We start from the raw sequence: 60,948 nt of genomic DNA on the forward strand, positions 1-60,948 counted from the left end.
TATTGTGATAATTATCGATATCAACTGATATAAAGGTTTTTATCTTTATCTTTTATCCTATCATTTTTGGTCATACCGTCCTGGTCTAATTTCAAATATTTCCAAAACAAAAGTTGACACTTGAGCCAGTATTAGTAATATATTGTAATGACTGTGAGATATATAGTAAGGAGAAAAAGTTTAAAGATTTTAAACTACACATTCTTTTTCAACAGTTAACAATTACAAAAAAAACACCCAGTATATGCCAACAATATTAATGGCACAGTGCATATTATATATAGGCTATTATAACTTCAACCATAAGATAGAGACCAACAAGTGTTTTTAATGCTTTTATCTGTAGTACATGTATTTTCATAAATACAGCACCATCAACTATCCATGATTTCTTTGTTTAGCTGCAGGCCAGATATATTTCAGGTAAGCAAAGGCATATTACCCTGTTGCCCTAAAAAGAAGTGGAGCTGCACAGAAGAGCAACATTACAAATTGTGTAGAATGGGAAGTTGCATTAACATAAACGGAAGTGGGATATTGCTTTTCATATAAATACAACATAAAAATTAAGAAATTACATGAAAGGTTTTATTTCTGGGAGAAACACTGCATGACTGCAAAATAGTTTTAAGTAAACTAAGCATTGTACTCATGTGAACTACTGACCTCAGACTTATAGGCTACTTTTAGTTATACACAAACTGAGCAATAAGCATTTTAACATGTTACTAACAGGGTGACACAGGTATCCACTACATGTAAGCAAACTATTTACAAACAAAACCGAAAATGTATAGGCCGTTTTGATAAATGATGTATTCATGACAGCATATAATACATCCAATTAATAATTAGTACGTGTAGGAGTACCTTAGAGTACAAAACAAAACTGTCAATAGTTACCATTATTACTTGGGAAGCAGATGCTGATCCCTGATACTCCACTCACTAGTGAATGTATGCCTAAAAACCTCCCTGCTAAAAATGAATGGAACACAGACCACTTCCTTATGCAAGTTCTTTCCATCACATTTGCTCTGTGGTCAGGACAATGGACAATGTGGCCGTAACAATCAGCTCCCACTTCATACTGTGTTTATTGTCCTTTACTCAACACTTCCCCAAACACTTTTATTGTCTATTGCAGTAAAACAAAGAAGAAAAAGAGCAGAACTTCTTCTCCTTCAATCTTTACTGTAAATAATAAATCGGTTTTGTTACCAATATTTTCCATATGTTCATATTCTGCCTTTACTTATTACTATTTATATGTGAGCCAATGAAGGCACCTCTATTCTCACTACAACAACATATTATGCCATCTACACAAGGTGGAGCTCCAAGAAGAATTCCCGGAAGCTCACACTTAGAGCTTTCATTTCAGGAGCACTGTAACCTGAGGGCGAAGTGTGATCAGATTACATCACTGAGCTATTCAACATGACAAAACGAGAGCAAACCAGGAAAACTTGGCACTTTTGCACTTTTTAGTCAGATAGAGATAAAAAAAATGATCTTATTTCTGATTTGCTCTGATTTTGTGACCTAGAATTGTATTTTCAAATTAAGTATTTGTTAAATATTTAACTGTGTAACAAGGTTAATGTCAATCTACTTGTGTTGTGTATGTAAGAATAATTTATTCTGTGCTGTACAGGTACGTTATGGTGGCAATGTTAGCCTCTATTTTACAGTGGGAGTTGATTCAGTTATTTTAAGCCGACTGCTGCTGTCTTAGAAAACTTTAAATATGCCACAAAGAAAAAATTTGCACACACAAGCCTTGTAAACAAAGGCGTGTCAATTTCGGACACTCTATGGATTACTATGAGACTTGCGCAACAAGGATAATTTTTAGATTGATACCGACAGTCACTCTCTGAGTCATAATAGGTAGTACACTGGAATTACGCTGGAAATATATTTTTTACTTGTCACATGTTTCTTGGCCAATCAGATGACTCATCTGAGGACGAAACAGACGACACTGTCAGTGTTTGTACCGCTTCCCAAGGCGTGTCCGCACAGGTATTTGTTTATACTTCTGTTAAAGGCAAATCTTAAGTGTCAATGAAACATTTACAGGAAACTTATTTTCACGGTCTGGACTGTAACACTTGAACTGACAGGGCCCACAATCAGAGGAGTAGTAGAGGATGGTAAAAGTACAAATAAATAGATACAAATTTACTCAAATACAGGGTAAAAGTACTTAAAAAAAAGTATTAAAGTAAAAAATACTAGCATACTGTAGCTTATTCCCTGATGCAACATCCAACTACATCATTACCTCTACCCACACCCCCTGTTTAATACAAGAATAGTACAGACTCTGTCATGTTAATAAAGAATTCTGCAGATGATGCTTCTGAAAACACTCTGCATTCTCATTGTTGTAAATGGCTGAGTCTCGGTGGTGGCCTGTTCTGAATCTTTTTCAGGGGTTTCTTCTTCAGTTGTGATGCTGCTGCTGCAGGAGGCGGGGTCTAATGTTATTATATTTTTACCTGCCCACTCTGATTGGATCATTCAACCAACTCCCCTCTCATTATTTATTACTTTGAAAAATATAAAAAAACTAAAAACAATGTGAACATGTAGATGCAGTGTGTTGTAAAAAAATGTAGTGTTGTAAAAAGTACAGATATGTGCATATATATTTAATGGATTAAATATGATCAGTACCTAAAAAAAATTACTAGGTACAGTAACAATGTAAATAAACGTAAAGAACATTTGTTTTCAGGGAGGATCATGTATGTGTATTGGCAATGTTACATTGTAAAATGATCAAGGTATTAATCAATCTTTTCCCCCTGAAAACGAAAGTTATTACCTACCTGAAAGTCCCCCCCCCCCTAATTTCTTTGATATTTGAGTCATGACTTTTAGCTTCATCGATTTTTTGCTCTGATCATGTTATTCAAACCTCAGCACTTCACTCTGGTAAAGTAATGAGTATCCTTTCCCCCTTTGTGCATGTGGTACCCATACCGTCTATGGTGGTACCGTCATTGTCAGAAGCAGGATATAAGAGGAAAGTTTACATTAGAGATGAAAGCAACTCTGAAATCCATTGCTGCCACCTACTGGTTAATGTGAACATGGGCCCAAGCAGCAAACAGCCATTTTAGCTCCTGCTCAGTGGCTGTAACAGAAGCCCCACCACTTTATGCTATTTACTCCTGTTATTTTATGCATTTATGTCAACAGTGTGAACAATGTGATACTGTATTGGAGGCAATATTGAAAAGGACTGAAGGTACATTTTTTACGTATTATCAGGTAGCATAAAATAAAAAAATTAAAAGTTAACTTCACCAACCGATCCCAGATGATGGTTCCCAGGTTTGTTTTATGAGAAACATAGTCAACTACCTATTGTAGAAGACGATTAGAATCATGTACATGCTGGAACCCAGTGCAATTCAGAGCCTGCCACCGTGCTTCATTAAGTGATTGATATTTAAAGTCTGTAACAATTCTTCATTAAAATGTCTAAAAATGACCAGACTTATGTTATAATGGTTATTATGTTGACTAGTGTACTTACATAATCCGAAATGTTACCAGCAATGTTCAAACCCAAAGAAATTCTGAATTTTATTAAAAGGTAATATGTTTATGTGTATGTTTCATTTCGGTGGCCTTTTAGTGTTCTGTTGTATCTGCTTCACCTTTGGCTTCGCTCGTCTCTGCAGTAACTCCAGAACGATGTATGACGGAGGAAAGTCACACTGTTAGCCAATTGGTCAGTTGGTTGTTTTTTCCTTCAGCTGTTTCTATTGGTCACTCGTAATGGATCTGGAATATTCATTGTGGTTTGCTGCATAGATGTTCATTCACAATGGTGGTGAAGACAACAATTCCCAATGATCCCACGTTGCCTCACAACAAACTGTCTTTTATTATTGTTTTGATTAAGAGACTCCTTGTGGCCAAAGTTATATATTGAATGTTTAATAAGAAAATAATTATTGTAAATGGTCCTTTTCATGGCAAACATGTTTCTGTAGTTAGCCTAAGCCATGACAACGTGTAATGAATAACAAATTAACAAATTGTTATCTTTTAGTAGCAATTATTGATACTGAGGCAACATTTTTCATATTTCTTAACTTCCCTCACTTGCACTTCTGGTGACTTTGTTAATCGCATCACGGTTATTTCCCCTCCATCTGATGCTGGTGTCAGTCAAAGAAAGATCTGTAGAATTGCGTGAAAGCGAGGAGAACACTGGCAGTCAGTCATTGCTCAGAAAACCAAAATTAACATGCACATGCACATCAAACCTCCAAGGTTGAGATTTTCCCACATTTGTTCATATTTAGCATGTATAGACGCCTGTAACGGAAACATGCGCATGCTGAGGGTAATTGGCTCCTCAAGCTATCGTGAGAACAACATTTGGCTTAATGCTTTAATCCTTATTTGCTGCATTAAGAAATATAAAGCTCCATTCAGTCTGAGTGCCGACTGCTCCGCTCTGTGTGGGTTTACTGAGAATAATCTTATATAAATGCATGCGTCATGCTTCCATGAGATTTGAGATGCCCCAGTAAAGCTCAGGGAGGATCAGAGTGTGGGAGAGAGGGCTGTCTGACCCTGACCGGGGTCACGTCACACAGGGGAACGGGTTGTGAAAGTCAGTGACAGCCCACAGCGCACCATAATCTGCCAGATCAGATGCTGCTCGACTTAGCTTGTTCCAGAGTTCAACTCGTCGCTTAATTATCCCTTTTCTGTGGGATATGAGCCCTTATCCATTTACCATGGTTATCACTGAGATATTGTGATGCCTAATTGACTGCTGGGTTGTGTATGAGAAATAATTGCGACTATTTATCCATCTGATAGGTTTTGGTTAAAAATAATCTTGGATCTTTGAAAAGAGAAGCTGATTCTTTAGGAGATCAGACAGTTTGTCAGTTGGTTCTTCTCAGACCAGATAAATATATTCTGACTGTCTGTGCTGGATGTGTCTGAAGTTTGTTTTCATGTGTTTCAGCTCTGCATTTACGTCACCAACATAGTGTCGGCCTTATAAGATGTATGTATGTTTCGCAAAATGTCAAGTATGCATTTGCAGCTTTCACTTTCACTGTGACATGCTCAGGTATTTGAGGATTTTTTACCTCCACCAAGGAGGTTATGCTTTCACCCCTGTCCATTTGTTTGTTTGTTGGTTGGTTTGTATTGATTGTAAGAAAGATTACATTAAGACTACTGGAAAGATTACTACTAAACAGAAGGATGCAGAATGAGTCGAGGAAGAACCCATTCAATTTTGGTGTGGAACCGGATCATGGGGGCAGATCCAGAATGATTTATGTCAATTTGTTTAACATTACGTTTTCCAATAATTTCAATGAGAATAATTGATAGATCCCAGAAAAACAAAATCTGGCATATTAAGTAAACTGGTATTTAGTTGTGTAATTTGGTGCAGCAGATTTTATCAACAGTGCTGTTAAAGGAACTTTGATTTCGGACTTTGTTTTATTTACCCAGTCAAAATTGGACAAACCAATACATGTGTTTTTTCTTTTTCTCTTCTGGACAAATGCTTCTACAACACATGATACATAAATCCCAAAATAATTAAGTTCTTTAATTCCATCACACTGCAGTGGCTTATAGAGAGGGTCCTCCACTAATCGGGTTTGATGGCTCCTTGGGCAAATGCTGAACCCCACATGGGCCCTGATTGCTGTGCTGACAGTGTAGAAATGGTATGTGAATGGGTGAATGCAACTTGTGGGCTGTAAAATTCTTTGAGTGGTTAATAAGAATTGAAAAGTGTTACATAAATAGAGTCCATTTTACCATTTCCATTCACACTCTCTCTTTCGCTCTCAACCAGATGTGCTCGCAGGAACCAACATTTAATTTCAAATGGAATCGGTACTCTGTAATGTCAAAGCTATTTAGTTCTGAGTTCGGTCCCAAACCTAATTTAACTTGTGAGCAGTAGTGTCAAAGGCCTATTACAATTTAAAGAGACCTTATATTCATATGGCAGACGATTTTGACTCTGCTGCCTTTATTACTTCCAACATCTCTCGCTATTTGCTCCAAAGGCCCATTGGTCATTGTCCAGGAAGTTATAACCTCCTGCTCAATAAACATTTAAAACTCCCATTAGTTATATTTTTTACATGTTTTCAAACTTGTCTGGAGATATTTAAATGAGGGTGTTATCTTTTTCATTTCATCTCAATGTATTTGAATTTATCTACATTTATCTCTCTTTTTAACAATCTTTTATCGAATCTTCACTGCATTTGAAAAATACAGTTTTTATATCAGTCCACCAAAGATGACAGTCCTCATGAGGTGACAGGCAAAATCTATTAAAGTGCATATTTTGTAATTGTTTGCAGGATTGTTATAAAAAACATGTTCAGTGTCAGAGGCTGCAGGCAGAGTTCCTTGTCTTAATGGTCTGGGGGGCAAAACTTTTTCTCTCCGTGTGGAACTTGTGACTAATGAGACGTTCGTGTGAGCGAGTGTAGACGGTGGAATAGTTCACTGCAGAGGTGGTGAGGATCCTTCATAATCCCACTGGCTCTGGTTCTGCTCGTTCTGATACCGAGGTCGGGCAGAGTGGTAGCATTCAGTTGGGGGTATAAGCCCATTACTGAGACGCTTGCACAGGACAGTGAATGCACACTCCTGCTTTGGCCTCCAGGCTTCTCCTGATTCCCAGGCAATTCGTACCAGACCAGGGTCTCTCACAACCTTCAGGGGCCTGTTTAGGGGGGCGTCACAAACAACTACTCACCTATTTTTCCTCCACATTTACATAGAAAGGAGAGGATACTGCTGTTCTGTTGGAGGATGAAAAGCGCTGAGCTGCAGAGACGCCCCACTTCTCAGATGGTTACAGCCGTTATATACAGTCTATGGTTCCAGCACATAACCTCCTCGGATTGAGGAAGCTTACATCTGCATGCAAGCTTCTTTCTGTGCTGGCAGCCTGCATAGGACCCACACTGTCATATATATGTTAGCAATATTTCTTACATGAAGCTCAATGGAATCCCTGCATATGTGTTAAGTGCCTAAAGTTTGCAGACTGACTCATCGAAGATTACATTCCTGTGGGACAGGTACTGTGGGCGTTTTTATTACCGCACTGATGAAGTTAATTCCTTAATTATACCAGCTACAAGCTTAGCTGAGCCAGGGTTTTCAATAGACTGTCTTCAACCTTCAAAATGAAATATGTTGTGCTTTTTTTTAAAGATTCTTTGCACCACACATTTGGAAAGAGCTGCAACATATTCTGAAATTTGATGGCCTGACTCCAAAGGGTAATGTTAAGAATCTAGTAACAACCGTGACTAGTTTTAACTGTCATGCTTTTTAACTTGCATCACTAGTCTTTTTATTCTTATTGTGTTGTAAGGATGTACATCTACATTTAAATGATTTGTTCCATGATGGACTAATGTAATCAAGACTTCCTTGAAAATGATCTCTTGATCTCAATGGGACTTATCTGTTTAAATAAAGGTTTAAATGGAAACAGCGCGGAAGTAGTTTGTTACTTGCGTCATCTGAGTAATTGTACATTGAACAGAAGCGTAGCGTGCCCTTACTGTCTTCGCCTCAGGGTGGCGCTCTCTCACACACCTGTATCCTGTCAGTCAGATTTCGGGGCTGCGGGGCTACCTGCCCTGAAGACGGTGGGAAAACGACATTAACAGAGGAAGAACAAGGCAACTACAACCGAGGAGGATGGAGGAAGCACCTGGGGAACTTGAAGGCATGGAGCTTCTTTGACCCTGCTAACACATGGGGACACTGGAGAAGAAAACAGCTAGCTTAACTTAACTCGAGTTCACCAAGTAAACTGCTCACTGCACAGAGGGAATGCAAAGAAGCAACAGCTGGAGGGAGGTAAGACAGTTTCCTCTGCTGTCTGCTAACCTTTATGTCTTCACAGACTGTCTTTGGCACATGTTGTATTAGCATTGCAACAGGTTGTTTGGCCAGTGTCAGATCGTGTCAGGCCTGTTGTGTCAGTGTATGAGTTGTTGATATAATTCAGGTCTGACAGAGGTGGATGGTATGGATGCTAAACACCATTTTTATCTCAGCTGACATGATTCTCCCCAAAGAGCCCCTGTCCTGTCTTATTTTGAAATAAACCAGTCCCTTAGTAACAATACTAACAATAAATTTGACAATTTGTTTTATAACCTTTTTTTGATGCTTGCACAAGGAACAATTTTTTAATATATATTCAGTGATACAGTAAACAAGGAATGACTGAAATGTGCACCTTACTGAATCAGGAAATGTGCATGGATGTTGGACATACAATTGGCAACTTAAAGTGGCCCTTTGTGGCCCCTGATTTAGAAGAACTCATGACCACTAGCTCCTGTTAATTATTATTTTAAGAAATCCTTAAGAGGTGACAAATAATTTTCACCCCACGTCCATGTAAACTCCCACTGTCTGCATGTAAAGTTTCAAGAGATTTTACTGTAGAAAATTCAAGGGAAAGTCAGGTCATTTTTCATTATAGCTCTCATATCTGGCTCATAAATATTAATTATTATTATTTATTTAAAATCTGTGGGGGTCCAGATACTGGGGTCACCGTGGAAATTCGGATTAACCTTTCAAGGATTATTTAAAAAATATGAGCAGGTGTTATAATGCAAACGTAGCTGACCTTCACTTTAATTCTCTTTAAAAAAGTTTTTGTTGGAAATCTTCCACAGGCTGCTGGCGTCAAGTGTTCTAGGCACCTCTTTAATCTGTCGTTGATCACCACCTCACCTCTCACATCCACCTCTAAGATGAAGTGCACATTAGAGGAGCTGAGGTTTGTGTGTTTCTGCTGTAGCTGTGTGTGGAAGCAGACCCTCCTCAGGTTTAAGTATCAGTGTTATAAGCCCAGAGGGTCTGTTTGGATTAGACTGATTAGCAAATACACTTTGTTGAGAGGAGCTATATGAGCATCAGTGTGTGTCACTGAGAGACTGGATTCGTTTGTAACAAGCATTGAGTATGACAACGTCAACCTGTCCAATTTCAATACATCGAAATACATGAGTGTGACATCTTGAGTTATATGTTAATGGGGATATCCGGGTGACAGAGTGGTACAAAAATGGAGGACGCTAGCAAGCAAAGCAAACCTAAGCGGACAGTCATGGCGGCGTGTCGAAGTATTTTGGGGTCGACAGCGTACATGGCACAGTAACAATCAAAAGTGACGTATTAGTCGTCTTTGTACCATGCAACTGCCTCATCACAAATCTGTGGGTTCACCTGTTAGCAGCAGTTGGAGGCACCTCAGGCAAGCGGAGCAACGGCAAGTGGTCAACCTTGTGTGACTGCATTGTGTGTGTGTGTGGGAGGGGTTATTTGAATATATTCAAACTAGAAATTGTGTGTCGGTGAAAAACTCACAGCCCTATTATTCACACAATTCCACACGACAAAACTATTCCATCAAAGATAGAGAAAAGAGAGACTGGGCTGTAGGTTCAGTCTGCCACCACTGAGACCTGCCAAGCCACCGGTTAAATGGCTCCTCCAGTCATTTGGTTTAAAACTCTGACATAGCAGTCATAGCTTCAACTTGGATAAAGTAACTTCTTAACAATACCTTCCCTTATATTCTTGAATATGTATTTTTGTGACATATATTTCCACCAGCATACAGATCATTAGGTGAGTGTTAAAGAAAGAGGATGGACAAATAGATGATTTATAGCATCCTGACATTAGAGGGAACTAATACAACATCTTTAAATAAAAAAGAAGACAAAAAATGGCCGCGGCTTACAATCATACAAATATATGTTATTTTATTGAATAATATTCCAGAATAAGACCTCTCCTTTCAATTCATGTAGGAGGTATCGTAGAAATGTACACAGGTCTGATGGCAAACACAGAGCGAGGGTGAATCGAGGGCTTGATACTGAGAGGGAGTCGTCCTTAAAGAGCCAAATGACGGTGACGTATGCATGCTTTGCAAAAAAATAAATCCCCATGTCAGTCCAGACGATTAGTAATTATTGCGGCCACTGATTGCCTTTGTAGCCTGCAAATCCTGATTGTAGTTCGTTAACCTTGCGGAATTTGTCTCCACTCCTTGAGCGCTGCAGGCCGTTAGCTCTCATTGCATATTGCAGGTCTTCTTTTCCTGCTGTGCTGCTGTGGTCAAAAAAAGTCATTATGTTCCTGCTGCTTCATTTGGCTCTTTCTGTAAGGAGTCCAACATACGTCCAAATCCCTGGTAACACTCGGGAGCTGCCTGAGGATTCAGGCCTTCTCTCTGTGGCTCGTCAGTGCCAGGGCCCATTTTTATTTATGGCTTTTTTTTTTTTTTTCAAAGTTTCTTTCTTTTCTTTTTTTCGGAAGACAAGAAGATTGGCTTGAAAGAAATCCAAGTCCTTAACAGTAAGAGAGAGAGAGGTTGGGGGAACTTTCTGGAAGACTTGCGTGACCGTAACTCGAGAGACCACCAAGGTCAGTGAGTGGGTACGAGAGGACACATGTTGGCTTTAGATGCTGCTGTTGTCCTGCCGTTTCCACTCCAACGCATCGCATCGTTCACAAACAAAAAAACTCAGGTGCACAGTGGGATTCCGTTTCGGGTGAAGTTCACTCGGGAGACCAGTGTGGATACAAATGTCCACCAAAGGAAAAAAAAACACACACACATCAAAGGGAGGAACATTCAGGGAGGAGGAGGCATGACATGGCAGAATTAAAATACAATACAAAAACATCAACAACGATTATTTAAGTACATTTCTGAGCAAAAGAAAATAGACCTGACATCAGATATACAGCGTATTATTCACACAACATACATGTAAACTGGCAGCATTCCGAACATTTAGGTCATCCGGATAGGTTTTGATGTCTGTAGGTATACTGCCATGTTGCATGGCGATCAAGGGGAACACTCTTTTACATGTATCCGCTCACATCAACAGGAGAAATATCAGCCTGCAGGAGCAAAACATACACATACAAAATAAATGGCTTCTGCGCTGTGCCCTTTAAAGGGAAGCGGCTGCTTATTTGATTAGACATATTCAAACAGTGTTGCACCCAAGACTCAACCTGGTCCATCAGTATTTAATCAGTATTTAATACTGAACAACAGTGAGCATTGCACATTTACATTTAGCAATGTGATTTAAGGACATATATATAATATTCAATTTTTTGATGGGGTGTGCAATAATCGGTTGTCATAGAATTAGATTTATATATTTTTTTACCGGATTAATCTTTCTTTCTTTTTTTTTTTGTACCCTTGACTAAGTGTGTTACCTTTTAGCTCCCAACTTCTTCCATTAGAGGGAGCTAGTTATACATAGATTTTCCCAGTTTTGATGGCACATCTCTCAGTAGACAGGTTTTAAGTACTAATAATAAAAATAGTGTTTTTTGATAGAAAGCTGCACTACAGTGATAGAAAGCTGTTTAATCACATTGGTCTGCAGTTCAGCTCTTTTTTTTTAATGTGAAATAATTCAAAATTCATTCATATTCCTAAGACAGAAACAAAAGGCTCCATAGAAAATAACTTGAGATGCATAGCTCAGAATGGTTGCATTTCACAGATGCTACTGTGTGGTATTGTTGCTGCGCTCAGTGCGATCAAAATGTGTTACTGGTTCTTAATAATACACCTGAAACCAAATGGTACCAATCTTTTTTTCCAGAGATTTCCCCTGGATGTTGGTTCCTTGTGCAGTGCAATGGAAGCTTAAACACAGGTGACGGCTGAGCTGCAGTTGAATATTCATTATTGCCTGTTAGTCCCACTAACGGGGATGAATTGATTCCCTGGTTGTATACGACCATAACCTTTATAAGAACCTCCTAGTGATTTCCCTTTGAAATGCATTAGGCAATGCCCAGTGCTTGTAAGGTGCAACGTGCCTCCAGTTTTCCAATGAGTTAAGGTCTTTGCAGAACAAGTCCGTATTTTTCATGCATTCTTTTTAAATCTGTCATCCAATAAAGATCGTCATGCACAGGACAAAGACAATTTCATCTGCTGATCGTGGAGCTGTGAAATGATCCTGATCACTTCCAAGCTCCAACAGACTGCATATTAAAATGAAGAAAACTAATTTCTGTGATCGAATTGATCCCGAACACCTCAAACAAACTCTCTGGAAATGCCTTTGACAGATGCGGAAATTCCAGCAAAGTGAATCAGTTCCAAAAACTTTAACGACCGCCAAAATGTGCTGTTGTATTTATTTTTGAATGTGCAACAAATTCCGACGAACAATTCTGACTTTATGTGCAAAGACCTTTACTCTCCTCGAAGTCTTATATTTGGGGAGATGGTTTATGTTTATGCACCTGCACTACCTTTATGGACCTGTATGGACAGTGTGGCTGCTGCAATTCACATTGTTTCAAGAGGAAGCTATTTGTCCAGGGCCCAGTGTCAAGGCCTCCAAGAAATAAGCCAAACCCTTTCCTTCTGTTGTCGTCGAGTTGGCGTCTTCTTTTTTTCTTTTTCTTTCGAGTTTGCAGATCGAAATCAAACAACAGCTCTCCGAGTTCATTATGAAGAAATAGATTTCCCTGTCTCTGGCTGACCTTGGGGAGATTTCCACACCGATCCCAGGGTGGCTGTTCTCTCGTTTATGTTTTATTGAGTCTATCGATCACTGTTTCACTCTCATGCCCTTTCTTTTTCTCCTTGCCTCTGTCTTGTCTTACCTGACTCTTAATCACAGATACACACACACACACACACACACACAGACCTTATAAACACACTGTAAGTATACACCCACGCAGGCGACGACAGTGTTTTAAAAGAAAGTAGAAATAAAATATGGGGATGTGTGTAGGAAAGGGATTACGACTTTAAATCTCTTTATGTGTGGGCACACATAATACATCTGCTTTTTTATGCTCCATGGTAACACCCCGCTGTCAAGACCTGACGTCACATACATGTATTCCCACTGGCAAAGTGGAGGACTTTCTGACTCCTTCAAACAGCAAAAACAAAAGTCATTTTAGTATCTGTTCTACTCTTTCGCCACCTCTCTCTCTGTGGACCTGCGGCTGCCATCTTCTCACATGACTTTTACATTCAAGAGCGTCACTTAACAACTGCATTCTGTTGCTTTCATTGCACCTACTTGCTTTCTAAGTCTCTCTCACATTCATTGTACAAAACTCTGTTTACCACCTCCTGTTTACATTCTACCTCTACTTTACTTTTTCACATTCAATGTCAGACTACTTCTACTCATCAGACTACTTAACGTTACTCTCATCTCTGTTCTACTTGCAGTATCACTGTCCGACAACTTACTGTGGCATTCTTTAGCATCAGGACAGTAAAGACTTTTTGGGGGATTTAAGAGATCTATGGAGGAATTTTGATCTCTCTTATATTTAGACAAAACCAAGAGACAGATTTCTATTAAATGTGGTGGAAAGAGGGGGAATAGGTCAGGAAAGTATCCATTAATAGTTTTTCTTTAACATTGTAAGATAGGGCATTTTTCAATATTTTCTTTGACTTTGCAGAGAATAATTTTATGAATCTTGAGGGAAAACAATCAGGCATGTTTAGGGGACTGATATTTATGAATGTCCAGATATAGATTAACATATCGATCTAGTGAATTTAAATGTGTCTTCATTTAGACCAGGGTTACAGTTAATTATAAAAATATTCTTTAGATAAAAAACAAAAGTGAAAGTAAGAATAAGTCACAGCCCAAAGGAGAAAATGCCATGATGTCTTATTTTGGCTTGCAAAATTCCCTTGCTGTCACTTTGTCACTGCTTTGCACCGCCAAGTGCTTATGGAGTGAACTTATGATCAACTCCGAAGTGGCACGAAGGAGCTTCAGACGGAATACACAAACACTGAAGACTGTGGGAGTACTGGCTGCTAAAATAAGCCCATAACGTCGTATGCTACATGCTGTGTTCACGCTTTGATATCATACAGTAGTTAGTAACGCGCAGTTAGAAACCGTACCAGGATGTACCAAATCCACCGGGGAGAGGGTGAGTTGGCATCAAAAATAGATTTGTAATTCTACAATGCGAAATCAGCTACAAGGACAAAATATCTAAAATTGAAGCAAACGATTCTCCCCCTGGAAAAACCCAGAAAATTAAAAGGCGTAGTGGAAAAAAAATGCAAAGCCCTCCAACTAATTTCCTCCATAGACCCCCTTTCATAAATAGCGCACAGTGCCTTACATGCCCCTTTGTCTCGCGTTCATTATCATATCTTCATGCTGCATATAAAACCCTGCCAAGAATCTTGCTTACTTCACTGCAGAAATTCCTTATCAACATTCCTCAAGAATACACCTGCTAATCCCTCACTCTCACTAAATAACTGCCTCCGTGTGCTGACCTCTTTACGATTCAACGCACAATTTCAGACTTCTTTTTTTTTCGCCCTCGGTACAGCACATTCACGAAGCCACCGTTTCACCTCCTGTAACCCATCTGCACATTATTTCACCCTTAAAATGAGATAACCTCGCTGCTGCATTGAAGCTGAGTTTGAGCTCCCATAATGAGCATTGCTCCGGCATCAACACTGCTTTTTCCTGACATAGCGAGGGACTGCTACTGCTGTTGTTGGTGGTATCCATGCGCATTCACTTTGACGGAACATTGTGGTGACATTTTTTTTCCCCTCAGTGGCTTAGCAGAGCCGACAGCACCCAGCAGCCGACAGCACTGAAATAACCTGACAGCTCCCATTTAGTAGCCTCGGCTTCCATCAGGCCATGGCTTATTTTGTCTAACAGTCGTCCCTGCTTGAAAAACCCAGTGCAAATAAAAACATTAGGTAAATGCATCTAAACAAAAATGTTAACGTAAGGAATTACTTCCTGTTGGTTCATCCCCATGAGATAAAATGGATGTTCCCCCCCCATGTATATCCCACTCACAGACACATGTCAACGACAGTGTTGGGTCCTGACGCAAAACCATATACAGAAAGATGGACTACATGACCCTGGTGGCTGGCTGCAGTATAGGTCATAAACCCCACACCCTCCATATTAGTGGATGGGACATGTACCAAAATAAAAAGTCAAATTACACATTAAATACATTTTTCTTAAAGATGGTTTCTGTCAATTTAGGTCGGTCTTTTCACCCAGATTTCTTTCCAATTTTTTAATTAGTTATTTAATGAAAATGTCATTATTGACAGCTTAGACTCACTCCCCATTGGTCAACAGTTTTTCCCATTAATTATTCAGACTGTCGAGGCCCGCCACTCCCTAATTTGCCTCGCCACAGTTTCATATTGACCCAAAACGTTTTTTACACTTCTCATAATAACACAAGAGATCTACCCTTTGCTTGTGTGCTACCTCAAGCTACAGTGTGCTCGTGCTATGGTTCATTACGTTTTTGCTGTCCACGCAGACAGTCAGACCTCATAGTTTCAGCTGCAGCCGTGGCATGCAATGCAGTTCTTTCTCAAACGTGAGGACTTATCTTTCAGTCTTTAGTCCGTGTACCTGTCACCTGGTATCATCTGTGCATGACCCCTGTCATGACCCCTGTTACCGTCATAGATTGAATAATTCTGTGAGAAACACTGGTCAAGTACGTTTATCTAACGTTTATCTGATTGCTACTGTGCAGTCTCTGGCTCCAAATGTGCTTGGGTACATGATGTTTTGGTTTCAGGATTGTGGCAGGAAGGGATAACCCTTCAGTCCATGTTTAAATACAGTCTGTGAAGCAAAAAGGCAGAGGTGACATCTGTATCTAACCTCTAAATGCTAGGGCTCATTCACACACAGAATCTTACAGGGGCGTCCACACCACAGAAGACATCCACACGCGGGGGTTGAAACACAATCACACAGAGACATTCGCTCAGACAACTGCATTTTTGAGGGAGATTCTTCCAAGGTGAATTGATAAAGCTAGTGCGTGGATAAGCTGCCAGACATCCTCGGAATAACAAGTGCTCCAGCGCAGAGGCTCCTCTGGCTTTGATGTTTGGCTTCAAACCTGGCTTTATGCTGACAGCAGATGCTGAGTGAAGTATACACTACAGCTCCTTCTTCAGGTGACTGAGTTCAGAAGCACCCTGGGTTTTAAAACATGACCCACTTGCTCATTTGTTGCCTTTGATGAGATGGTGCCTTGATAAGTGGCTCTCACTCATTCACACACTGACTATTATTTCCTTCCTAGTAGAATAATCTGTTGCCTTGTTGGTACAAATATTGCTCAGGCCTTTTGATCTTATTACTGTGAGTCTGGATTAAGAAGACCTAGACATTTAAAATATATTTTATGGCTCATCTTTCCTGGAAGAATAGTTATTTTATTTTATTTCGTAATTTTGCAGGCAGCACCTCTCTTGTTAGCTTCATGAAATATTCACAACATAATTTCCAACCTTATCACCACTGTTCCGTTGTCTTGTTGTTTTTGTTCTTATCATGTTAATCGTGTTTTACAGTTACCATATCCATGACTTTTTCCATCTGGCTGACATTAATCAAAAAATAGTTTGAAAGGTTCAAACCCCAAAACAAAACAAAAATTACCTCTATTAGTTTGAATGTCATAATCTAAATTTTCTGTTCACAATCTCTCATCCACTCATCTTGCTCCGCTGACCCGACCGGACCCAGGCTTCCTGCACATATCTTTCCCCCCTCTGGGCTGTTTAATCTCACTGAGTTTTAGTTGACCTTGGTGATTAGCTTAGCTGGTCGGCAGATGGTGGGTGGAAAAGCTGGCGGCGCCACACTGTCACCAACTTAGGGCTCAAGAGGGGGCCCATGGGTGAGGATTATGGTGCAGAGTCGGCGCTGGAAGTGCGCGAGCGGTGAATATACAGTACAATAGAGCCGACGGGTGGGTAGGCGTGTGTGTGTGTGTGAGAAAAGATGAAATTGTCAGCGGGACAAAGAAGCTGGAGTATGACAGAGAAATGAAGGAGACTGTGCATTAAGAAGTCATAGGGGGCAGAGAACAGTGGAAGGGGGAGGTGGTAGTAGTTCAGGCTGGGGCGCTGGACTTTTCTTTCTGTGGGGACAGGTGAGGGGGGGACTCCTCTCTCAGGCCTTCGCGGCTGCTGATGGACGGCTGACCCTTTTGTCCCTCAGCATCATGTAGTGCACTTCAGGAACGTGGTGGCCATTCCCTCAGCCACCCTCAGCATATTTTAGTGACTGTGTTCCAAGTGTCACTGCTCTCTGTCCCACCCTCAGTCTCCTGTGCTATGAGGCGTCAGCCTTGGGGGCTTCTTTTCGTCCATTCTTTAGAGAAGGCGAATCAGACGTCTTGACCGTCTTTCGAGGAGGGCTCACCGGTTCAGCGGCGAGCTCGTGTAGAGATGGCTCCTTATACATCGCAACTGTGAGACAAAGACAGATGCTGTTGGTTAATAATCAAGGAGTTGATTAAAGGAGACGTATTATGCTTTTTCAGTGTGTTATGGGTTTTTTGTGTAAGAGATCGGCAAAGTTTAAAGCCCAAAGTCTGTGTGATCCTCTACCCCTCAGAAAACTCTGCTAAATCTGTAGTGCAGCCGATACTTCCTGCACATCATGATGTCACGTTGCATCACGTTGACCTACATTTGCATAATGCACACCTAGCGGCTACTTTGGCCCCGCCGCATAACAATGCCAGGTAAAGCGAGAGCAGAGGCCAACATTTTCCACACGTGCAGGAAGGAGTTGACCAGTTACCACAGAGGGGGCCATTAGCCAATCAAAGCAGACTGGGCTTTATTGGGAGGGGGGGCATTAAAGAGACAGGCACTAAAATTAAGCTCTTCAGACAAAGGCTGAAAAGAGGAGCTGCAGAAATGAACAGTATGAGTAAAGTGATGCATTTTCTGAACATTAAAACATGTCAACTTTTTAAAGTAAAATTAAAATGATGAACCTGAAAATTAGTATAATCTGTCTCCTTTAATAACTGAGAAACAGATTAAAATTGTGCTCAAGTGGCATAAAGGACACTAACCCTCTATAACTTTAGGCAGGAAGTGTGCAGCTCCTTTGTTCTTCTTTACCCGGTTGCCTTTCATGACCTGGCCGTCACGATTGATACCGATATACCAGGAGCGGCCAGACTGGGTCTGGCGGTACAGCATGGAGGAGTATGTAACATAGTAGTTCTCAAACACGCTCTCCTTGAACTTACACTCTGGAGTGAAGTGCTCCTGGAAAGCAGAGGGGGGAGAGGTGCATTCGTATTACAAACAAACGAAGAATAATGTTCAAATGTCACAGGAAAACCTTTTTATGATTCTTTGAACATGAACTCCAGTGCCTGTCAGTCCATACAAGAAGAACAAGTACATGGACACAGGCAGTGAAATACATTAATGAGGTGACTTTTTCCTGAGGGAAAGGATGGATATAATTATATCTGGACTTGTGTGCCTTTAAAAGCATGAACATCCTGGTCCTTGGGGAACAACAAGACAGAGCATACAATATGATGAACAACAGAATTAACATCTCTGCTAAACATAACACATCCCCCAAGGAAAAGAGAAGGGGAGATGAAAGCACTGAAATAATGACACCTATACACTAACATGCTAATAAATAAAATCCACACACATACAGTGCATTACATACTGTACATACAAATGATTAATTCTGACATCAAACTGTTTACTGCTTCAGTGGCAGGTTCAGAAAATAGACCTGCGTACAATAAAGAAAATAAGAAATCCCTGAAGATGAACTATATAAGAACAATCTTTTATGTGCAACATGCATATGTGTAAGACTACATTTCTCAGTATTGACTTTAAGATTTTCATTTTTTTATTGTTTTTGCGTATAGGTAAACTGGTAGGTTAATTGTGTAGCGTTGCTAATCAAGCTGCATTCCCTGCTTAGGAAAATATTTTGGTCCTTATATTCCAAGTCAGGGAACTCAATCATTGTGGTTAAAGTAAGGTTATGGAACAATCATGGTCATGCTTAAAAAAAGTAATGCCAGTCGCTTCATAAACATGTTGTTTTGCGGCACTAACTCAAACACCCGATCCCATCCTATTGATCAATGAGATGGAAAATATTCCAAGATAAATATCTGAAATTGGTCTCCTGACCCTGAAACAAAAGAAGTTGCTTTTAGTGCACAGACGAAAGCTACATTAAAAGTACGGCTGATTATGAGTTATTCTGGTTGTCATTACCTCCCCAAGGAGACTATGTCTGTTTGATTGTAAACAAGATTTCACTAACACTAGTTCCAAAAAACTGAAGTGTAGGTCAGGAAATAACTTTTATTAAATAAACATTTTCAGGGGACGGGTCCAGGATTATTATTTTTTCACTTTCTTGAACATGTATGGAAATAAATCTATGAATTCTTTGATCTTTAAAATGTTACGAATGTGGAAAAAGCCCAGCGTGATTTCCCAAAGGCCACATGAGTCAAGTTTGCTAGTTTTGCCCGACACACAGTGTGAACCATGAGAATTACAATGCTATATAATATAGAGGAATAAGAAAACAATATTAGACCTACATTGGAGCAGTTTAAGAAGTTGCAACGAATAAATAAATAAATAAATATTCAATTAACAGATTTCTTATGGATCAATTTATTGTATTGTCAGCTGTTTCAGCTTGAGAAGAGGACTGCAGTATCTAGTCGAGTGTATTGGTTAATAAACAAGATCTTAATCAGGGTGTAAAAAGGTTTATCGGAAAAATGTCTGTTGATGGAAAATGATTAGGGGTTTTAACTACATATAACTTTATTTTCAGGGGTCACGAGTAAAAAAGGGCGAGAACCATGCACTGAAATAAAGAGAATGATCCCTTTTAATATAGACTACTCTCCCCTCCTGTCAATCGTCTACGACTGCCTAAATCAAAATAGACATTAGAAAATCTAATTATCCCAACTTGGATCAAATCCAGCAGTTCAGCTAGTAGTTGTAATTGATCACGTTCTCACAGCACGACCCCTCCCTCTCTGTCCTCAACATAAGGACTACTGAACCCTGCATAATGTTAACGGGTGATATTAACCAATACCGACAGATATACATCTCTCTTAGTCTCCATCAGGGTCTCGGCAGGGTCCTTCCCCTGTCAGAGAGCAAAGCCAATCTGCCGGATTGATTAAGTGGGAGCAGCAGGGCAGAAATGGCTGAGTGGAGGATTTCTCCGAGACTCGGGATGACAGAACAGGGCCAAAGGATCAAAACTTGGCATAGACGAGCTTTAATAAAGAGCCAAAGGTAGATTGAGAGGGTGTAGGAGACCTCTAGTTTCACACTTATCGCAGATCATCACCTTTCTCCTTCGCAGGGAGGCGTCATCTTTAGCTGAAACGACAATTACTCCCTCCCATCTTCCCTCCCCTCTGCTCCGCCACAGTTTATGCCTGTGTAACTGCGTTCTTAGAACTTGAAAAACAAACAAACAACAAGCCCCTACTTAACGCGACAAACTTTTCTTTCATCGCCACTACATCACAGAGCTATTTTAAGATCCTCTGACAGGTTTGATATCTTCTGCTGTGCTAACACAAAGAGGACGGATCGATAGATGATCCGCTTCATTCATTATTAATCAGGGCAGCGAGCAAGAGGGGTGGGAAGTGTGGGAGACAGAAGGAGAAAGGTAGGAGGGACAGGAAAGGAGAGCGGGAGATCACTCGGAGAGGACAGAGAGGTTGCTGGGTAATAAGGAGATTAGTGAGGAGGAGAGAGGGAGAGTCCTGCTTCTTTGCATCTCCCCCAGGACAAAAACACTGCATGGCCACGACCAGGGCTTTAGTTGCCGGCACCCCATGATCTGACACTCGCGTCCCTCTGGGAAGAGTAACCATCAATCCAGTAAAATACCCGTCAGCTCAACCTCTGAAATGACACCAGCGATAACCCCTCTCCCAAGTCCTCCTATAATTACCCTTCATAATCAGTCTCCTGGAATTAGCCTAATGATAGAATGCATAACTTCTGTATTTCATCCAAGCAGTCTCAAAAGGTCTGGAGAGAAAAATTTAACTGAGGCTAGACAATGAAATAAATGTCCTTATAATAAAGAGAGTTTTTGTAGTAACTAAACACAATGGCCAATGGACCTGCCCCTAACTTGATAGAACTATGATTATTTAACCAGCCTTTCCCAAAGAATTAATTTAATCGATGGCAACAACTGACTAAGGTACACAGACTAAAGAGTGAAAGATAAGTTCTATTGTGAGAGATAGAACTGCATTGCATGCCACAACCGCGGAAACTATGAGGTCTGCCTGTCTGCATGGGCGGCGGGACAAATTAGAATATGGCGGACCATCATAGTCTAGATGATTAATAGGAAACATTGCTTTAACAATCCCCATCTCTGGACCTGACCTTGAGGTAACCTCCAGACCTCCTGCAGAACCACAGGGACAACCCAGCGTGCTCGCACTGAGGACATCACCCCAACCACCACATTTACCTGTGAAGTAGAATAATTGCTGGAGATGCGTTTGAGTGTCGCACATTTTTAAGAGTGATTTCACATCTCCACCTAAACGACGGTTGCTCAGACTTGAAATTAAATAAAAACCTCCTTCTCCATGACTTTTTGAAAGACCTGGGCAGCTTCCCTTCCATGGGTCTCAAGCCAAAAGTGAATTTAAATGAAAGCATACGAGAAAGGTAATAAGTAGCATCCGTGCCGAGAATCCTCAAGATGGGAAGAACCTTTTTATGATGCAGAGCGCCATCCCAACTTCCCCCCCGCCCACACACACAGCGCCTCCCTCCCCTACCCTCGTGCCTGATTACATCTCTTCTACCTGCTTCAGGAAGCTCCTCCATGCCACCATATACTGGGATTGCACTCCATACCAAATAAGGACGGTGAAGTACTGATAACACACACTCTAGCACTCACCGGGCAGAGTTTCTCCAAATCTGACTAATGTCTCTCCCTGCATATAATTAGGATGTAAGAACAGGAATGATAGTTGTGACTAAAAGGATCGAGAATCCATGAATAAAATTTAATATCTTGTTTACTTTCATTTCATCATGCGTACACAAGCATGAAATCAGAAATAATGCCCCTGAAAATGTAGCTCTCTTTCTGAAATTCACAAAAAAATATTTTTAGCATTTCTGACATGCAGTTATTTGCAGTCCCCTGTTTGGACACCAGGGGTCACAGTGTCATCTATTGACTGTCCCATCAGCTCCTTGGGTAATCTGTGGGAAGATGTGAAATCTGCCCAGCTGCAGTAATCCCACCATATTCCCACTGTACTGCATTACTGCTGCAGCGAGCCGCCGAAATGTAAAGCCCATGCACAGCAATCCTCTGATGCACATGCACATAATCTGTGTGCATGAGTGTTTCCAGTGCAGGGCGACCATGTTGCTGATGTTGACGAGCCAGATGTAGATGCACAATGACACGCCACGTTACGTAAGTTGATAGGGCACAGACGTGCTTATTAAGAGGGCTTTACGGAGGATGAGACTGGCAGTTAATACTGTCTAACACCACATGTGCATGGCATGTCTCTGATGCTTTATGATAGCCCGGGGGAAGCATGATACTCGCATGACAAGAGCATGAGTGGATGATAATGTGCTGGGACTCTTGCCCCTGCCGAGTTGATTGACAGCTTGAAGGCTCCTGTCAATATAAAGCAGCTGAGAGAGGAGTGGTGGCTGACGTCCCCTCTCTTCGACCCTCAGTGGCAGAGGTGACCGGCTGCACGCCGCCTCTGCTTTTAATTTTCTGGGACACCGAATAATAGTGATTGATTATGTGTCATCATCAGCACCACCATTATATCTGTGCATATCACAAGAGCTACACTCTAAAGCATCCCCAATTTTTTTAAAGGAGAGAGCTGGTTTGAGGTAGATGTCGAGTCTGTGAGAATGAATAGGTTTTGCCTTTCCTAAGTGCTCCTTATTGGCTGCCCAGCAAAAAGTCTCTTTATATTCTTTAACATTTCTGCACCTCATCTCTTTTTTTCTTGCTCTGTCCATTCTCTCAGCCACTCTTCCTAATGTCCAGGTTTCCTGCCGTCCGGTGATAAAAGGGATGTTATCTGGCCGCTGGTGTTGTCCTGCATCTCAATGCAATCCTCGGTCCTCGATGACAATCCCTTTCATACCCTCTATTCTCGCACGCACTCACACACAAGTGTCACAGGCCTACACAGATCACTATTCAATCCGTAAATTTTCCTATATACTCCAGAGTTGACAGCCATGTGACAAACATTGTGAACCTATGTCCAATTGGAAAAAAAGGTGGTTCTAGATTTCACTGTGAATGTTGGAGCCTTTGCTCCCTGTCTCCTGGACGTCATGTTTTACTTTTAAGTTCATCGAATAATAATTACTCAAATCTTTGTCTGTCTGTATGTGGTTCACAAATCTTGACAACTGTTCATCTTATTGCATTCCCACTAAGGGCCCAAGGAAGTTCAATGTCAAATTTGGTGCAATTTGCACAAATGCGATACATTCAATCTTAATAAACTTTGAATAAACTGGCGAGCAGCCCTCTGTAGCAGCGGTGGCTGGGAGTCATCAACGTCAGTGACGTTGTGATCAACAAGAGCTCGTTCACAAAGGCAGCAACAACGGATTCCCCAATTTGGGAATTTTGAACTTTCTATTCTAAACAGGCTGGTTTAGAACAGGCACTGCACTAATACACTTTTATTGTTTTATTATTTATTATTTTAAATTACAGATCTGAAATAAATGAAAACTTGTTAGGGAAAATGTAATTCAACACCATTAGCTAAGAGATCTCACTCGACTCGAGTTGTTTGAACTATAGTTGGGCTACGGGTAATGGTTATTACTTACAGGGATTCATATTTCTTTATTTGGTTGATTCATATTTTGTCAAATTAATCAAAAAACCCATCAAAGTTGTCTGTAAAACGGTGTCACCATATTGCCTGTATTGGATTTTAGTGTTTGTCAAAAACACTAAAATTCAATTATATTTTATTGAATTTCTCATAAGACACTGAATAGTAGTATATCCGCACAAGTGACGAATTGGAACTAGATACTGTTTAAGATGTCTTTATTTTGCTGTTGATCGACAAATCAATTAATCATCCAACCATTGCAGCCAGGCACTACAGAAGCACTCCACTCGCAGTGGTAAGTACAACGGAGGGTCTGCTCTCACAAATAATCTTTGAACATTAATTAGTGACAGGTGATTTGATCTGCTGGCGGCAACGTTTATCATTTTAACCAGTGAAAGTGACGGACATCACCGACTGAGAAATAAGAAGCTGCTACCAGAATGTTTTCTACACTGCTCTATGCTAATAAGAAAGATCCATTAGTGTACTTGTATCTTTACAATCTGTTTGTCTGAGCACAGTCACTCACTGGTGCACCCAAATTATTTTTTTCTCACGTCACACACTCTAATTTTCACTTGGGTATGCAGCGTAGTGCTCGCTCTGTTGAGGCAGCTGTGGTAATGGAGAGCAGCTCTTAGGGGAGCAAAAAAAAAATACAGTAGATAAAGAAAGGACTAGATTTGATCAGCTTTGAACGTTAATCATGGTCACAGACATTTGGAGTATAAAATGATTGAAATAAGAAAAGCTCATGTCTAAACTTAAACTGGCACAAAAATGTGAAACTTGTCAATAGTCATGTCAGTCTCCTTCCACACACACACACACACACACACACACACACACACACACACACACACACACACACACACACACACACACACACACACACACTGTGTCTGTTTCTATGAGGAGTTTTCCAGAGCAGATAGATTATAAAATGGGGGCAGGAATGAGCCAAGCTCTATTTTTGTATCAGGATCAGCCATTTCCTGTTGTTACCTACAGGTAGTGAGGCTTGTGAGATTTATGTTTGAGACGAGGCAGCAGTGAACTTCCTCTGCAACAGCCGGGCCCAACAACCCCATCACTGTGTGTGTGTGTGTGTGTGTGGGTGTGGGTGGGTGGGTGGGTGGGTGGGTGGCAGGGGAGAGGGATTCAAGAGAAAAGTGTCAGCTTTCTTTCTTTCTTTATTAGGATCCCCATTAGCAGCAGCATATTTGTGTCTGTTCTTCAGAGGGGTCCACAACACATAAACAAGCAGTAACCACGAAAGACTCAACAAACAAAAACAGCTCATCTCATTGAACTAACAATGAAGGGAATATTACAGTGGCTGAGACGTCTCACACAAGCGCATTAATGGAAAAATACAAATAGCAAAAACAGAAACAACCACAAAGGAAGTAAGTGACAACGGATGTTGACAATGAAATGAGCAGAGTCACGTTATGTGGTCAAGTTACGGATGTTTGAGTCAAGCCAACATTTGTGAAAACCAGTCCAGTCGCCATTTAACATGAGATGCTTGTACATTTGAGGTGTCACGGTACAGGTGCTTGAAGCACCTCAAAAAGATAAGCATCAAACCACAGAAAGGAACCCTGCTCGTTTCATTGTCTGTTCTGTTGTTCACCTCCGTTGTGGTTGTGTCCGTCTTGCGGCTTTCACAGTTGTGTTATCAACCACCGTAACACAAATTGTCATCCTTTCAACGGTCATGAAGTCAAACACAGAATTTTTTGGATCAATTTTAATTCTTAAATTATTTATAACAATCTAGACTTTTCTTCATTCCAATTAATGAATAATAATTACAATCACAAATCTGTGTCTCAATGACCTTCTATTTATCCATCCTGCTCTTTCACTCCCAATCCCATGAAAACAACAGAAAACATGCTTTCATGAGAAAGCAACATAATAACCGTCAGTAAGCAGAAGCAGAGGCAGTAGATGCCAGAAGATGAGGAAATGGCTGGAGGGAAGCAATGAGTCTCTCTGTCAGTCACTTCGGTTTCTCTGAGAGTGACAGTGATGTGCTTATTTATCATAAGTGAAAACATCCCTAGTCGTTGACATGCACTCGCTTGGCTTGCCTTTAAATGTAACTGCGAATATGAACATGCCCTTACAGCGCAGACATATGGATAAAGGACCATATCACGCCATTTGCACTCCCTCGTACTCCAGCAAATTAGTACATCACACACACTATAGAGAATAACACAAGGCCATAAAACCAAACATCCATAATATTGTACAAGAAGGCAGCTGTTATACAGGACCTATTACAAATCCTTCCTGTAAATGTGTGTGTGTCATGGAGAGGAAACTCTGTGAAAGAGGTCAGCATGGGATTCAGTGCAGCTATTGACTGCTGCTGAGGAAATCCCTTTTCCTTGCTGTTCACAGAGGCGAGGCACCGGAGTCTAATGCATGCTAATCAAGGGCTCAGAAGATAATAGCAGATGGTGTATTTGCCATAAATCAAGATTTAACTCACATGTACAGACAGCGCTCGCTCCTTTTATATCTCATATGCATAAAACCACACCTGCTTTTGCCGCTTTTGCATACAATTTTCCATACGTTCTGCTGAAAGCGACACACAAATATCCACAGAAGAGACTTATTTAAATCATATTTATCTCACAGCACTGACATTCATTTTTACATATGTGTGCAGTAAACTGTGCAATAGTGACATCCTCTTTGATATTTTATTTTCATTTATGAAAACTTTCAAATACACTTCATCCAACTTACAGGTGTGTTTTAGAGGTATAAGGATATGCTGTTATTTATAGAACACATGTCTAACTTTATTACTCTTGTGCTGTTATCTTTTACAGAACTGGAAAGATAACAGTAAGATAAGAATAGTAAAATGTCCCTGTAATAACCACGTATTATTCACCATGTCATGTAGCCATGGTTTGGTGATTTGTTTCTGATAACGTGTAAACAGTGTGATGTGATCAGACTACATGGTTTGAGACGATGACACTAACTCTGTAAAGGCTGCTGATTGAACTGATCAACCTTGAAGTTTGGTTCTTGGTTTAAAAAGGAAAAACAAATATACACAGCTCTACAAATTCCACAAACATCTGTCTGTATCTGGAACGCATATCTCGAGAACCTTTCATCCTATGCAAAGTTTGGTGCGATTTGGACACACAATATTAATAAAAATGTAAAATAAAGGTCTGGGGGCGGGGCAGTGTGTCTTCAGTCTGTGGACCGAGTTGAATCTTCTTCTACGACCCTCAACCAAACCGCGGGTCTAAATCGGTGCAAGATGTTTTTTTACGATTTGATTTGTTTTTTATTTCAACAAAGCAGACTTATACAGACATTCACGGGTGGCGTGGGTCGTGGCAAATAAATTCCATTTTAGCAATGTGTCTTCAAAGTAAAAGGACATCATTCAGTTTTTTTTGGCAATACTTTGTATTGGGCTGAATTGCAGAGCTTTTATTTTGAAAAGCTGTGAACTTTACTCTGAAGACTGTGTTAATTCCTTAACAGACCTCTGAAATAGCTAATGTACAATGTATGTATATCTTCATGGTGGATAAACCAGGTAGGATGAACACAACATTTTCTAACTTCACTCTGCACTATAGACTGTTTATAAAAAGCTCTGCACACAACGTCCAGCACACAAACAATCAAAAGTGACAGTATATTGTAGAACTGTTTGAGGAGGACTCACTAATGACGAGGAATAATTCTGAAGTAGCTCCTGAGCGTTAACCCAGGACAAGAAAACAGTCCATTCCAAACCGGCAGGTTTAGAACGGACACTGAACTAGTAATTATAATACCGGCAACATGAGCGTGCTAAAGAAATGTTAAAAAGCACTGTCCAAGGTGCTGATCAGGCTTGTCCCCCTCAAACTGCCACATGCTCTGTCCATGGTGCTGATTAGACTGCACACTAGAACTACCATGTGTCCAGGAGCTAATGGTTATTGAAGAGAATTCCTGCTGCTAATAAGGCAGCCTATCTCCCTGTTTAAGTTGTAGATTTCATCTAATTTGCAACTTAACTGAGTGAAGCCCTTATGGCTACTTACTAATACCCCTCTGACACTTTATTTGGCATAATTGAAATTATGCATAGGAGCTAATGAAGTGCTTTGCAGAATTAAATATATGAGAAAAAAACAAGTTGTGATACTAACACTGTGCCATGGGTATTACACTTCAAAGAGGTTCTCCATCTCTCTTTTCACCCTCCTGCTACTGCTTCAGCTGTGTTTTCTACCTTTGTAATATTATCTAATCGACCAAAAAGTCACCTGAGACTAATATATGTTGATCTAATAAATCAATCGGAACAGTTTTTATCTGCAACTGATTGCTTCTCTATTTGCCTGCAACATCAGAGACACATAATCTAACGCACTAATTAATGAATAACTGCAGAACTACAACCTGACCAGACACAGTCATTATGTCAACATGCTTTCTATCATCTAGTCTTGTTTTGCCTAAAAGCACCTCCCAGCTAAGTATTTAGCATATGCATTAAAGGTTAATGAAAGTGAAATAAATTTACAGGGCTGTAAAAACTTTAAATATACAAACCTAAACCATAAAACACAAGATAAAAACACCATAATGTGCATAACTGCCACTGTTAAAATTGTCTTCAACAAATTAATTAATATTATTAATAATTAATCCAGATTATGCTAAATCTTGATTGTTGGGCAGAAGTTATATGTAAGAATAGTTAAGAGGAAAAGGTTCCCAACACATTCAGAACACGATCCAAAAAATACATCTTCAGGGCATTTAAGCAACACATATTTTTGCAGGACAACTATTTCCGATCTGTCCTGATCCCAAACAGTCAACCCTTCCTGCAGTCAGCGACCTCAGAACTGCCGCAGACATATTAATGTTTGAAACCCCTGCTGTCTCTATTCCTCCCTGCTTGTCTCTCCTATACTAACTGGAAAAGTCATGCAGGTAGTCTATAACGTTGTCTATCTTTTACACCTCATCTCTATCTTGGTAAGCATTGGCCCTCAGGGTCCAAGACAATATAAAACCTTAGGTGGCGTCTTGAGCCATGTTTAACACATAAATGTGGATCTATTTACAAATTTGTTAATAAATTTGATATTAAAACCAACATTAATGTAATGACAGTGTGCAGTATTACTCTTACCTTCTTTATTTTCCCTTCTAGATTGTTAGTTTCAGATATATGTACACCACATACTGTATTTACACATAATACAAACTGTGTAGGTTATTTTATACAGGTTAAATACTCAAGTTATGGCAGTTATAGCAGTATGACACTTAGTCCGTACACTGTACTCAATATCACCCATAAATATGAGGAGCACTACTATACCCTTGAAATGAAGATGAAAAATGTCTCCTTCGTATATTCTCTGTACATTTCATTGTCAGTGATGTGGACAGTTAACAGCTTCTCAATAGTGCGTAAACAGAAGGCTTCTGTCACAACCTGCATGCTTAGTTATGAGAGCAACCATATTTATGTTTTTGATCTGGTATCATGGTGGTTGATGAAATGACAATTAGCTTCTTGTTTATACACACACATACCGAGGTGTAGAGGTATCCTTCACTATTCATGGCGAGGTACAGCCCTGTCTTTGCCCCCTGGATCGCCACGATCCGCAGTCCCACTGGAATCAAGTTGAACTGTGCTAAATTGGGGAATAAAGTAGGAAGGAGAGAGATAGAGTACAGCAAAGAGAGAGAGAGAGAGAGAGCGGGACGGAGAGAAAAAATAGAGAGTCAAGAGAAGATTGTGAAATCAAATTGCAATACTGAAGCTGTAGCAGGCTGAACGGCTGCAGCATCCCTGCCGCATGCTATAGCTCTCTTAAAGCCAAACGCTGTGACCTCTCAGAGTTTATGTTTGTGTAAACACAACACCATGTCACCTTCACTGTGCTTTACACTGCCTCTAAACCTGGGTAATAATGGAGATGCTCTGCCACACCAAATAGAGCCTAGAGCAAAGACAGTTGAAAGTGGGCAGGTGAAGGATAATGTAGGTTAGAATGGATAAAAAAATGTAAATTCTTTTAACTACAGTTTGAAAAAGGGCTTACGTCTGAGTGTGGAAGGTCAAATAGGAAACACAAAGAAATGATACTAGGAAAAGAACACTATTTTCTGGTCTGAAAACCAAATTTAGACAGCTAAAGGTCACGGTGAACATTCATCTCAGCTACTCAGAAGCACTTTAAACTCAAAGTTGTAGATTCAGTTACAGTTTAGATGGATCTTAGGGAGGAGAACCAACCATTTCTGAGTGTGAGCAAGGACACGTTAAATTAGCAGTTTTTCGGGCAGTTTGACGTGATGGTCCTTCCCATTAAACGACAAAAATAACATTACAAATTGGAGCAAATTTGACAGATGAGCTGACAAAACCCTAATTTCAGCTGCAGGGATATAGTACAGTGCGTCTGTTTAGCCCACTGAATACAGGCCAGCACTTTGCCAAAGCTGGAATTTGTGCTCCCAGTGAGGGTATCAGCTGCTCCAAACTCAAGCAGAAAACTGAGTGTTCCCCTGCTTAGTTCCTCTAACTGCTGCTATAGAGACTAGACTGTGAATAATTTGATTAAAATGTCAGAAAACGACCACAAGCAAAGACATGGAGCCTACAGACAGAAACACACACTCACAAAATGAGCTGCTTTCATCCCTTGTGCTGTCCATGGTGCCGTCAGGCTGCATCTGCAGGTAGTATCCGTGTTGGCTGTATAGCCGGGTAACAATGCCTTTCAGCTGCGGCTCTGCAAGGGAGCACAGGAGAACAACATTGTACTTGACAGGTTTTGCGGTGAGATGTCGAGAGCAGAAATTACGTTCACAGAACCTGGAAAAATAATGGGTTAGTCAAACATATCTGAGTTTAGAGCATAGACTGTATATTAAGATGGAGGACACGTCTGCAACTCCTCTCGTTGTCCAAAGATGAAGGCAAAATATACTGAATAGGGGTGGTTTGTGCTTTTGACATAATTTGGAGCCAGAGTCTTTGCAGTAGTGATCATGCAGTGGAACCGATACACATGCTCAGCGAGTCAGTGGATCATGATATTTCACCTTGTTTTTTATAGCATCAAATGACCAACTAAAGCCAAACTTACTGGAAAAATTAGAATTTGAACCTGAGACTCCAAAAGTGTTTTGTGGACTCAAACACTTCACCCACCCCTCCATCGGCATAGGGGTGAGTAGATAATGAGGGAATTTTTGTCTCTGGGTGAACTATCCCTTTAAACAGGTCGAGATACATTACATATAAGGCTTTTTTAACTCACACTCTTCTGCTCTTTTATTTCAACCATATAAACAACAAAAGCAGAAATGCCCTTGCACACTTTAAAGTCACGAGAAAAGCCTATTGGATGTAGGTCTAATGGCTCAAAGGAGAATGATGCCTGGCAAAACAGGTGATGATTGATCCCTGACATCAATACCATAATAGAGGAACACTTATCCCTTCTTATACACACTTCATGATTCTGCAGAAAAAACTGAACACATCCATTTATGTTGTGTATTTGTTGTGAGAATGAGAGAATGGCAAGCGGAGAGAAAATATAAAGATATTTATCACTAAAATGTGGGTTCAGGCTTTCATTATTCAATAACAATTTCCTAGTTAATAAGTGAATTGCCCATCGTTGGGCTAATTCATATAACACTGTGACTATATAGCGTACAGTGCATCTGAAATGCTGTAGCAGTCAGCAATTCAGCAAAGTGGTGAATAAAGAGCATGTATAACTTAAGCAAACACATCTGTCCACAGTCTTGTTACCAGTATTTTTAGTGAGCGATGGGGCCATCAGAGGGTGAAGTCAAGTGAAAGAGCAACTCCGTCTCCCGCTAAATAAAATATACATAATCAAGGGGCCTGTGTGGTGGTGGAAGAGAGGGGATGGAAGGTGAAGAGAACGGTTGAATGTTTCATGAGTGGAGTCCCTGCAGCCTACTTTGCGTTCATTTAAGAAACAGACAGAATCCTCGCATGCAGAAGCTCTCAGGCATCGCCAGTGCCCCACTTAGTCTGGTCAGGCCCAGCGAAGTGACCAGTCTCCTTCAATGCAGCATTAATGAGAGCGATGAGACATGGGTGGAGGAGCGGTTTATAAAGCGGGCCTCCCGGAGGAGCGCGGGGCCATCGGGGAGTTCCCCCTCCGCTCAACTCCACCCATGCCCTCGCGCACGCCCTCCAGGGAGGGACTGAGGGCACTGCGCAATCTACCTGTCGTCTCCGGACTAGCACGGGGAGCAAGAGAGTGGCAGAGGATGCAGGAACAAGATCTGTAGGACAATTTCCCACAGGAAGTGTGCCAGGGTTGAAACATCAGTGGAAGTGTGACCTACTCCCATTGTTCCATGCATATACATCTGCAGCACTCACCCACCCTCTCTCTTTCAAAGCTGCTTGTCAAAACATTTCAGTATCTCTTGCTCTTGCAACTTCTTCCTCCTCTTCTTTTCTCCCGTTTCCCATTTCATATCCTTTGAGTTATGCACGCTTTCATCCCACCTAATAACATCATACATCATCCAATCAGAGCGGGAAAGCCGTTCATTACTTGTCCCCACAGATGCGAAAGAGAGGGATGAGAGAGAGCGAGGGAGAGGGAAAGAAAGGGGGAATGGGTGAGCAGGGGGACAGCGACGAAACAGTGACTGAGATGACACTGTCATTTCATTAAGAGCGACGGTTGTACGTGCTCGGGAAAAAAAAAACATTCGGGCAGAAATTCAATAGACAGCTTTTGCAATATGGCTGCAATCAAAACTCCCTTGCTCTGTGTCAGGGACAGTAAAACTAATGTTTCACTTAGCGGATCCGGCTCCGACTTCAAACGGCTCATCCCACCATCCCAACGCACGATAAATTCTGGTCCCAAATAATGAAAGTGTGCTCCGAGCAAAAACCATAACAGTCGAGTTTTACTGCAACTGCATCAGAGATAACAAGACCTTTCTTCTGTGGACTTTTGGCACCTTATTATCATACAAATATTCACATTTGAACTAATTAGGCACAAACTCATGTTTTTAAATTGTCACACTATAAAAGTCTGTGTGTGTATATTATTCTGCTAGTCTGGACTACACTTTAGTTTTGCCATGAACATTGGTTGATTGTTGATTGCAACAATTAGTCAACAGAAAATTAATCAGCAACTATTTTCACAATAGTTTTTTAAACCAAAGTGTCACATTTTCCTGATTAGAATCTTCTAAAAGTAAAGTTTTATATTTGCACCTAGCATTTCTTTTTTTATCAATTAATCTAGCGATTCTTTTTTCGATTAATCTAACAATACATTATTTATTACTCGATTAATGTATTAATATATTTAATATATATTATTAAAAAATAAAATTAAAAAACTTGTGTCGTGTAATTTATATTAATTGAATCATCTTCTCTTAAATATAAACAAATCTGACTAAAAACAAAGTATGTTTTATAGGCGTTATTCCACAACAAAAAATCGCCCAGTCTGAAGTGCTAATCAGCCTCCAAAATAAAATAAAAGCAAACGCTTGTTTCAATCCAATAAAAGGAATATATCAATCTACATTTAGCTGAAGCATTTATTAACAAAATAAATGCAAACCAAAGTAAAATCCAAGTAACTTTCCAGAGGAATATCAAAACACTGTGTAAATTCAATAATAATACATTTAATTAATAAATAAATAAATAAAAGAGCTTTTGGAAAAGGTATCTTCAAAATAAAGTGCTTAATTATAGATCAAAAGATTTGGTTTTGTTGGTTTGAGTTTCCCCTTTTCCTTTTTAAAAAAAAAAAAAAAAATAGCGGATATAACGCTTCGACGCACGTTGTGCAAATCAAAGTATTTACATAACCGATGACTTCGATGATGTCGATGATGTCGACGCGTCACCTCAGCCCTATCATAAACTCAAGATTTTGGGGTTTTAGACAGTTGGTTTGACAAAACAGGACGTTTGAAGATGTGACCTTGGGCTTCTGGTTTTGGGGGAAGGTCCGCATCTCGCACTAACATCAGTCACAATGGAGAGAAATGGATATAATAATATAGAAATGCCATAATCAAACAATTTGCTGAACTTGGAGATGTGCCAGTTTTGTTTGGCATATCGGGAACATGGGCGGACTCTTTCCACATCTTGCAAGAGCATATTGAGCATATTCATTTGGAAGGCTGTTAGGTGGTCACATTCTTTGTCTTCCCACAAACATAAACTCTGAGAGGTCACAGCATTTGGGTTTAAGAAAGCTATCGCATGTGGCAGTGACACTGCAGCCATTCAGCTTGCTACATCTTCAGCATTGCAGTTTGATTTCATAATCTGCTCTGACTCTATTTTTTCTCTCTCTCTGTCTTTGCCATACCTTATCTTTCTCCTTCCTACTTTATTCCTCACACATTTCATAGGCTACATATTGACATAATTATAATTTTTCACACAATTATTATTAGCACCCATATGATCAGCAGCTGCATTTGCCTGTACAACCAATAATACATGTACATGTAGTTTTGACTCTCCTGAGATAAATGATGACATCATCGGCTGTATGACTGATTTAACAAGAAGCTATTCTTGATGTTGGTTCTGGCAGCTTTGAAGAATTGTGATCTTATGTAAATAAGACGTGTAAAACTAAAATATTTAAATTCCAAAAGATATTTTATGCCTTTCTGTCCGTATTTGCGTCGGCCATAAACTTGTGAGGCTCCTCTTTTTTCCTCTAATAGTTCAGTGCTGCATCAAGGCTTTTAACAACATGCAAATTAACAAAACTGTGCATAATCATAACACTGACTCAACTCGGTGTCATCAAATAGCAGAGATGCACTACATCCCCATGTGTATTGTGCCAACTGCTCCCCTCTCACTGTTTTGACAGCACGTGTCTGCATAATGCAGTCACACACACACACACACACACACACACACACACACACACACACACACACACACACACACACACACAGAGAGAGAGACTCACCAGACACCATTTCACTCTGCCTTTGTCGTTAATGTTGCAGTATGTAGGTATTGGGATATATACATCAGGGCTCTGATAAAGCATGTTACATTGTCACCTGTGTAACATATAGCTTTCATCATCTTCATTTATTCATCATCAAATACAAAGTGAAATGCAGTACACATCTCACCAAACACCAAGGTCAGATTAGTCTTTTGAAGGAGTTGGAGAATACATCTCTCCTACAAACAAGACCCACCACTGAAGATTTGTGCAAACCTGGATATCCTTTGCCCTTTACAAATGTAAAAGGCACATTAATTACCTTTGCTAAGGAGGTTTTCACCCCTTCAATTTTTTGTTGTTGGTGTCTTGCAAGCTAAATTAAGGAATAACTACAAAACGGATTACCGAAAAACGTAGGGGAAGGATGTGGTAGAGGTCAGGGAAGAATTCATTAAATTTGTCTGTGTATCTGGAACAGGGGGCAGATTTTTTTGGCTGTTGGGCCTTGGCGTAAGAATGCACTCTGCTGAGCCAAGTTGCAGTTTACATCTGTCTAGACTAACAAGATATATGTAAATGTGATAAAGGAATTTAAGAAAAGGTATTGTGGATGGTTTCGTAGTAAGCAAAGGAGGGATTGAGTGATGGCTAAAACCATGTTTTGTAAGGTCACAGTGACCTTGAAAAAATGTAAGAAATTACATCCAGGCATTATTGAGGCTTCACGTTCTTGAGATTAGGGCAGATGGGTGGACAGATGTACCAATTGAGTCATAACAATGTTTTATACCAGATACTTGGGTAGTATGTGGATTATAAAGTTGGGGAACTTACAACAAAACCTTGACTTTTAGAAGAGTCTGTCTACCAAGGAAAGCATATCTCGAGAACCGTTCATTTTAGGGTGCTGATCGCTGTCATGGCAACAACATTCATTGAATCATATCTTCTTTGGTAATTTGTCTACAAAGTCAATAATGTTCATTTTGTCGCAGCAATGCTTTATACTTTATATACTTTTTATTTTGACGAGTTGTGAACTTTGATCCGAAGATTGTGTCGGTTGCTTAACAGACCTCTGAAATAGCCGACATACAATGTATGAAAAATAACACCTGTTAAATAAATCATTCAGACGTACATATATCGTACATGCAAAAAATGTGATTGATAATAGGTCACTTTTACAATTTCATTAAGAAATCTTCAACCAACATCACCACAGGCCAAGCAAACAGCCCATTCCAAAGAGACAGGTTTAGAATGTACATTAGTATGGATGCATTAATAATTCTAAACAACACTAGTAACACTAACAACACTTAACTAAATTTCATGCCTAAAAGTGCTGCAGTGCCAGTGGCCCCTTTTAAACTTATCTGCGTGTGTCCGTGCTTCATAAGAGTGAGCATGCATTACAAAGCATGCCAACTTTCCCCCCCCCCCCCTGTCCTTCATAAGCCCTGGAGAAGTACACTGACAGATACTGACACACTGTGACAGCAGTCTACCTCTGGTTGGATTAGCAAAGCACACAGAGTTGTTCACGAGCAGAGAGCCTGTGTTTGTATCATGAGGCTGCACCGAGTGCGCATGTAGCCTCGACTGCTCCACAGGGGTAAACAGAAAAAGAAAAACTCTCCAGACTCAAAGGTCATGTTTGCAGATTTGGTTATGTTAAGGCGTGCTTGTATTCAAACAGTATCTCGCAGGGGGCCAAAAGCAATCATCGGTTTAAATAATGTATAAATGCATTGTTTGAAGTGGAGCATAAATTCACTGGTTGAAAGTACCTGAGTACTTCTACTTAAGTTGTGTACTACAGTTGAGTATTAACATTTCATTTGTTCTTCTAATGCACAACACCAGAAGGAAATATTGTACTGCATTTATCTGACAGCTGTAGTTACTTTTCAGATTAACGTTTCACAAAAAAACAAAAAAAAAACATAATAAGCTTAGAAAATTAAATGCTTTGATACAGATTAAATCAGCGGCTCAATCTTTTTTTAGCTTGTGACCCATTACAAAAAAGCATGTGTGTCTAGCTGAGGCCTATTATCACATTTCAGATGTCTGAGATCTAAGCGGTTCCACTTAAACGACTGTTAAAGGCACACAAAAGTAAAACTCTCTGATACTTTACAAAGATCAGAGAAAATCCAAAGAATAAAATAAATGCATGTAGAAGAACTTTATTTTTTCTTAATTTTTTTTATCAACTCATGAGCCCCCCAGATCTATTTGGCAGTCTTTGAAGTGACTCCGTTGGGAGCCAGTGGCCTAAAGTTTCAACTTCTACACAAAGAAGTAACTGACTGGGGTAAATCTAGCACTTCCAACAGAGAAATGCTATTCACATTTACATCGTTGCATCAGTATCAACAATAATAATGTCACATAATGATTTATATCAGTCATAGAGGACATTTCTCTATTGAACAAATACTTTTACTTCAGATACTTTTAGATTTATTTGATAATACCTTCCACACAGTGCAAATCATTCTTATTAATGATTTATCTGTAAGGTGCTTTCTCGAGATATGTTTGCTGCAGAGAACATGATATACCCTCATGTAGTGCATGTGGTAAAAATAGACTTTGTTCATTTGTGCATCGTTTGTACTTGTGTAGTGTGTTACTTATTTTCAATTTTGTCTTTATTATATTAACTACTTGGTTTGGTTTAATGAAAGCTAAAGGAAGAAATATAAATATCTACCGTCTAGTACTGATAACTTTGGCATACTTTGAATTCTGATCTAGTCCTGGACCACTGCTGCAACCAAAGCTCAAAATCATTTCTGATTTCCCCCCCAAAAAACTGTCATACCTGTGCCCATTAATCCACACCCTACCCTACATATTCTTTACCTGCTACAAAACTTTTTGCAGGTCAGAAACTTTTCTGCGGGTGAGCACTGGGGGCCGGACCTTAGTCCAAGTGATATTGAACATAATTTAATGCAGTGATGTTAAATTTAGAGACAAACTTGTAATAAGACCTAGCAGTGTTAACCAAACGTAGAGAAATGGGTATATAGCCTCCATCGTTATTGTTTCTGGTGCATGCTCATTTCACAGAGCAACTGTGGGCATACGTGAAGTAAACTGTGAAGTCATCATTTTACCATTTTACAAGCACACACAGATACAGCCAAAGTTTTAGAATATCTGCTATTTCAAAGACGTTTGTAAAAAATCTCAGTTTAAGTGACTTAAAATGCCTTTTGCATGTGGACGAGAGGCACTAACATCAAGAAAAAATGTTGTTTTGCTAAATCTGTGGTCAGATCGTATGACTGTGTATCATCATGATTATTACCGTTTGTATTCTCTCATCTCTCTGGTGAGGTGCATCCCAAGCTCAGCACAGCCTGTACATTATCTCTCGGGCTGAGCACACCTAAATCTGCCCTGGCAGAACTTTTCGATAAATATGCCAGAAACGCAACCTGCAGCCTCGACTGTCCTGGGTATTTCCCGTGGAGAGGAGGCGTGTGCCTACACTCATCACTCTGGGGACACATGTGGGCTTGAGTGACAGAAAACATTCCCTGATCCAGGTCAGTGGAGTGTGGGTCAAAGGGAGCTTGCTGTCTGTGTATGTACATCAGCACACAGGTGTTGTCAGCACAGCCAACAACATGTCGACTCATCAGCAGGCCTTTTCATTCCCAGTGACCTCTCCACACATGAACCAAGAACAAAGCAGGTGTGTAGATATGGAGGGCTTTAAGGCTTTAATAGATGGCGTATGTGTTGTGAGCTGTTAGTTACATTTTCTTCGTATCTGACGCTGAAAATTGCCAGTCCCTCAAAGATGCATAAAGTTAAATTCAATACCAAGCCCTTATTCGATGAACCAATACGAGGAGGTGTTTCTTTTGGTTCTGTAAGTGTTACACATTTTGCAAAAGCATCAGACAGAGTCACAGGAGCATTTTGTTTATTAAATTGGGTTCGTCTCTAATCCCAGCCGTAGCCGCAGCTCGGTCTTCACAGGGATGCCCCTCATCAATTTACATTTGGTGCTGATAATCATTTTGAAAATACCATGGGGGAGTCCGCAGCCTAGACCTACAGTAAAACCATTCACACAGCAATTATGTATGTGTCTGTATAAATGAGGTCAGTGCACATAAGAACCCAAGGTAATCACTTCATGCATCACGGCTGCTATCAAGGACATTTAAACCCTTAGCTGCGGTGTAATTGCTCTGGAAAAATAAGCGTTGGTTGAGGTTTATCGCTAATCAGCGTAGTGTATAGCTATAGGTGTTGGTTATCATTACACTAATGTATTTATCTGGCCTGATTTGAGCCCAGTATGTCGCTTGCCGATCTCCCTCCTGCCGCGCTGCTCTTGATAAGGGTGGAGGTAATTACTGGGGGCCTGCATGACTGAGCAGCCAAGGGCATTTCTTCTCCGGCTCCGACCAAACCAAACAACAGGGGTTTTCCTCATCTTATATTTTCAGGACTCCCTGACTCCCCCCGTTCTCTCTCATCATGCTCGCTTTCACTTTCAGCCGCTCTTTCTATGTCTCCCCTCTCGCTCTTTGTGTATGCATGCATGCATGCGCCTAGATGCATGTGCACTGCATGCATGCATGCAAGAAAGTGGGATTCTGTCTCTTGTGTGGTGTTTGACTCTGCTTCTAATAAAAGGAGAACATGGTTCCTTTTTTTTCTCCTTTCCTAAACTGGGCCATGTGCTCCACAGTGCTGCAAGTAATTATCAATCTTGTGGGAAGATAGAGGGCGAGAGGAGAAGAGTGAGGCAGGAAGAAAGTCATAAACGCTGGTTAACAACATGGAGGCAAGACTGAAGAAGGCTTCACGTTTTTCCAGTAATAAAGGAGGAAAGGATGGGGAGAGCAAAAGAAAAGGGCAACGTTAGAACGAGAGAAGGACACAAAGATATAGAGTGTGACAAGCATGAGAGGGAGGGAGAGGAGATAGGGGCAGACAGCTTGAAAAAGGATGATGTAGAGGAGGAAGAAGAGGGATCGCGGGACAGGGGGCGAGGTTAAAAAAGGAATGAGAGCGAATGAGGTGCATCATGTCTCCTGCAACTCCAACAGCGGCCTCTTCATTTACATCCAAGGCTTCATAAATCATTTCTCGTGACAATGGCAGCGGTTCACCTAAGTGAAAGCGAGTTAGTGCCGCTTATTAACGGCGCTGACAGGAGCATGTCAAACACGGGCAGAAGCAAATAGGACTCGCACTGCCACCCTGGCACACATTCAATATTCACATATGTGAATCATTAACATATGACAGGAACATATCAGTGGCAGTTAACAACATGCTAAGCACAGGGGGATTGAGAGTGATGTGGTGTGGCCTCGCAGCCTCATCAATAACATAGTGTACTATACAGAGGCACAGGATCAGGACCACTGTGCCGAGCAGCTCCCCAACACACCTCACCTATCCTTTTTTTTCTCATGGACCCTCCAGCAAGGACACAAATAGGCCCTTTAATATATTCAGAACAAACAAACACAAACATTCCTCTACACTCCCAAAGGGGTCCGGACCTCTGTCAGATCGTGTGATGATCACACAAGTAAACACACAACTGAGCTTAAACTGCACAGCAGACGGAACAAGAGAGGACTCGGTATTTGAACCTGCATTGATTTCTCTCGCTGAAACTCTTTTCATATAGTCCTCACACGGAACGATTTTTTTTCCCACACAGAAGAGGAGGAAGAAGGAGACAGAGGAAGTAAACCTCGAGTAGAGACGCTTAAGAGCAGCCTGGCACCAGAGGAGGGAATCCATTGAAGGATTGAAGCCAAACATTGTCTGAGATTAAGTTTAGCTGACACAGTTTCAATACTCATGCAGCTGTATTTGAATAGATACAGCCAGCAAAAGCCCGGACGATATGTTTCATCAAACTCAACAGGATTACACAAAGATTATTTTTTAAATGATACACTGTTTTACAAGCAAAAATACGGTAGACCTTTTCCTAAACTGGAACTTTGAGAAGTAGAGATTTTAAGGCTGATTTATGCTCCGTGTTAGAGCCTTCTATTCGTAGTCTGCATTCATTTCTCACCTATTTGTGCACGTCTGAACAGATAATACGAACCAGTACCACTGAAAATGATGGGGGGCAGTATCGTCAATTATTTGAGCAAGACGGTCATGGAATAAATTTCAACAATAGCCTAACTTCGAGAGGCGTGGAAGTATGTCGGCATTGTCGGTTGCATCTTTTTAAACATCTGCATTTCTTCACGTACGTGAAGGCAGCATTAATGAGCCTTCAGAATGTTTTGCTTTTGTCTCCAGGGACTTCTCTCTGCTTTCTGAGTCAATTCCTAAACTGAAATTCTGAGTACTGATTAAGATAATGTAGGTCAGGACGTGTGATTAAATAAGCCCTGAAAGGAAAATTGAGGTGGTTTTCTGATTCAAAATATACGACATGTGTTGCTTTGTAATACACTTGTCCATTTAAACTGTAGATTGTGTTCACAATGCCGGGGAGTTTGTGAGTAGTTTATGTACATTTCCCTCTCAGAAGTATATTTTCATAGTCATGTGTCTTTCTGAGTGAGTTATTTTCTCTCCTGTAATAGTGCAGTGTAAACAAACTGCTTTCATTTCTCCAGATGAATAAGTTGCTCAGAGACAAGATGGTCAACATTACAGCTTCCCAAAAGGCACGCCAAATCATCTTGACCGCCCTCCCCCATGTTAGTGGATGGGACATGGAGTAGACTTAAAGAGTCAAAATACATAGTATGAAAAAATAGGTTTTTTTCGAAGATTTTCTTTGTTGTTATAGGTAGTCATTATCACCCTGCTGGACACTCAAGTGTTGATTTATCCATTAAGTTTGGTTTTAATTCATTATTTGATGCTATAAAAATGGGGTTAAACATCCTGATTGACAGCCAACAATGACTCATGATTGGACAAGCATGTGTTTCGACCCGGATAAAAGGGACCTTCCCGACGCCATTGCGCAATATGGCAGCGTTTGTATTCAGGATAATTTGGCTTCATTTTTGGATGGCGGGAGGAAGCTGAGACGCATCTTCCATCTTAATTTACAATCTAAGTTTCAGAAATATTTCAGACTGTCTGATTCTCTCCATCACTTTCTGTTGTCAGATTCAGGACGGAATTGAGCAGCATGATGAGTTTCTCTTTTGACTGTGGTACGGAGAGAGAACAGGACCGGCAGCTGCAGGTGTTCCGGATGATGTGGACCTCCAACTACAGGTGAGGGTATTTATATCGATTTAACAAATCTTATTTCTAAAAGTCATCACATGTAAATGTTTAAGGAAATTTATAGTAGCAACATTTTTCAGCTGTCGCCTGTTTGATCAAAATTGGCCGATATGAACCTTTAACAGACACATGGTGTTTATGTTCGCTGATATGCACCAAAATAAAAACTTTTATTCTACACAATAAACAATCTGTGCAAAGATTACATTTCGATTACATTTCTTTGTCATGAGGGTTAGATAATGACATCTTGGGAATGATTGGCAATTTAAAAAAAAAATCTATATTTTACACTCTAATTTTGTTATTGCTATTTGCCCCCAAAAATCCACAATCCGTTCAGGCTCTTCTTCCTTTTAAACAAGGAATGTTCTGAAAAGGTGAAAACTAGAACTGTGTAATGTGAGATTTTAATTAGGTATTTCATAAATGTAATGATTAGATTTTCATAGTAAAGCCTTTTTTTTTGTCCATGTGCACTCATATATCTTTTTGCTATTAAAAGTAGTCTGTGCTTCCTGCTTCTCTCACAGCCGTTTTGCCATTCATGACCCTCTCCCTCTCTTTGTCTTGTCATCGTTACCTCTCGTCCTCCGTCCTCGCTCTCTTCCTCTTGTTAGAGGTAAATTCAATCTGTCCTTGTCTGCGTTAATCAAAGCGCCCGCAGATTCAATTTAGCAGGTATGTGTGGGAGATTAAGGTGCCACCCTCCGGACGACAAGAAACAAAAGGGTGCTCTTTGTACACACATTCCTCCGCCGCCCGGCTCTGAGTAAGACTTAAGGCCATTGTCAACAGCCTCTCTACGGCTGAATATCTTTTCACAGGCCAACTCTAAACTCTGACTGCAGTAATACTCGCAGAGAAAGAAACTGATCCCCCTGATCCCCTCGTGTCTACCGTCTTTATTTGCAGAGTGTCTGAGGAGCTTCTCCAGCCCAGAGACACAAAGTCAGATAAACCTTTAAAACTAAAATAATATATAAGTGCGTACCTTAATCTTGAATGGATTTTTGCATCATATAACAGACTTTAGGAGATTAGAGCCAAAACTTTGATGTTTCACTGTGGTTTAATCTGATGGGTATATCTTGGACAAAGTTTAAGCAATAAACTAGATCGCCTACTTCTTAACGCGTGAACAGCTGCCTCGCCATCCTGCCGTCCCCATCAACACCATTTGGTACCAGACATTTTAAATCCGACCGATGAAACGAGGGTTGTTCAAGACGCCCAGACATCACTGACCCCAGCAGCAGTCGAGCACTAATCTTTTGTTTGTCCTGACTAGATGTAAACAAAACAGAAATCTGTTATTTGGAAATTGTTCAGATTTCGTTTAACACTGGATATCATTTGAACATTTTTTAGTACTTGTGCTTTTATAATAACCTATTTCATCACAGTTACCATAAAGATACTTTTTCAGTATTTTACGAAAAGGTTTACACTCAACACTCAAAAACTCGGCTTATTCTCCTCATTGGGACTGTATGGGTGTGGTTTGATCAGGGTTCATTGACTGACTACACACTAAGCCCTGCCCACTACAAACCAGTGCTCAGACAGAAAACGATTATGGGTGTTCGTCTGTTATGAGGCAGTGCATGTAATTCTGGGACTCCTTCATATCCGTCGTACTTGACATAGGTTTTACGTTTCACTCTGTACAGTCTTGAAAAGGCCTTAAACCTGCAGTAACCATGATAAATCTCTTATGTGAAGCCAACAAAACCTCTGCGGGAAGTCGTAGGAGCCCATTTCTTACTATAAGAAGGTAAATGAGATTATGTGTTTCAGGGCCTATAATGCAAACGCTAGGTCTCAAGTGTTAAGAGTCCTTAAAGAGAACGCAACACTTCCTGGCCTCCGATAAACAAACCAAAAAAACATAGTTCAAATTTGTAACTAGAAGGACACCATGAGTTTATACCTCCACCAAGGCCTGACATTCCTCTCACGGAACCCCATTCAAATTCACCAGATACAGATATTTATTTGGATCTGCAACAAATCACACACACTCGTATATATCAGTCCCCTAAACATGCTTGATTTCTTTTTTATAAAGTCCATGAATTTTCCTCAAATTCAGTGACAAAGTTTAAAAAACGCCTTACAATATAAAAGAAAGTGGGTCTGGATCTGCCCCCTTGACAAGCATCTGCACCAAATTGGAGTGGAGTGGAAATCTGCTCAGTACTTATTGCATAATCCTAGGAAATAACAAACAAATGAATGCAGACAAAAAACACAACCTTCCCGGTTAATGTAATCAAAATCACACTAAAGATACTTTCCAAGTTTTCATTTCTAGTGATGTTTATTCAAGCATCTGCAAGCAAAATATCAATCCCTGACTTAACCCACTCACCCGACTTTATTCAACTAAAACAGAAGCGTCATTCTCGACCCTCAGTTAAGGACTATCCGTGTTCTTGGACAGATTGTTAAACAAGAGAAGTTCACGTCTGGAGGAAGCTGTTTAAAAGTGCCGCTTCACATCCATCCCCACGGTTTCACATCTCATCTTCTTCTCCACATGCTGCCTCCATGACGGGCTGACTCACAGCTCTCTTCAATTCCACCCATCGTCCCTTTAATCTCCGACGGTATCTCTCAACGCTTTGCTCTCTGCATTTCTGATTATCTCTTCATCTGTGTCCACCCCCGTGATTGCCACCCGCCTCCACCTTATGATACAGTTTTCTCTGACATCAGTGTGATATCTTTACTTTTCTCCTTAAGCCTGTGTTTACCTTCACTAACTCCCCCTCCCTCCCTCTTTCCCTCTCCCCCTCTCCCCCTCTCTCTCTCTCTCCCTCCGTCGCTCTCCCTGACCCCTGTCACAGTCAATGAAGTTCTGATGAGAAGCTACCTAACACTGCATTGTCTGATCAGGTGTTGTCGAGTAAGCAAGTTAGCGGCCCCGATCTCTCGGGGTCAGCTTAATGCTATCCCCTGTTGGATCTCGCCTTGTAACCTGGTCTGCTATTCCTCAGCCGGGGGCCTACCCTAGTGCTCCGAAAGTGGACTGGCCCCTCGGATGCTTACACCTACAACATACTACAGTGCACCTCCACGCCAAACAGCCCACTCGATGCTACAAGGTGTCTAGGTCTGCACTATATTTGAACACACTCGTTTCTAATGACTCAGCCCTCTTAGGTCTGTTCTATGGTATTACTACCATGAGTGGCATTTCCAGACAGCTCTTAAAATGATGTACTCACATATGTGGCAAATTTTAAATCCAAATATCTGCTGTATATTTTTCAGTGGTGGACAGTAACTTAGTACATTTACTCATGTACTGCTCTTTATTACACATTTTGTACTTTACATTTGTATTGGCATTTGTGCATCTTTCTACTTCTACTCCACTACATCTCAGAAGGAAATGTTTAACATTTTACTCCACTACATTTGTCAGGCACCTTTAGTTCCTTTTCAGACACCAGTGTAAGCCATGGTATAGTATCGTAGTAAAAAAAGCTTTTGCAATAGCTGGGAAATTCACCATCACAAAAATGAAAACAGGTTCTGCTCATGAAAATTGAAGATACATGGTTCTCACAGAGATATGACAATCTTAGAGAATATGATGCATTGCTTTAGATTAATCTATCCAACAGTATATAAATGAGCTCGATGTTAAACATCAGCAGCAGTAAAATGCAACATAATGCAGCAGTTATATTAATCTGAAAAATATCAGATAGAATAGTAAAAGTTTACAGTTTACTACACTATAAGAACTTTTACCTGACTTTAAGTACATTTTGTTAAAAATACTGACATACTTTTACTTTAAAGTTTGAATGCAATTCTTTTGATATTAATACTTTTACTTGAGTAAATGATCTGAATACTTCTTCTACCACTGATACTTTAATGTTTCTTCAGTTCCATGTACTCATGAGTTGTGTTTAAGATTCCTTTGCTCTAACCTAGAGAAAGGTATTAAAGGTGATACACAGGGCAGGCGGCTCGATATCGCTCCCTTTTCAAGTCAGATTCCACCTTGAACAAACCGAGAGGGTGATTATTGATTAATCGCTATACATTAATTAGCTGAATTGATCTGAAAAGAGGGCAACAGTGCAGATTACTGACAGTGGGAGAGGTTTTTTTTCCCACCGGTCAGGTCAGCTCTTGAAGGGGTCACTGGTAAGGTAGGCTGATGAAGGGGAGAACGAGGCAGGTTGAAATGCTGCGGTTTGCTGTGGAACGCGTCCAGTGTGAGATTTGCGCCGGCCACATGTTTAAGCAGCATGGCTTATGTCCATCTCTATCGCTCGAGTAGGCTTTATGACAGTTGTAAATATAGCTTATGTGTGCGGGTGTGGTGTTAATTCGACAGCTGAGAACTCTCCTCTCAAAAACCTCACATCTACAGAATCCTGCGACGATGTTGAAATGGAAATGTATCTGCTTCCCGCTAACAAGGCATTAAGTCGAGCAAATGACAAACTGCAATGTGCATATTGAAAAAAAGTATGCCCTTGTGATGAATACATGTGGAGGTATAATCTCTAATCTCTAAGCCTGTATCAAACCCACAGACCTTTTCAAAGTAAATATCTTCTCAAAGTCTAAGAAAGTCTTTCAGACGATACTGTAAAAAAAAAAAGTATAATAATAAAAGACGATTAAAATGGATTTTTCTTTCGTCCCAATTTGAAACCAAATAAGAAGAATAACACTCACCGCCGGTATTTTAACTGCAGCAGGTATTCATTTACATGCCTATAGGTGGCAGCATTAACAGCTCTACATTACAACTGTACGATAAATGACGAAAATACAATTTTTTGATATAATTATTTTGAGATAATGATGCATATCGGGATAAAGCAAACATTTTATGTCAAGTTTACTGCAGCAGTTATCTCCTTCCATCTTAGAAATCCATCTTAAAAGCTTCTTTCAACATTTGACTTTAGGAATTTTTTCAAGCACTCGATTGTTCTGTGGTGATGCCGACTCTCCTGTTTGACATAATTATTACCTCCAGATTATGATTTTGTATGTGTTTGTTATTTAGCACGATTACGAAAAATCAAATCAATCGATTTCCATTAAATGTTGTGGAGGGATAGAGCATGACCTCATGAAGAACCAGTTACATTTTGGTGCAGATGTCGATCAGGAGGTGGATCAAAGATTCCCCCCCCCCCACTTACTTCAACATTGCAAGACTGGCAGGCGTTTTTCAAAATTTTTCACAGGGGAATAATTCACAGAGGTTCATGAAAAAAATCTGGCATATTTAGGGGATTTATATTTGTGGGTTGGTGCAGATTATAATATAATTCGGATCTAGTGGAGTTAAATGTTGATTCATACTGTGCAATTCTAGCTCCATATGTGGTAAAAGAGGATGGTTGTGTTTGACTCGGTTGTGGGGACTGGTCTGCAGCATCATTTTTAAGGTTTTGACCTTGTATGTAAAGTGCCTTGAGATAATGTATATTATGATTTGGCGCTATACAAATACAATTTTATTTAATTAATATGTGAAGTACAATTTTCTGATCTGCCTCAGCTATTTGTGTCACGTTCACGCTCCTACATGGTTATTTGTGCTGCAAAAATCCCTGAATGCAAAGCGACATCCAAATGGAGAAAAAATATTGCCGTAGAGAGTTGTGTAGCAAATTTGCATATGTAGAAGAGGATTGACAGTAACTGAAAATCACTCCTCCTTGTGGAGAGAGTACAGACTGCCTAGAGTGAGTAAGAAGATTTGTGAGTTTGCGAGTTGTTGAGCCTTACAGAGCCTTATGGCTCAGGCAACAAATCTCAGGGCAGGCCGAGTCACTGATACCATTCTCATGATAATAATGATAATACTGTGAACACAGGGCCCATCATCCACCCCCTCGCTAGTGCAACCCCAGACCAACATCTGGTATCATTATGTAAACAACCTAACTTTCATGAAAAAAAAAACATACGTGGACTAAACACAACAGATGCAAAATAATGGCTCTGCACGTTTTTTCCAAGAAATAAAGCTGCGGTTACACAGTATGTTGTCATTGTTATGTCACATTATTGAAGTCACCAAATCCGGGTGTCTGCAACAGAGAGATGGAGGTTTCTGTACCACTGACATGCAGGAACCTGATTGGCAGGAAGCGATTCTCCTTTTAATGACAGAGGAACTTAAATGCACTGAGCCAATCATTCTTTAAATGAGAGTCTATTCTGTTACTTCTCTACAAACTGCCACTTAGCACGCTGTCAGGACTTGAAGCAGTCACCGACAGAGCAGATTCAGTTGATGAATAGTCGACAGTATCATCTTCTGGCCATGTGGTGTATCTAAATTCAAAGTTTTTTGTACTTACAGAGTGTTATGGAGTGGTGCAGAAGGAAATGAAAGTCCTCATAAAGCACAAAGCTCTGCTCATCACTCATCATTCTCATGTTCAATCTGCTCAGATGCAGTCTTTACCCCCCGCAGGGAACAACAACAACAACAACAACAACAACAAAAAACAACTCTAAATAAACTGTTCCTGCCTCAATCAGCCATGAAAGTATTTGGCCTCTGGTTTGTTCAGTGGCATTTCAGTTATATGCATAATTTAACCAAAGCATTACTACACTTATCAATTGTGCATGAATAAAGCAAAACACTTCTCATCGTGAATTAAATAATGAAGCAGTCACACCAAAGGAGAGAAGAATAATGTGAAGAAAAAAAGAAATTGGGGGGAATTACTCTGTTCTGTCTCCTGAATTAGTTCATTTCGAAACAAAAGAGCAGTTATGAGAAACAACACAGGGGCTTTTACATGTCAAGAAGTTTTGATGAGAGAGAGAGAGTTTTGGCAACACATCACATACTTCTCTTTTCAGAGGCTCCGGGTTGAAGTTATGCTTTCAAAGAGAAACACATCAGAGAAGCTGACATAGTTACACAGCACAGCACTTGTTTACACACATTTAGTTGTGTTGCAGGTGTGGATGTATTATTTGACTTTGAGATGTTGTCCAGTCCACCAGAGTCAAAAGATTTAGTCAAATTTGATCAAATATTACAGGTATGTCATTCCACAACAGTATCTTCATTAATTTCCAAATCAGAATCTTATTAACCAATGGATTTTCTCCCTCATCCACATGTTGTGCTTGTGTTAGTGTGGCTGCTCAATGAATACATTCAAATCAGAAATCTGTACATGTGCACCTCTATATGTCCAACTGCTGACATTTACTTAACATTTCAAGTTTGTGAACCCATGCATGAGAATATTCTTCGCTGTGAAACTGCACGTCATGTGTGCATGATAACATGAAATTGCAAATTCTGCTGCATGTGGAAAAAAATTGTATAATTGATTTTGCATGCATCTGCAGTTATGCACACAACTGCAGGAAGTACTTAAAGAATAAAACTGCAATTGTGTTTTTTTTAAAGCTAATTGCACAGTTGATTGTTTCTGCAGACTTCTGCATAATTATAAATTCAGGAATGCAAAAGCTCCACGAGGTGCATCTAAAGTCACGTCAGCTCAATTTTTCATTTGTTCAACTGCAAGATTGAGCTGCACTGAAAACAACTGCTAATAGGGAAATATTAGGGTTTATGATAATATGGCAGCAACAGATTATTTAATATATGTTTTAAATTGTGAAGTTAATGATTGAAAATAACACATTTCATAAGCTTTTGATGGACTAAATAAACCAAATTAAATTTGGCTTAAGAGGAAAATTTACTTTTTACTCAAATAAAATGCAATAATTTAGAAAATTAATTGAATTATGGAAATGTCTAATATAGATAAATGTTCTTTTATTTAGTTAATTGAGAAAATGTTCAAAAAGTGGTTGGATATTCACTACAACATTAACATTACCATAGTTTAGTTCAGCTTTCATTTCAGACCAAATGTCCCAACATAGGATCAAGAGAAGGAACAAGCAGAGAAAGATGACAGCGGTGACTCACCCGGTCTTTTGTCGGTTCGACTCTTTCGACCCCCGCATAGTCGAACTTTGGAGATCAGGACCAGGATCTGTTTCTGGCACAGGGACTTGTTGCTCTTGGGACAGGGCTTGCGCTTGTTGGCTACCGGTCGGTTGCCTGGGTCCTCCTTGACCGCCCGTTTCTGTCTAATGAGAGAGCTGGCGAGAGCTGCCATCTTCCCCCCCTCTCACCTTGGGAGGGGGGTGCCTTCCTTCCCTGTGCCCCCTTTTTGCTGGTTTAGCTCTTGTGTTCCTCAGAAGAAAAATTAAAAAATTAAAAAGAACTAGAGTAGGACGGTTGTTTCAGAGAAGCCCCCACAGGGGAGATTGAGCGTCTAAGTGGGTTAACTGGGAAGAGTTTAGTTTGCGGGTCCCCTTTGGAGAGGGACGGACTGGTAGAGGTGCAAGTTCACCTGCAGTCCAACATGGAGCCTCCACTCTGACCAAAAATAAAGAAATCGGGCACTAACAGAGCACACAGAGAAAAGTGCTACAGTCACATTTTCAGTTTTAAGAAAGGATGTTTCTACACCTCTTCCCCACTCGTCTTACACATCAAAACGTGCCTGAAGAGCCAATTTTCAAAATGTTCTATTGCAAAATAAGTCACCTACTTTATATAGACAGCACCGACGAGGAGGAGCTCAAACGGTTTTACATATAAAAACACTTTCACTGAAGAAAAGTGAAATCATTTGGAACGCTAAGGATCTTCTAAAAGCAGGAGAGGAATCAAACTGATTGTCACCATTTTTCGTGCAGTCCACAGAGGTCCAACTTTGCCTCCCATTTAAATGTGGCAGGGTGGAATAATGAGCGGAGGGTCCGGGCGGTAATCCAGCCGACTCAGATCCAGAGGTGGAGCAGCGAGTGGGACGCTGGCCGTCTCTGCGGGGAGGCAGCCGGGAACACAGCGGAGACATGGACACAGACGGACAGACATTCTTCATCTGCCTCCGAAGGCACGCTCCTTTCCCACAGTCCTCACCGAACCCCCTCCTCCTCCTCCTCCTCCTCCTCCTCCTCCTACTCCTCACCCTCCACCTCCACCACCTCCCCCTCCTCCTCCTCCCATCCAAAGTCAGCGAGCGGTTGTGAGAGTGTGTGCGCGTGAATTCCAGCAGCCACCATCAGTAGAGGTGACATTCATGGGAGAGAGAGAGAAAGAGAGAGAGAGAGAGGGAGAGAGAGGGAGCGGGTGGTGGGGGAGCAAAAAAAAAAAAAGAGCGAGGGAGACAGGAGGGAGGGAGGCACAGGGGCTGTGATGTGTGAGAATGAGCTTGGTTGGAGAGAAAGGGAGGAAAATGTGCGAGAGATGGGTAACAGCCACTTCACAGAGGATATAGTTTTGTTATTTTTGTTTTTTTTACAGCAACATCTCCCCCTCTCAAAAAACCAAAAAGAGAAAGCTCAATCATTTTGACTGCGATAGAGAGACAGAGCCAGAGGGAGGGAGAGAGAGAGTGCTTAAGATGCAGATTATGACAGTTCTCTGTCTCCTCCAGAGGGAGAGCATCACCCATGTGCTACCTTCCAGTCACACACACACTTGTACATCTATCTAAGTGAGGACACAAATTGGTAAAATGCATTCCCTAGCCACTTACCCTGACCTTAACCAACTAAATGCCTAAACCTAATTCTAACCCAACCCTAAAACCAAGTCTTAACCTTCAAACAAGCCTTTGAATGGTCCTCCCAATGAAGGTATTGAACCTAAATTGGCCCTCATAACTATTGATAGACATACACACACACAGCACATCAGCATATTTTCTACTCTTCCCCACTCTAATTGTGCGTCTCCAGTCGGTCCTCCTCTTCGTCTCCCTCCCTGACATCCCCCCCGCACAGTCGTAACCTCCACAGTCTCTCCCTGATCTGTTTCCTTCAGCTCTTGAACATATGAAATGAAAATAAATTAAAAAAAATGTGACTTTGTTCCCAACCCAAAAATGGCATTTAGCGTCTGACTTCTGGCTTAACGCTAAACCTGACAGAAACATGAGGTCGGACAGATTGAGTTAGACAGCTTAACCTGCCAACACACACACACACACACACACACACACACACACACACACACACACACACACACACACACACACACACACACACACACACACCCCTGCTCTCTCCTCACCTGCATCCTTCTGGAAGTGCATGCAGTCTTTTTGCCTCCATTTGGATACTTGTTCAAGGGCTGACATAAGAGCTTTTTCAATATTTGGGAAAAACAAACCAAACTTCCACAAGTATCAATGGAGAGCACGAATTATGCCAGCGTACTTTTGCAAAGTGGGCGCTGGTAAATGACAGTGCCCTGCAGTCAAGCATTTCGGATCCTGTCGAGTTGCAACTAAAGCAAGGTTTGTGCTTACCTTACTCATTCTGTGACGTCCTCATGTAAAAACAAACGGGGCATCTGGAGGAGAAGAAAATGAGGCAGGTCTAAAACAATCACATTTGATTCTGTAGAATGAAACGAACGGCCTGTGCTCTTTTGGCTACGTGTGTTCGCTTGCACTCGATGTTAAAGTCCACCAGTCCATTACAGGGCATTAACATGATAAATCACAGCCATTATGTGAAAGGCTTGTTATTTTTTCCCTCCTCGAATCTGTAATACAACTGCTCATACAGTAAAAAACACTATCATCTGTCATCTGGTCCCGCCGACTCAAAGCTAATGAATCAACTTATCTGAGAGCCAATCAATCTAATTTTATTTGGCGTGGCACCTCTTTTACAGGCCAATTTCCAGGGAAAACCAGCAGCGGAAGCAACTTGAAAATGCAAGGTCGATTCAAATCGTTTCTAACAATGCCGAGCAAGGTCACTGTCTGTCAGGGCTTGATTGACAGGTGACAGCCGGATGTTTGGTCTCCGTGGAGGGACAGGAGGGGAGGGGGGGGGGGCATGCGGCGGAGGCGGAGGAGAAGGGAAACACAGATGAGATAATGCACTTTGTATTGACGAGAAAACAGAAAAGAGATTCATTTTTTTTCTTCTAGTGGTTCGTCCCTCCGCCGCAATCGTCATCATGCTCGTAACGAATCGGCCTCCTGACGAACAGGAACATTACACACGCGTGCCAAAGGTTGTTCTACGTTTTGCTTTGTCCAATCACAAGCACGTGCCAAGTTCTACCAAAAGAGAGATTAGTGGGGATTCATGGGACATTACAGTGTCTCAAGGTCAAGAAATATTTTCCATCATTATAATGAAATTTCCTGCCCAAAAAAAAGTGGACTCATTCAGACGAGAACAATTTGATTTCTTTATAAGAGCTCTCACCTGTATTAACAGCACAACTAGCAACTAGACACCCACTATGTCAGGGATCCCAGTTATGTCCAATATATTACCATATAAATTCAATTTTTTCCTTAATATAGAGATTAAGCACACCCATAGCTTCACTTCTCAACAAGGCTCTTTCACTCACATCTAATCATATCCAGGATTTAGTGTGCGAGCTACCTCGGTGCCAGTGTCATTATTGACATATCTTTGGTAAAGTGGAGGGAAATAGTAACGCTGCATGAAAATCAAAGTAAGAGAATTAAAAATAGCAAAGAAGCCTATACTGTCACGTAACCGTATATGAATTCTCATCATCTGAACACGGCACAAAAGGGGATTAAATGCAGATGTTTTGCTGAAAACAATCCATAGCACACAATCCCTGCGTGCGCATCAATTTACATGTGAGCCGAGGGCATTAACAGCACATCTGGTAAAGTGCTTTAGGTTAAAATGTTTTTTCTTGGGTCCCCAGGATAATGGTTCTCAGGTTGGATTGCATTCTGTGTTACCTAAGAAAGTCGCTGGGTAATCTTTCCGAGATGAGATGAGTTTATGACTTTAGGTTAGAGGTTGAAATTTGAGGGCTTTTGCTTTAAGGATTATACGTCTCTATTTCTGTCAGTGGTGGGAAGTAACTATAAGTACATTTACTCAGGTATGATGTAATTTTAGGTACTTGTACTTTGTGCAGTTCATGCTGCTAACGTCTATATATTAACTTCTATATATTATACCTTTTCTCTCCATTAGGTTTATGAAGTTATTTTTTTCAGAATAAGATATTGCATTACAAAAATAGTAATGTAGAAATATATTGTACATTCAAATTTTTTTTAAATAAAAAATAGAATACATCTTTGCAATTAAACTAGTGGCAACTTTGACTTTTGACCACCTACATAAATTCTGTTTTTTAATATCACCTTTGTTTTAGACGTCAATAAGTAATTTTCCATTTCAATTTCAAAAGATCTTTTTGTAATTATTTGAGTTATTAGAAAATAAACTGATCTAATATTTCACAAAGCAAAATTAAGAGAAATCAGTTTAATTAATTATGTTACAATCTTTATTTGTGACCCTTTGGATGGACCCTGACCCACAGGTTGTGAAGCCAAAGATTAAACTTCCAAACTGTATAAAATAAGTTCTAGCAGTAAAGTGCTACTTATGCAACAATAATCTAATTGTGTTATATAAAATGCACCTTTTGCTCATGTATACTTTCAAATCCAGGACTTTTACTTTATATAAAACCCCTACAAGGAACCTCTCATTTTTGTTGATTTTGGCAGCTCTGTGGACAAAAGTGGTACTGTTTCCACCGTCTCCTGTCTTAGATATAAAAGCATGTACATTTGTTTTGGAAGGAGTGAAGAAAAGACACCCGGTTGTTTGCAGGATGCACAGCGATGAGTTAATATATCTTTTTCTTGCTTCATGATTGATAACTGTAATATGACAACATTATTATCTTGTTTTAGTCCCGTTACAATAACCCTAACCCTGCTGTGAAACATTTCGCCTGACGACTGGTGGTCCGACACAACCACAGACATTTAGAATAGTTAATAGAAAAACACAATTTTCTCCCTGATCGTCTTATTTGCTTTTGTAGGTCATAAAGAGGCATAAATATTTAAATGAGACAGTTCCATAACCAGTTAAATACTCATTCATAATATATCAATAATTCAAAGTCTCAATTTCTTGCTGGTCCAAGCCCTACAGATACAAATATGTTCAGCTTTTGACAGATTTATACGATAAATGATCGAATATCATTATTGGCTCGTTATTTGGACAAAACAAGATATTTCGGTTTTCCCACAAAGGTACTTCGGGCCTTTGGGAAAATGAGGATCATTGTTATTGTTATATATTGTTGTCAGAAAGAGTAACAGACTAACTTGTAATGCAAATGGCTGTTGTTTACAGCCCAAATAAATACAATACCAATTAGCCAGAATGTCTCTTCACCTTTGTCATCCTCCCTCACTACAAGCAGTGATGTAGCAGTGTGATTAGATGTCTTGCAGCATGTCAGCCCAGACTGCAATGATGCAGAGTGGCTATGCTGAATAGTCACAGACTTACGGGCATGTGTACACAAACACACAAAGCCAGGAAGAGTTAAGCACATCACAACAATTGGCCTAGTTCTGTCTCTTTCTCCCTCATCTTTTTATCACTCTCTCTCTCTCTCTCTCTCTCTCTCTCTCTCCTTCAATCCCCCGCTCAGCTCATCACGCTGTCCACAGATGACAGGAGGTATTCTTCGTTAATCCACCCCCCCCCCCCCTCCCCTCCTCCATTATGCGACCATGTGCAATCTGAAGCCAGCTCCTTGCACACAGAAGTAATATTTCCAATGTCCATGACCCGTGGGTGAGTTGCTCATTAGCTTTGAGTAGCACATATCATTCCGAGCTCCATTCTTTATTTAGCCCCGTTCAGATCAGTCCCTGGTAATTAGGTTTTAATCGTGAGAATTAGCTGGTGGCTGAGACAGATGCAGATTCTGCTGTTTCCTGTGTACACTATCTCCTGATTCCCTCTTGCTGGGAGTCTGGCTTTTCTACAACAATGCACGGCTGAAATGCTTTCGCTTTTAAGCGTTGCATTGAGTTATGCTGAGTTTTCCAACTTAATGCAGTAGATATTCAATGTATTGTTGTGTTGACTGGTGAATCAGAAACGTGAATCTATTACCAGTATTTTACCCATTTTATTGATACTAATTATTCAATTTACACACATCACCCTGTGGTCGTAAGGGCTGCCGGCCCCCACTGCTAAAAGAAATCCTAGAAGAAAAATGAAGTGTGCTTAATATTACAATGTTAACTTCATATTACAAGGGAACAAAATGCTACATTCAGTCATCACTAAAGTAGAAATAAAAATATGCACTTCATTAGAAAAAATATCCCAGGTTTAATAGTTCAACATGTTTCCAACACAGACCTTGTCAAAGTACTATGAGAGCAATGTTAAACATGTAACATAAGGCAACAAAAAGTTTGAGATCATAGTGATATTGATTTGAAGTCATATTTCCGAGCCCTATATAAAAATGCATATGCACAAACATACACAAAAAGAGCCTGAGTCTGCAAAAAGATAACTGTGTTGAACATGTATTTGCTGATATAACCTGCCTGTAACTAGACTTGTACCACGATTTCTTCCTGGTTTTTAAACAGAGTCGTGCGGTCTCTGTTCTCAACCTGCCTGTTTGGAATTGGCTGTTTTCTTGGCCTGTGGTAATGCTGGTTGCAGCTTTCTCTCTGAAACTGAACAAGTGGCCTGCATTAACTGAGTCAGGTCAAGTGAAGACGATCAGTTGCCAGTGTCGACCATGCATGTTGTCATGAATGCGTGTGATCAACAACGTCACTTGAGTCCCAAGCACCACTTCTACAAAGCCCTGGTCGCCGGTTTATTCAAAGTTTATTAATATTGAACATATCAAGTTTCCAAATCGCACTAAATTCAACACTGTGGGCTCTTAACAATACAAGAAGTGTGTAGCTGATAAGATGAACTGTTCTCCGGATGCGAGCCACAGAGCCAGAAAACTTATTTAAAATTGACAGATGCCAGATTTTCATGAAAATGTTCGAAGAGATTGAATATATAAGAGCCTGTCAGCAACGTGCTATTCTGTTTAAACCAACTTTCTGCTGTGAGCCACTTCCCAAATCTCACCTGAGATTTAAAACTCAAGAGTTTGATGACAGAGACACATCAGTGCTCCTCTACCGCTTCCTGAATAATTCAGCTCCAGAACTTGTGGCAGGGATCGTCCACTATGACATCAGAGCTCAGCCGTGTGCGTCTGTGTGCTCTGCAGGCCGCCGAGGGTGTTCACTTCTCCAAATATTTACCATAACTTACAGAAGTCCCAAAAGGTCAACTCTATATGAGTCATGAGCCTCTATGGCGTCATGAGCCATGTTCAGCCCATAAATGTAGATTTTATTTTTAATTTAGTAAGTGATATTAAGACCAGCATTAATGTATTTCACTAAAGAATCGTCAAACTCATTTGACTGTCTAGTGGTGTCACTGAAGATTCTTTTGACGTTTTATGTTTTGCATGTTAGTTACAATATGTGGAGTTAAAATGATCATTTGAGATTTATAAAACACGTTGGTGGGGATTCATTCTGTAACACCTTGTGCCTATTCTCTATAACCGAATCTATACTCTGTGCATCACGTAAACAAGAACATTTATAACAATAGTGATTTTTTGATTCCCAGTTTTGTTTGTTTTCCCGATTTTCGAGGGCAGTGCCTGGAATCTCTTCCCACTGTTTACATAGTGCGCTTCACTCACTGTTAGATGAGTGGGTGTTTTTATCCACTATGTAGTACAGACAAAGATTACACAACGGAATGAGAAAAATAAAATCACGCATGCACACACTACTTTCTGCTCACAATCCCACAATGCAATGCTTTGCCTTATATAGATGCAACAATTACTGTTGTTCTTTTTGGTTTTCTTTGAAATACAAATGTTTTGTTTCATTGTTCTATATATAACTACACCCACGATGTCTCTGGAGTGAAAGGTTGTGGCAGTTTACTGTTTACTTTTCTTTTATCTGCTTGTAAATGAATTATTTCCCAGGCTTTGATCTGTGTCTGTCGAGAATCCATCCTTCATGGAACCCGTGCTTCACCACATCATTGATGTTTTTCAAGTTATCTACAGAGTAAATTACGTGCTGTTGCTGCATATCAGTGACGGGGATGCACGTTTTATCTGTGCCGGTGCTTTTATTTTGACATGAATAATGTTATCGTTGCTGTCACGGCTATGTTTTTCATAGCAAGTGTTTCAAATGATGGAAGTTCGCCTAATTTGTTAAATAAGCAATATGCTCGTATACGCTTTCTGCTTCTCCAATGTTTCTGTCAGTGAGTGAGGCTTCATCAAAAGTGTGTGTGTGTGTGTGTGTGTGTGTGTGTGTGTGTGTGTGTGTGTGTGTGTGTGTGTGTGTGTGTGTGTGTGTGTGTGTGTGTGTGTGTGTGTGTGTGTGTGTGTGTGTGTGTGTGTGTGTGTGTGTGTGTGTGTGTGTGTGTGTGTGTGTGTGAGAGCAAAGACCTGAATTCAGCACTTACCCCGCTGCTGCACATAGAGCTGTTCAACCTCCAATAAAGGAGGCTTTTTTTCATCAGCATTTGTTGGCAGGATTATGCAAAAACGACTGAACAAGTTCCTATGACATTTTATGAAGTGTTACAGCGCTGCACACAACTATTCAATAGCGGAGCAAAACCACAAGTTTGAGATCTCTTACGTTATTATGAGAAGTGTCCGTTTTTTTGGTTCATTATGAAACTATGGCAGGACAAATTAAAATATGGAAGACCGCCACAGTCTGGATATAAATGGGAATCACAGCTTTTACATGGCAAGATCGGGCATTAGCCTTGGCGGAGGTATGTGCTCTCAGAGCGCCCTTTTATTTCAAAGTTCAATGTTTGGTTAAGCTTGAATGTGTATGCAAAAAACCTGAACTGGGGAATCGATCTCCTTTGCTGTGATCGATGAAATCATTTAAAGTTGCCATGTTGAACATTTTGCTGGTCCAAATTCACCAGTGCTTTGCCCATCAACATACCTGCCAAGTTTGAAGTAGACTCAATGAGCGGTTTCGAGATACAGACATAGAGAGATTCCTTGCATTCTAATAAGATATATTTAAAATTATATTAAAGGTTTAACTTTTCTCAGATTTTTTCTACAAACCAAAAAAATGTAACCCAACTCTTCCAGTTTCTATTTGTATGCAGGATATTGTCTTGTCTCTCTGCCTTTATCTTGATCATTGCCTCAGGTAATGTCTCAACAGGTAAATCCAGAGGATTAGACCTTCCTCTCGATCAGTACGTTCAGATGAAACTTGATGAGTGCAGATTCTAGAAGGCCTCTGTGTCTGTACTCTTAAAACCCACTGTCACCCGAGCTGCTTCAGCTACCACCACCCTAACATTCTCACTCTCTCCCGTGTGATCTGAACTGTGTTCACTTTTATTTATTCACCGGCTTCCTTAAACTTTTACACTCACCTTGTTTTGCAAAAGTTATTTTCACATCTTGTGTTGTATGAATGACTATAAACCAACTTGTGAATGTGAAATTCTAGTAAAACATAAATTTGAATAATTTTAAAAGCACCAGCGGCGGATGTGGAAAATATGAGTTTGCCTAAACACCATGGTCAGCATGAAATAAGTTATAGCATTCTTTTATCCTCTAAATGTAACTGTCTGTCACTTGGCATTTGATGTTGAATTATGATATTAATTTCACTCCTCTTGGCATCTCGCATAAAAAGCTGCAGCTAACCTTCCAAATGCTTTCAAATGTTTTGTTTCATGTCACCGGCTGCAGGTGGAGGAGACGTTTAACTGTCAAGTCAGACGCAGCAGTAATATTTTAGTCTGATTTAATGCGAGCCGGGATCTCTGCTGTTCAATCCTCAATCTCTTTTGCACCGCTCCACAATCTTCATCCCCCTTCAATTTAGGAAGCTGAATAAAAACAGAAATAGGCCTATATGTCAGATTAGGATGACCTTTCATTCCGTGGATTAGAAATGGAGATGAAATGTTTGGTTGGCAAATAATGACTCCTGATTTATGAACTAATCTCGCTAGAGCCGAATCTCATCATCCCTCTTAGAATACTCGCAGTAAACACAAACAGTGCAGAGAAACGTAGAAAATCAAAGTGTGTTTACGTGTGTGCGTATGTTAATACTGCAGGTTTCATTATTTACTGTGGTGTATTCATGCATATATGAAGAGGATCCACAGAGAATCAGAGCTCAGCTGGAATGCAGGAACAAGAGAGTTTTGTGCTACAAAATCAGGTCACATAAGTGAGTTTTGAGATTGGCTATGTATTCAGTATAAATATTGATCTTGTGTTTCCGGAGGTCTCACATGTGTCCCAACTGTCTTTTCAGCATCTCACCGCTCGACAGCTTATTGCAGATTATAAGAATTATTCATTCAGAGTAACTCGTTTTTTGTCACCGTGACACTTTCGGAAAAAATTCAGAATTTGATGACGCCTACCAACTTCAAAATAAGTGAGCGTATAAAAAAAACCCCATGTCATTCTGTAAGTGGATGTTGCCAGTAGTTATTTACACCCAGTGATATAACTGACATGATTTCACTTCAGGGAGGAGAGTCGGATGCAGAATTGCAGGGTTGGATGATGGGGGAGAGAAGCGGTGGGTGAAAGCTTGTATGTGTCCTTGGGGTTATCAGATGGGTTCCTCCCATCACAGATGTTCTGCTGAATTAGGATCATAACACCTCAGCTCAGAAATATCTTCTAGCACCTAAACCACTCCACCTGCTCTCAACACTGAGCAGTTTCTGTACATTTTTACCATTTGTTTTATTTATTTTGCAAATATGTCCAGAAATCTGGCATGAGCGTGTGCAATGT

The 60,948-nt window shown here is 40.4% G+C and overlaps 1 protein-coding gene across 3 annotated transcripts; it reads right to left on the minus strand.

The window, feature by feature from the left end:
• Positions 1-15,202: 15,202 nt before the first annotated feature.
• fgf11b (fibroblast growth factor 11b) lies at positions 15,203-51,295 on the minus strand. Of its 3 annotated transcripts, none has more exons than XM_034606693.1 (6): positions 50,905-51,295; positions 50,140-50,621; positions 30,561-30,671; positions 29,464-29,567; positions 18,010-18,208; positions 15,203-17,392 (listed from the first exon to the last, which is right to left on the minus strand). In XM_034606693.1, the coding sequence occupies exons 2-6, from the start codon at positions 50,330-50,332 to the stop codon at positions 17,256-17,258; spliced, it is 744 nt and encodes a 247-aa protein (XP_034462584.1). In that variant the 5' UTR covers positions 50,333-50,621; positions 50,905-51,295; the 3' UTR covers positions 15,203-17,255. The 3 variants fall into 3 exon arrangements, with proteins under 3 accessions (XP_034462584.1, XP_034462583.1, XP_034462585.1); XM_034606692.1 differs by having other exon boundaries at positions 50,140-50,409; positions 50,771-51,295; XM_034606694.1 differs by lacking the exons at positions 50,140-50,621; positions 50,905-51,295 and adding an exon at positions 38,233-38,324.
• Between the last annotated feature and the right edge of the window lie 9,653 nt (positions 51,296-60,948).

Source organism: Hippoglossus hippoglossus, chromosome 14 (genome assembly GCF_009819705.1).
Source record: "Hippoglossus hippoglossus isolate fHipHip1 chromosome 14, fHipHip1.pri, whole genome shotgun sequence".
NCBI lineage: Eukaryota > Metazoa > Chordata > Actinopteri > Pleuronectiformes > Pleuronectidae > Hippoglossus > Hippoglossus hippoglossus.

Coding starts and splice junctions, on each gene's coding strand:
- fgf11b (XM_034606693.1), bottom strand. CDS start 50,332: ATGGCAGCTCTCGCCAGCTCTCTCATTAGACAGAAACGGGCGGTCAAG. Junction 30,672..50,139: donor TCGAACCGACAAAAGACCGG/GTGAGTCACCGC, acceptor GCTCCCTTGCAG/AGCCGCAGCTGAAAGGCATT. Junction 18,209..29,463: donor AAGGATACCTCTACACCTCG/GTATGTGTGTGT, acceptor TCTGCTTTCCAG/GAGCACTTCACTCCAGAGTG.